The sequence below is a fragment of the Osmerus mordax genome, chromosome 7, assembly GCF_038355195.1.
Source record: "Osmerus mordax isolate fOsmMor3 chromosome 7, fOsmMor3.pri, whole genome shotgun sequence".
NCBI classification, from domain to species: domain Eukaryota; kingdom Metazoa; phylum Chordata; class Actinopteri; order Osmeriformes; family Osmeridae; genus Osmerus; species Osmerus mordax.
This window is the reverse complement of record NC_090056.1, coordinates 8,072,286-8,143,998: the sequence shown is the minus strand read 5'-3', so window position 1 is coordinate 8,143,998 and position 71,713 is coordinate 8,072,286. Positions and strand designations below refer to the sequence as shown.

General features: G+C 44.0%; 3 protein-coding genes across 5 annotated transcripts in view; all 3 read left to right on the top strand.

Annotated features, from left to right (window-relative positions):
* sall4 (spalt-like transcription factor 4) overlaps positions 1-2,951 on the top strand; it is a 6,124-nt gene extending 3,173 nt beyond the window's left edge. Inside the window, exons 2-4 of the mRNA XM_067240109.1 lie at positions 1-1,735; positions 1,843-2,141; positions 2,257-2,951. The exon at positions 1-1,735 is cut by the window's left edge and continues 719 nt beyond it. Coding sequence (XP_067096210.1) covers positions 1-1,735; positions 1,843-2,141; positions 2,257-2,682 — 2,460 coding nt within the window. The 3' untranslated portion in view covers positions 2,683-2,951. The remainder of the gene's footprint in view (positions 1,736-1,842; positions 2,142-2,256) is intronic.
* Positions 2,952-5,258: 2,307 nt separating this feature from the next.
* LOC136945741 (probable phospholipid-transporting ATPase IIA) lies at positions 5,259-28,914 on the top strand. Its single transcript, XM_067239748.1, has 28 exons — positions 5,259-5,382; positions 6,969-7,113; positions 7,845-7,958; positions 8,210-8,318; positions 9,476-9,534; positions 10,514-10,565; positions 11,570-11,664; positions 11,988-12,068; positions 12,245-12,320; positions 12,741-12,817; positions 13,023-13,183; positions 13,277-13,419; positions 14,239-14,351; positions 15,111-15,320; positions 17,879-18,040; positions 18,546-18,638; positions 18,751-18,834; positions 19,826-19,996; positions 20,176-20,274; positions 21,484-21,573; positions 21,762-21,906; positions 22,695-22,759; positions 23,328-23,483; positions 24,009-24,073; positions 24,455-24,563; positions 24,710-24,767; positions 25,771-25,974; positions 26,866-28,914. Exons 1-28 carry the CDS (start codon positions 5,315-5,317, stop codon positions 27,000-27,002), a joined length of 3,141 nt encoding a protein of 1,046 aa, XP_067095849.1. The 5' UTR covers positions 5,259-5,314; the 3' UTR covers positions 27,003-28,914.
* A 4,898-nt stretch (positions 28,915-33,812) lies between these two features.
* nfatc2a (nuclear factor of activated T cells 2a) lies at positions 33,813-54,000 on the top strand. 3 transcript variants are annotated; one of them, XM_067240119.1, is made up of 10 exons: positions 33,813-33,908; positions 36,073-37,006; positions 37,122-37,290; positions 39,713-39,915; positions 40,011-40,183; positions 42,081-42,221; positions 45,200-45,255; positions 45,350-45,482; positions 45,673-46,425; positions 51,684-54,000. In XM_067240119.1, exons 1-10 carry the CDS (start codon positions 33,851-33,853, stop codon positions 51,737-51,739), a joined length of 2,676 nt encoding a protein of 891 aa, XP_067096220.1. In that variant the 5' UTR covers positions 33,813-33,850; the 3' UTR covers positions 51,740-54,000. The 3 variants fall into 3 exon arrangements, with proteins under 3 accessions (XP_067096220.1, XP_067096218.1, XP_067096217.1); XM_067240117.1 differs by lacking the exon at positions 33,813-33,908 and adding an exon at positions 35,423-35,613 and having other exon boundaries at positions 45,673-46,419; XM_067240116.1 differs by lacking the exon at positions 33,813-33,908 and adding an exon at positions 35,423-35,613.
* The last annotated feature ends 17,713 nt before the right edge of the window (positions 54,001-71,713 follow it).

Genomic DNA, 71,713 nt, shown 5'->3' with positions numbered 1-71,713 from the left:
ATGGAGACTATGAAACAGGGCAAACTACCTCAATCTAATGGCATCCCAACCTCTCTGGCTGAGGGTCTAGGGTCAATCCCCTTAAAAGCAGATCTTTTGAAGGCTCTCCCAGACCTGGCCAGTCGCCTACCAGCTTTACTACCCCAGTCTCCAGGGGCCATGGCATTACCAGGCTCTTTTACTGGCCTCCCTGTAGGGTTGGATCCTTCCAAAAAAGGGAAAAGCAAGGTATCCAACATGCTGACTGAATCCAAAAATGGTTCTGGGGATCTCTTATACAAGCACAAGTGTAAATATTGTGGCAAAACCTTTGGGAATGACAGTGCCCTCCAGATCCACTTGCGCTCTCATACTGGGGAGAGGCCCTTCAAATGTAACATCTGTGGAAATCGCTTCACAACCAAAGGAAACCTCAAAGTACATTTCCAGAGACACAGGGACAAGTATCCTTACATCAGGATGAATCCACACCCTGTGCCGGAACATCTTGACAATCTACCGACCAGCAGTGGCATTCCCTACGGTATGTCAATGCCCATAGAAGAATCCAACATGGTGGACATGAAACCAGTGATTGGCCTCCCAGCTCCAGGTTTCCACCAATCTCCACTCCAGGGCTTTAAGCCCTCCTTTGAAAGCTTTGGAGTCGACCCATTCTGTCAAAGGCCCTCATCATCAAGTAGTGATGGAGCATCAAATCCCTCCAACATGTTTGGTCATGAGATGGGATCGGATCAAAACCAGGAATCGAAAGACCTCAAGGGAACACACACCAATGGCAATGGTCTGTCCGAGCACACCTCAGGAACTGCCAAACTGCAGCAGATGGTGGACGGGCTGGAGAAGAGGACCAATGACCCCAACGAGTGTTACATCTGTCACAGAGTGCTCAGTTGCCAGAGCTCCCTCAAGATGCATTATCGTACTCACACTGGTGAGCGGCCCTACAAGTGCAAGATCTGCGGACGGGCTTTCTCCACTAAGGGAAACCTCAAAGCCCATTATGGTGTTCATCGGGCCAACACACCCCTCAAGATGCAACACTCCTGCCCCATCTGTCAGAAGAAGTTTACCAATGCAGTGGTCCTGCAGCAGCACATCCGCATGCACATGGGAGGACAGATACCAAACACCCCCATGCCAGACAACCAGTATGAAGCTGCTGACGCAATGGACTCGTCTCTGCCCGACGAGAAGTCTATGGATGCTTCTGGCCTTGATGGGAGCTTGGAGGACCCAGACACTGAGCTGGACACCCAGGAGAAGCCCAGTGCCTCCTTCTCAACATCAGCCACTGAGGAGCAGCAGCCCCAGGCACCTCCCTCAATGTTTTCGAGCATCGCAGCCCTAGAGAATCACATGAAGACCATCACCTCGGCTCTCAACCTGAAACGCCAGACCAGCACAACCTCCGAGAGTGATGGGCGGTCTAAAGGGTCACCCTCGGAGCCAAAGGAGCAAGAGTACCAGATCGATTGTAGTCCTGCCATCTCTGACTCTCTGTCCTTTCACTCCTCGTCACCGGTGAACAGCCAGATGGGAAGCAGCCAGTCCAAGTCTCCTGAGTTGGCAATTCCAGAGGATTTTTCCCATAATGGAGCTAGACCGGATTCAGACTGTGGCTCCCAGGATGTAAATGAGTCCATTGGGGCTCTTGATCTGACTGCACCCAGCAGCTTCACACCAAAGCCAATCAAAGAAGAACCTGGCCTGCCCTACTCAATTGGCGAGTATGGTAAGTTTTTATCTATAATATTACTTTTGAGCTATGACCCTGGGTTTACCAGATGTGCAGTTCTGTTAATTAATATATTGAAATGTTCTTGTCATCTTGCTCTTCAGCTCCCAGCCATTTACCTTTCATGAGGATGCCCCCAAGTCTGGTCAACCTGGAGATGCAGATTCCCTCAGAGAACCCCCTGGGTGCCCATGGCTTGTTTGGCTCCCAGCTGCCTCAGGGGACAGGGATGTCGTCCTCCAGTGCTGCTCGCAGGTCCACCAAGCAACACCTGTGTAACGCCTGTGGGAAGAACTTCTCCTCGGCCAGTGCTCTGCAGATCCATGAGCGGACGCACACAGGAGAAAAGCCCTTTGCCTGCACTATATGTGGAAGAGCTTTCACTACCAAGGGTAACCTAAAGGTATGTTACAGTCATATCTCCATTACTCTCTGACATGACAACAGTTTAATTAATATTTTAGTCTGTGCCCTTCAAAAGGTGTGCATTGGCATTGACATTTGACTTGTTCTGTCAGGTCCATGTTGGAACTCACATGTGGAACAATGCGTCTAGGCGTGGTCAGCGCCTGTCTTTGGACAACCCCATGGCCTTGATGGCCATGGGATCAGAGTCGAAGGTAATGCCTGACATGATGCCACCTCCTAAGGAACTGGGTCCTCCACCTATGAACTTTGACCAGTCTCTGTGGAACCAGTATGCTGCTGCTTTCACCAATGGGCTGACCATGAAGGCGAATGAGATTTCTGTCATCCAGAATGGTGGCATTCCCCTTCCTGGTAGCCTGGCTGGGGGGCCTCTAGCTGGCTCCACTGGAGGCCTGATGAAGATGGATGGATCCCACTCTGGCCTGCCTGCCTCTGTGGCGGAGATGGAGAAGAACATCTCAGAAACATCTCCATTTCCACATTTCATGGAAGAGGGAAAAATTGCAGTGAATTGAGTATGACACTAAGGAAGTTCTCTTTTTGTAAATCCATCACTGCAACGTCAGTTTTGAATGTTTATAGTAGCAAGGATTTTGCTCGCCTACACTCATTGATGGGTACAATCAACGTGTGCTTTACAAGACTTTACAAAAGGTAACCCTTGTTGAACATTCTCCGGTTTTGCGAAGTCTAGCTGGAACTCTAACTTTAATGGTGCAGCTCTCCCCCTCCAAATGAACAATGAACCCCATAAACAAGTATTATTTTTAGGTTAACTTGATATAACTGCTGTAGTTGTATTTACTGATTCTTTTTTTTCTTCATAATATATTGCGGGTATTTCTGTGTGACATCTTTTTAGTCTTGTATCCAGAAGTTGAATGTAGGGCTTACTTGAAACTGCTTTAATTCAGAATGTCTCCCTGGTAATGTATACTTTGAAGAATTTTGACAAGCATTGGAAAAGCTTCAGGGTGTGACTGATAATGGACACCACTGTTTTAGTGTACATGATTAATATAATGTGGTTTTCTTTATTCCTCTGTACATGACTACTTGCTCTGCTACTGTGTGCCATAGATTTTATATAAAAGTTGTACAGTTCTGTAGTGGTCATTGTGCTGATATGTTACTTTGGAGAGAAATATTTGATCACTACATTTATTCACAGTTGCTCAAAGTTCTACTGAATAAGTGTTGTGTTCTTTATTCAAATTCGTTCAGGCTTGATTATTTACTTTGCCATCCATTTTGGTTGTCATTTGACAGAATTTCCCATTAAGTCAATTGTGGAGACTGAGAATGTGTCCTTTAAACAGAACCTCATGCCAAGTGCCTAGCTTCAACCTGAAATAATCATATTTTTTCTCTTTTTTTTGCACCACACAATTGTAATGAAGTTTGTGTCTGTTAGACTGATACCATATTGTCCCATGTAGCAGTACTTTTTGTTCATTCCTATATATAAAGATCTGTTATACATTCTCTGCTTCTGATATTACCCTAGAAAAGTACAGCTTAATCTTTGGTTTGTTCTGTTCTGAAGAAGATGGAATGCTCTCAATCATGCCTGCACTTTATTTCCTTTTTTGTTGTTGTAAGATGACTAGTTACATTTCTGAACATCACTTCTGATTACCATATCGTAGAAGGTGCACATGAGTTTTGTCATTTCTTTTTGTTTCCTTATAGATTTAAAAACATTGACTGCATCAATAATTTGAACAGGGAACTTCAGATTCCTACAATGACAATGTTTAACAGTTTTTGACTGACTTTGATAACTGTTTTCTACATTCTTGTATTAAATATGGTAGCTTATAAATGTTTTGTTATTTATATCGCACGGGGGTGGTAAATCTCTACCTCATTCAGATTCTTTTCTCCACCCCTTAATCTTAACACATGGTCTGTACAATTAGTGATACACACTGCTTTCATTCTCTAAACCTGCTGAGTTGTACAGTAACGAATGTATCACTGGACACTTTACACAACTCAGAATGCTCCGATAGCTGTAGACTCCTGCTGTACCTTCCCCATCGATATGCATTTACCAAGTTGTGCCTTTTAATACAAGCAAACCATATCAGAACTGCTTTGAGGTTGTCTCTACAATTCTAGATAATGTTGAGCCAATTGGGCTTGTTTACAATGTAAATGTGTTTTTGTTCATTTGTTTTCTTTATCTAAATGTTACTTTCTGGTCTTTTGAAATAAAAATCAGGGTGACTTTTTGAACATTGTCCTTGAGTATTTGTGTCCTTGACACACGTTGAACAGTGGGTGTTGGAATGACTGGATTAAGAAAATTAGGCAAAATATTTTATCCTGCCATGAATCTTTCCTGTCCTCTTGGAGTATCATACTTTGCATATGGTTTACCTCATTCTGTCAGTCAGTTGTAGCTTCTTCACTCAAATTTGTATAGAGCACATCCCTGATTTCCATCTGGTACCCTTCAGATGACTTTACAGGAGTTTCCTGATGTCTTGTTTCTCAAGATGGATAATCCAAATGTCTGTTTACTCCCTCATAAATTTGCATTTTCAACCAAATTGATTTGCATTCTCACTGACCATGAGTCAATATGTTGTCTTGTCTCTTGATTGTCTCTCCACAAATCCCTGCAATAACATGATTGGAAGGATAACTTATTTGCATTCTTCAGGACACCATATTTTGATGCCTTTGACAATCATACAAATGTCAATTTGGTTTAACTTGCATTTCAACAAAACAGTAAACACCTGTCAAATCACTGAAATGTCACGGTCTTACGATTGTTCCAAAATGAAATAACTATGTAATATATATATATATATATGCAAAATTGCTGGTGTTTTCCCATTATCAATTACAAAACTAAGACGTCTGACCTTGTTGAGTGGTGAAATGTGTAATCGAATAAAATAAAAACCTGCAAATATATTTATCAACAAATAAAGACTGGGTTCACATTTTGATACAATGTGTTGTATCATTTGTGTGTTGTAAGTGACATGGCAGCAAGCAACAGCAATGATGAGACACTGGAATGAAGCCAGGCTCAAGCTAGTCCAGACCAGGCTCTGACAGATCAGCCCTGCCCAGAACGCAGACACAGCAAGGTGGATTCCGCCAAGCGTCTACTGAGGGGTTGCAGGAATGACGGATAATATTCCCCTACAACCAGTGAGACATAAAAAAAGACACGACAATAAAAACAGGAATGGGTAAGGGCGCTATTAATGTAGTACATTTAAATAATTATGGGTTTCACTGGCAAGCGAGTGTAATTTCGCTTGTTGTCTTATAATGATTTTGATGACCATTAATGCACGAGGCTGTTGCCGACATAGATTTGTCTCTTTAATGTTAGAACAAGACAGATAATTTAGCACCTTTTGGTTACCTTGGTTTGTCACAAAAAATGTATGTTTAGAGTTATCTGTCTTTCAGAATAAAACCTAGACTAGTCTACATCGTTAGCAATGACATCACCAGGGTGCAGTTCTGGCTAATATTTGTTTAGTATAGACTATGGCGCTAGAAAATTGCACGAATAAAAGCCATTGCCACATAATCGTGTCTCTAATTCAATAGTAGCTGGTCTGTGTTCATTGTGCCGAAGTATAAGGCACGGCAGGCCTCAGATTCCAGAGTAAATTACACATAGGCGTTGTCGTAAACAGACTCCTAGATATCATAACATTGCTAGCTAGCTATAGCTAAGCTAGCTACCTTGTTTTAAATTGTATGGCTACTAATGCACGTCAGATGCTCTTATGGTGCACGAAATGCACAAACATACAGGCAAGAACACAGCAGTACCGCACTCATGCCAGCTTCTGGTTAGCTGTCATAGTCCTGCCCTCACGTCAAATGCATTTTGTTTCGTGTCATTTATAAAGAGATGGATGTAGGCCCATCGTGTACAAGAACACAGAGAACATTCATTCAGACAACTCCTGTATTTTGTCTTCCTTGTTCCAACAGTCTTATCTGAATTTTAAGATGGAGCATGTGTAGGCTAGGCCGCAGATGAGCACACGGGAATGACCTGTTATTGGAATATGGACAAATTAGACGTCCATGCATTATTACTACTTCTGTTTAGTTTGGTCTTTACCAGGCTAAATTGATTACGAGCCCTATCTCTTTGCATTCATCTGAGCTCTAGCAAGACATTTCACATTTAAGCACACATTGCTACACATTACTTGCTAGAGGTTTGTGATACGGGGCATCCAAAATGTTAGGTCATGATAAACAATATCATACACATCGGAAATGCGTAACTATCTGCAGTTTAAAACAAGTTGTCTTTCTCAGGAGGTATATGGCATTTCAGTCTCTAAAATAATGGATTATGATCCAGTAGTGGGGGGGAGAAAGTTATCTTTACCATTGTGGCACAGGAATGGTTACTTGATAATGTAAACATTCCAGACCTTGCAACAGGAATGGTGGGGATGTAGTTTATGATTGTAAGTGTAACATTAAGTTAAAACAATATATACCTCAATGTCGTGAATCTGATTCATGCAAGACAACCGGTCTTGACCAGATCAAACCAACTAGCTATTGTCTTAGAATAAATGGAATTACTTTGTTTGAGAAGGGAGGAGGAAGCTATTCGGTTGCAGATGAAGTTAATATTTAACTACAAAAGGCATAATAATTCCCATCTCTCTCTTTGTCACCCTTAGACCTAATATACTGACACATTTACGATTTTTGTCCAGGGTCATCCAGTGTCAACAAAGGACGTGTTTTGTGTGTGGAACCCTCACGTCCTCTCTCCGTTCCTGTGTTTCAGGTGCTGCCCGTGGTCCAGATGTTGTGGCATGGGGGACTTTAGTCCCCGTACTGTGTGGCTGGGCCATCCCGAGAAGCGTGAGCAAAGGTATCCACGAAACGTCATCAACAACCAGAAGTACAACTTCTTCACCTTCCTGCCTGGGGTGAGGTTTGGGGTCATCCCCTTCCCTTTTGCATATTCTCAACAGCCTGGATGCAGGGGTGTGGCTGTGCTTGCTGGACAGTGGCTTTAACTTAACGTTCTTGTTGGAAGATATAGTCAGTCAACCTGACGCCTTTTGTCATTTTCCTATAGTCACCTTCCTTAGCCTAGTGTCTGAGTTTGTCCTTTGTTTGACTGTTTTTTTCTGGCTTCTGTATAAATTGTTTGTCTTTTTACCATCTGAATATCCAAAGCTCATTTTCTTATGTTTATTTATTGATTATTTATGGGCAGGGGGATCTTAACTGTGGTGTTATTTAGCTAGCTGAGGGAAAATCCAAAGTCGAAACCAAAAGTTTGTGCAAATTCTTTTCACTCTCTCAAGTTAATATGTTTGTGTTGTTGACTTGTAAATAGTTGGGGAAATGGCATACAGTAGTGATGAGAGTGTGCATGCGTTCCCTTTTTGTGTAAGCTTGCACATTGGTGATAATGAAACTTCTAGCAGGGGCGCAGGAACGGCTCATGTCTTTGTAAACGTAGTAGTTACTAATGACATTTCAGAAAATATTACTGTACACCCCCTGAAATTAAATTATCTATCATAAATTGTGTATCCTTTGAGGCACAGTTTTATACAAACGTAAACTATAAGATACTGTTTCCTGTTTGACGACATTCTCAACGTTCACTCTAATCTTCTGTCAAATCATGTTTGTTTTGTGTTGCCAGGTGCTGTTTAATCAATTCAAGTACTTCTTCAACCTTTATTTCCTGCTCCTGGCCTGCTCTCAGTTTATTAATGAGTTAAGACTAGGTGCACTCTATACCTACTGGGTGCCCTTGGTAAGCAGCATTGGAATTCATGTGAATTAAAATAATAATAAAAAAAGTGCTATATATTATATTAATTATGTGTGTATGTATATATAAATGGGTTGGGGGATAAAATATACTTCCTATGCTGTAATGTACAATAGTTTGTATGCTGTTATGCTTATCCTATAATGAATGACTGCTAAATTAAAATACTTTTCATGATTGTTAATACTAAAAGCATACTATTACGGGTTTATACCTATTTTTCCTTCTTCTAGGGGTTTGTATTAATCGTTACCATCATGAGAGAAGCAGTTGAGGAGATAAGATGTTTTATTCGAGACAAAGAAGTGAACTCTCAGATATACAGCAAGCTCTCAACAAGAGGTGAGTACAGATTCTTGCAGAAGCTTCACTATTTATTTTACTTTTACGATACTTACTGACCCAACATCCATGGCCAGTGCATTTGAACTGCCTTTATTTGATACATTTTCCTTTTAAAGTTGATAGGGCATTGGTTATGGTGTGCTGGTTAATTCAAACCAGCAATTCAAAAGTGTGCATTAGAAATCTTGGAGTAAAGTGCTACCACCAATAAAGCCCTTGAGACCTCTCGTGGTTTCCATCACTTTACCTCTTTGATTTGGCAGTTTGTTTTACCCATAAAAACAATGAATGAAGCCCTGAGCAAGGCTGTCTAAATAGGAAGACCAAATCCGAAGGTTCTGTGTATTGTTTGTAATACTGATATTGTTGATAATAGTTTGTAATGGTAAAACATATATTTTTACACTCCATCTTTACTTTTATGTTGTCTCCCATCTTTTAAATATCTACACGTATGTCTTTATGCAGGATTCATGATTTTAGGCTAACATAGGCGACCAATGTATTCTTCATTGAAGAACTATGAAGGCAATATATCTCTGTATATAATGAAGATCCCCAGTCTTTTTTTATTCGAGAACAGAACAACTGGAAGTCCTGTGAACGTAATACAAGGCAATATTAATGTGCTTTAATGTCTTACATATGCAAAAAACAGGGGTCGTTTCTAAGGTCAGGGGTCACTGACCCCCTCCAAACAATTTTGCCTGTTCATTCCAAAAGGAATGAGAGAAAAGGCTCAACTCCCCCAACATTCTTTCAGAAAGGCATGGAAGATTACTCCCAAACTAAGTAGATGCACACAGAGAACTCCTCATCATTTGCTGCTGGGGAGGAGATTCTTGGAGATCAATAGTGAATATAATAGTATGTGTTTTGAATAACCAGCGAGTATAAGGGGAGGTTTTTTTAACAGTGTCTTTGAATGACGTTTATGGTACCAGCATGTCACCCTACCATAAATCCTGTCAAACCAAGGGAAAGTTTTCATGGTTGCTTCAGATTTGTGTCTAACTCAAGAGACTAAGTTTCACTATATGAATGTAACAATAAATCTGTTACAGACAGATTCTTTCCAGATAACCACGTTTTGATATTTCATTTGATCAAAAAGCACACTGAATATTGATTTTGGCCTGGTTTCTCTTTTCTAGGCACAGTAAAGGTGAAAAGCAGTGGTATTCAAGTGGGTGATCTTATAATCGTGGAGAAGGTTAGTGTCAGTCTGGGAAACTGCCTACATCTACATCTGTGAATAATCTTAACACCATTGTCAAGTTTCCATTTATATGACAAAGAATAATGAGTGGCTTGTTAATCTTTTGTGCCAGACTGGGGACTGAGGTGAAAGGAGTTAGTAAAGATTTTGTAATCTTGTGATCAATGCTTAGCTTCAGTCTGTCAAACTCCATACATAACTGACAAACTTTAAATTCACTTAATTGGTCTGAAACCCCAAATTATATGAAATGCTCTATATTTTGGGGTATTTAATTTAAATATCTTTGTGTTAATTGTGTTTGATTGCTAATGTTGTTGAGGTAATTCAAGCAGACTTCACCCTACATTGCAATTGCCTCTTGGGATCTGTTTTCTACGTGTAGAAAGGGTTGAGTAGAGGAAATATGAGAACTGAGTGTTGTCCTGGGTTACCAACTAGGCACTTCAATTGGGTTAATCTGAGTTGCTCAAATCAATCTATCTGAAGGATAGGTCAGACATGAGACTACACATATTTAACTGGTTTTAATTTCAATTCTTGTATTTCATTCAGATTTAAAAAAATGTATTAATCATGAAAATAAAATGAATGACTGAAAAGAAACACTTGAATTCTAAATTTGTGACGAGCCACAGTAAATCTTTTTTTGGCTATCGATCACTTAAAATAATACAAACCCTGCTCAGTGTTTTGAATTATGTCAAGATGAATAGCATTGAAAATTCATCTTGTACAAACTAAGAGTGGCTTCTTGTGCAGAGGCTGGGTCAAACAGAGTGTAAGGCTCGGTCAGAGTCCCACTTAAAGTCAGGCCAGAATGATTTGCTGGAGGGCTTATTATTGTGACTAGCTGAATACAGGTAATGTGGCACATTAAACCAGGCTCTGACTTTAACAGTCCAGGCTAGCAGGAGGGGGCAGGATGCATTTTTGAAGTCCTGTTAATTTCTTTGTGTCTTTCCCTTTGCAGAACCAACGCGTTCCTGCTGACATGATCTTTTTAAGGACTTCTGAGAGAAATGGTAAACATCTGCTCCTTCATCCCCATCTCTACAACAGCCGCCTGTTTCAAAAGCAAAGAGGTGGTGGGATTAGCCCAGAGCCAAGGACAGGAAGTCAAACAATGTCTAAATTGTAATTAGGTCCAGTAGTAGGGCCATAGTTCAAAGTGTGCTCTGAAGGGCACAGACTGCTCTATCATGGACTGTGTCATTTTGTGTCATATTGATGATGGGCGGGGTTAAGAAGCAGCCCAAAGTGTTTGTTTTAACCTTCAGATAGGCACTGGTTACTTTTGTCTTTTAAATCACAAGGTAATGTTAAGGAAAATCAAGACATGCAAAACTAAACAGAAAGAATATATAAAATGCAAAGATCAAAGTACCGACCAAGGCTCAGAGATGGGACTGCATCTGAATAAACAAATCTGGCATCTAGCAAGTTCCATCTAGATGATGACACAATAACAATGCAAAGCAACAAGCTCTGTCATAGGCATCTAGACTGCTCAAGAGAGCCCAGAGTACATCCTGTCTACAGTTGAGCAACTTTACATTGGTGGAACTACACTGTCCTGTCCTCCAGTCGCTCTCACAGTATGGAGTAGTAAGTCCAAGATGCTTGTTGGCCTGAGATTTCCTGTGGGGGATGGAAAAAGAACAGCATTGTATTACTGGAAAGGGTGCTTGGTTATCTCTCTTCCATGTGGAGGCCATTAGGTCAATAATGAAGCTGGGCCCAGTGTGGTGAGCTACAGACAGACAGACAGACAGACAGGTGGAGGGGTCTCAGTGGATCTCCATTCAGTTTTACACAATGTTGAACACCAATGTTAATGTTTGGATTGCAGTCCTGTTGGAACAACTTCTTAATTAAACAGTAGGGGTGTCAATATAATACTGTTCAGTAGAATTTGCAGTTGAATATTTGTACTAGGAACAAATGGAAAGGCTAGTCCAGTGACTCCCCCTAGAGGCTAATGTACATTCCCAAATGAGCACATGTCTTCTCCCTCTTCTTCTCCCAGGCTCGTGTTTCCTGCGTACAGACCAGCTGGACGGAGAGACAGACTGGAAACTGCGCCTCCCAGTGGCATGTACCCAGAGACTGCCCACCGCTGCTGTGAGTCACCAGATGGCTGCTGGCCCTCACACGCTCCTTTCGGAACACACAATGACAACATAGAGAACATGGAGTAATGCCATTTGTCCCTACTATGGGGCATATGTAATGTATGGAATCCATGGCTTTTAGGTCATGTGTACTGTGTTTGAAGTCACAGTAAACACTAATGGTAAACAGCGCATTATAGCATCCTCTCTGTTTTGTGACAGATTTACTTTTAAATCATGGAAGTATTTAGACTTGCTTTAATTTTCAAAATCCAACTCATAGTATTTTCCGTTTCTTTGCTGTTCCTAACCTGTGTTGTACAATCTCTCCAGGACCTGCTCCAGATCAGGTCCTATGTGTATGCAGAGGAACCAAACATTGACATCCACAACTTTATTGGCACTTTTACAAGGGTGAGGTTTATCATTGACTTATCGGGACAGTTTGCTTCCAAAAACGTATGTACAATTCTCTCGAGAACTTGCTATTTCGCGAGATTAATAATCCGTTTTACGAATATGATCATTAGTAACTGTGTTGAAAGTGCAGTCCCTCCCTGTGTGGATCTCATTGTGTGGATCTCCTGCAGGAGGATGGAGACCCGCCGGTCAATGAGAGCCTCAGTATTGAGAACACCCTGTGGGCCAGCACCGTCATCGCCTCTGGTGAATAACTAGCCCCCTGCCCCAGTAGTCCTCTGGCACTCGCTTGCTCCTCCGCTGAAGCACAGCTAATAAGCAGGAAGTAGCCAGGACCCTCCCTCTCATCTTATCTTCTCTCTCAGCCCATAGAGCTGCGATGAAGCGCCACATCCTACACAGCTGGGTGCTCATGATGTGGCGTCGAAAACGCCCACACACACAAACAAAAACACTGATGCGTGTACACACACACACACACGCATCCTTGGGCCCATTTGTAAAGCACTTGGAGGCAGTTCACCTAACATATGGTTGTCAATCCAATTAAATTGGGTACACTTACTGTACTGCCTCTCGTGTTTTGTATTTTAAACTCCTACTGTCTTGTTCTGTGTGTCGTGGTTGGTGGTCAGACACTGAGGTGACCTGAGCTTTGTCCCACAGGCACTGTTGTGGGCCTGGTGGTTTACACTGGCAAGGAACTGCGAAGTGTGATGAACACTTCCAACCCACGACACAAGGTAAACCAGAGCTCTGAACACCGAGCGCAATTTGCAATTTATAAACATCTGAATGTGACAGTTGAATTTAGCGTATTAAATAATATTTATGTTTGCATAATTACTCAGTAAGGACACAGTGGCTATGTTTGGAATTCTTGTCATCTATGTCTCTTGATTATATTGCTGCATGTTATCTAATGGGTCTTCCCTCCCTCTCCTGTAGGTGGGTTTGATCGACCTGGAAGTGAACTGTTTGACCAAGATCCTGTTTGTGGCCCTGGTGGTGGTGTCTCTGGTCATGGTGGCCCTGCAGCACTTCGCCGGACGCTGGTACCTCCAGATCTTCCGCTTCCTGCTGCTCTTCTCCAACATCGTTCCCATCAGGTTGGACACGAGCCCTCTCCTAAACCGCTAGCTTCTAATCGTTTTTGTCTCACGCCCGTCCATGCTAACTGGTGTTTGAAACGGGTTGTCCAGTTTGTGTGTGAACCTGGACATGGGGAAGATGGTGTTCAGCTGGATGATCAGGAAGGACTCTAAGATTCCCGGCACGGTGGTGAGAGCCAGCACCATCCCAGAGCAGCTCGGACGCATCTCCTACCTGCTGACTGACAAGACAGGTGAGCCTGACCCCTCCGCGGACGTGAAACCCGCCCAGATAAGTTACTGCAGTCACACGCTGATACTACAGAGAGGACATGGCGTTGAGGGGAGTTCTGGGTGAGGAGAGTCGTCACACAAGTCCATTTACGGTCTCAGCCTGGTCTGTTCTTCCAAAGGGAGGTCAAATGTTGTTTTTTGTGTGCATTGTGGTAGTGGTGAACTACTGCGGAAGTACTGGAGCTGGAGAGATGTTACTGGTGTAAATTCATAAAGATTGTGTGTCCAGCATGTGCCTCCCGAGCACAGCAGAGCCTGTCGAGCGCAGCAGAGCCTGTCCCCAGGGCTTTGGTTGTGTGCTACTCTCCAAGACATGCCACTTATTAGATCTTTAAATCAAAAAGTCCTTCAAGGCTCCCTCATCTCTGCACACCATCACAGCCTCAACCCTTCAGAGAGCATGTCCTCTGGAACAGGCCCCTAGGTCTGAGATTTACGACTCTCATGCCCAATAAAATGATTGGCCATTTTCCCATACAGAACCGTGATAAGGGCAACAGGGTGTAAGGGTTAAAGGCCAGCCTAATGTATGTGCTGGGCCTCCAAGGCCATCCTGATATACTGCCGTGGAGGGCTTTTAAAGTGAGTGTGAGCACACAGAGGGCATGGAAACAATGTCAAAGAGAGCTGCTAGTTGTTAAGCGGGAATAAATCCATTGACCCAATCAGACAATGTAGTGATATTTTCCCACCACATTGCGTTTGCGTCTAAATATCTCATGAGTCACTGTGTCCGTACAACCGTAAACCTAACACGTGTGCTTGAATGTTTCACACAGGGACTCTGACCCAGAATGAAATGGTGTTCAGACGCCTCCATCTTGGAACGGTAGCCTATGGGATGGACTCCATGGATGAGGTGCAGAGTCATGTCTTCAGCGCATACACGCAGGTAAGAAACTAGCAAAATATCGCCTTGTAGGACCCAATGATGTAGAACTGCAAGGACACATTCCAGAAAAATGCACAGAACGGCCTGAGCCACGGTAGCAATGTTGGAGGAACACACCAGCTCGTGATTATTGTTTGGTCAAATGCTTCATGACCTAAGATGACACCCTTTGTCCCTTTGACACCAGAGGTTAGCTGAGCAGGAAGTGGGATTATGCCCCGGACCAGCCCACAGCGGGTTCCTTTAATGACACCACCATTAACCCCTGGAAACACGGCAGCCCTATAAATAGCAAGACGGGGATGCAAAAGCTAATTGTTCATATTTCAGCACACATCTGGTTATGTTTACATCGCCCCCCCCTCCCCCCCTGACCTTGTTGATGGTGCAATGACTTGAGGGTTAGCTTGTGAGGGAGGGAGTGCAAATCTGGAGAGGCTTTGTGCACCCCAGTAAAACAGAAAGAAAAAACAGAAAGACAATACGGAAAAAGAGGCAATTCTGTGTCAAAGTAGAACGTTTCAGATGACAGCTGGGAAGGTTTTTCGAAACATCCCAACATTTGCGTATTACACACACTTATGTTGGGTTCTTTCCCCCGGTCTTCTCCTAAAAACCCCTTTTCTACGCGTGACCTTCTTCTTACTTGCCGCAGTGACCCTTGAGTGAATCCCTGGAAGAAAACCTTGAGGAGACAGTACCGGCGATTTTTCCATTGCCATTGTCCACTTCAGAGCAGTTTTCTTTTCTCCCCCCCAGCCCTCCCACGACCTCCCGGCCTCCAGGGCTCTGGCCGCCACCAAGGTGAGGAAGACCATCAGCAGCCGCGTGCACGAGGCTGTGAAGGCCATCGCCCTGGTGCACAACGTGACCCCCGTGTACGAGGCCAACGGCGTGACGGACCAGGCGGAGGCCGAGCAGCACTACGAGGACACCTGCAGGGTGTACCAGGCGGCCAGCCCGGACGAGGTACCGCCCCGCCCGCCAGGCAGCGTCACGCCCACGGGGCAGACCCTTGAGGCTGACCCCGGATCTGCGGTTGGCGCTGAATGTATCGTACCAGCACAGATGTTCAGATGTTACACAGAGTAGAGCTCCTGATAGTGTCATCATAGAATGTCTGTGATAATGAATACCGAGTTTATTACTTGCTAAGTTTCTTACGCCTGATTCGATGATGCCGTCGGGGCACTATAAACTACTCTGCCCCGTTCATAAACAACGGGTATGGCGTAGTTGTCAGCAATTCTGTCCTCCACAGTCCTATTCCCAGGAGGAATACTGTAAATATTGTGAATAGCGGAACAGGATACGGAGGTGGAGCCTTCTTGGGTTTCACAGACAGGTGGAGGGTTTTGAGGTTTTTCCCTCCCAGGACCCTTATGGTGCCCACTGCTCCGCTTGCTACCTTTGAAGGCGACCTTGAGGAGACGGATGCCATTCCACACGCATGTCCTTGATCAGTAGGAATCCTTTGAACTCCAGGAAGAGGGCTGCGGAATCCAGCATGATCCATTTCCCGCAGTGTAAATAGGGATTTCCTTAATGCGCTCCCCAGCCCACTGCACTTATCCTCCTTTTGAATGTCCCTCCTCAGGAGTGGATATTTGGTTGTGGTCCACAGCTGTTGCTTTGTGGTGATTAGCCACATCGTATATCCCATTTCATGCATTGTATGCCAGGATTATGTTCTCGAAATTCCTGTTTTATAGAAATGCTTGTAAATAACAATGTCCAAAGCTTTACTTGAATTAATGGCTGTTTCCTGTTCTGGTTGGGTGTTTCTGGGTTGTTACAATAGGCATTTTGTATCAGCTTGATATGATCTGATCTCCATTTCAGTTTGCAGTTCTTTTGCCTTTCAGGAAGTCTAAATATAGATATAGTGTTGGCTGCTAGTATCAGTGGTCACAATGGCAGTGACGGTTGCCTGCATGGTTTCTGGTCCAGTGCCATTCTCTGGTTGTCCGTACAGGCGTATGTTGAATGGAATTTGATTCGAGAGACAGATTCATATATGCATATCCAAACCACCAGTTGAATGGAATACAACTTGGTTACTGTGTTTGGTTGCAACAAAAACAGGGTCGAAAAGAATAAAAAATGTTATAGTCCTTCATTATTGTAATGCATGTAAAACTGTGGAGTGTGTATCCCCCTTCTAACAATGCCAAAATACTAATAGGAATGTTTCCATAGTGACCCAAGAAATATTTTTCTGCTTTTCCCATCATTCCTGCGAACAGTCACCCAATATATTGAGTCACACCATCTGCATGTGTAAGCAATACACCTACACACACATTAGGGAGGAGGTGATGGTACCACTGTGGTGTAGGTCCAATAACTGCATACCTCCAAACTGACTATGCTTGGACTGAGAAAAAACCCCGTTCCCACTGTCTATCTAACTGGATGACACACAGAGAGTCAGAGCTCTGCTTACGTCAGAGAGGCACAGGTAAACAGACCACAGATCACATACCTAATAGAAACCCTGCTGTTCTACGAAAGGGAAAACTCCTGGTTGGCCTTGATGTTGGGATCTGAGTTATGGGAGCATCTGGGCCAGGGTGGTGGGGCTCCCTGTCTGGGCCAGGGTGGTGGGGTTCCCTGTCTGGGCCAGGGTGGTGGGCCTCCCTGTCTGGGCCAGGGTGGTGGGGCTCCCTGTCTGGGCCAGGGTGGTGGGGCTCCCTGTCTGGGCCAGGGTGGTGGGGCTCCCTGTCTGGGCCAGGGTGGTGGGGCTCCCTGTCTGGGCCAGGGTGGTGGGGCTCCCTGTCTGGGCCAGGGTGGTGGGGCTCCCTGCCTGTTCTGGCTGGACGTCCTGCCTCTGGAGGCCTGATACTAAAACATGGGACAGAGCTGGGTCTAGACTCACGCTTTAACCCAGCGGACTGGAAGTTATTCAGCCATGAGACTCCCCCTCCTCCCCACACACACACACACACACACACACACACACACACACACACACACACACACACACACACACACATTTAGTCATTTAGCAGATGCTCTTATCCACACACACACTTTACAAAAGCATTAATGGAAGTCATCTGTTGTGCTTCATCCAGACCCATGGCCCTCAAAAGAGAAGACAAATGTGTGTTGCTTTTATTTTTATTTTTTATTTTTCTCAATTATTATTGGCCTCAGTTTTTCCCGATCAATACTCCAGAGTGCAGAAACTGCTTGAGCCATTGATTAGAGTGGAAGAAGAGCACTGCGCTTGTTCAGGTGCCTCTCAGGACTGATATGTTCCTCATAAGCAGCTGTTCATTGACTACAGTCTTACCTTCTTGGGAGACACTGAAACTATACTACATATTTGTAACAGAACATTCTAAATTTCTCCCCAAAACAATAATATAATTTGTGCCCCCAGTGTTATTTAGCTGGAAAGCTCTAATTAAGTCACAACAGGGTTATTTCAAAGGCTATGATAATATTAGCCTTCAACATCCCCAGTGTAAATGAATAGCTGTTACCAACCGGCAGCGTGTCTGTGTCTTTGCTCCTTCCAGGTGTCGCTGGTGCAGTGGACAGAGAGTGTTGGACTGACACTGGTGGGAAGAGACCAGTCCTCCATGCAGCTGAGGACTCCTAGTGGACAAATCCTGAACTTCACCATCCTGCAGATATTCCCCTTCACCTACGAAAGCAAGAGAATGGGCATCATCGTTCGAGTGAGTGCACAAATAAAGTTCCCTGGTGAAAAACATAGATGGATAATACACATGACAGAATGGTAAGTTGCAAGTCGTGTTAAAGAGGTGGAATTTATACTGACTGCAAAGTAACCATCAGTGGGGTCCATGCAAGCATAAATGCACCAGATGTTATTTAAAACAAGCTGAAAAGGGTAAGTGTTTTAGTTATCCATCAAGAGGAAGTCTTATCTGAGAAGGATTTTACCCTGCTATGAACTCTGACTAAGTCAGATGACTAACTATTGTTGTTGGCTTGGCCAGACCTGCGCTCCAGGAAGCCTGAGCTTAAAACTTCCTCAAGATAATATTTTCAAACACTTTGGACCAAAACAAGTTTCCCTTTTTTGGCAATAGACAGTCGGTAATGCATTGCATGCTCAATTGTTCCCAGGTGAGGTTTCCCAGGTTTTATCTGGACAAGATCGTAACTTTGTAACGCTTGTCGCATCGGTGTGATCATGGTGGGTGTCTTGGTGTCTAGGATGAGTCCACTGGAGAGATCACGTTTTACATGAAAGGTGCTGACGTGGTGATGGCAGGCATCGTGCAGTACAACGATTGGCTGGAGGAAGAGGTATGGTCTGCTTCTGCCACCATTAGGATTTCTGTTCTTTTGTTCTTTGAGTTTGTTGTTGGAACAGGAACATGGTGATGCAAGTCCTCTGCTCTGTGGTTCTCTGTCTCAGTGTGGAAACATGGCCAGGGAAGGCCTGAGGGTCCTGGTGGTCTCCAAGAAGTCCCTGACCGAGGAGCAGTACCAGGACTTTGAGGTGAGCAGCTTCTCCGTGGCCACGTCATCTCCTGGAGCCACCCAGGCCTGACGCTCTGCACTAGAGACTCAGCCAACCAAAGCCAACAGGAAAACGAGATTTCTTGTGTGGATGGATTATAGAATCTCTAGAGAATGAATGGATGTCTAACTCAGCAGGCTCAGCAGCTGGTGTTGGTGGGTAATCCCAGTAGTGAGGCAGGGGACGGACCACAGCTGGAGCCGTCTTCTGCTGCAGACCTGAGGCCACAGGCTGGTGGGGGGGGGCCTTCATTTGGACCGGCACTTTTACTCAAAACATGATCGGATTGAGGAGTTCGGATCGACGATCTGTATATCGAATCGGTGTCATTTGTCCCACTCCCTTGGGAATGCCCTTCTTAAACACTTTCCATGTTTTTTTACGTTCCTAAATTGTCTTTCTTCATTCCTACCTGCCAACACTATTAGATTCCTTAGCCAAATGGTTTCTACAGATACTCTTTCATTGTTCTGAAATGTCAAACTGTTGTTGCTTGGATTCTCTCCACACACACACACACACACTCTTTCTCAGGGCAGTGTCTCCCTTGTAGCTCCAGGCCCAGTGCCTAGGATTGTGCGATCTGGTGGGCGGCGGTGAGTCACTCAGTGAGTCACAGAGTTTGTGTTCCTGCGTGAGTCATGCAGATTGTTTTCTCTTTATCTCACTCAAGTTACAGTCTGGGCTGGAGACGGGCGTTCATGGGCGTGCTTATGGCTGTTGGGACCACTGGCTATCCCTGACATGTCACATTTGATCGCTTTGTTGAGTCTGACTTATTATTGATTGACAGGACACATGATAAAACCCATTCGGATACGGTGCAGAAATAGGCTGCAGTGTCTGTTAGACTCAGTTCCTGTACTTGCTGCTCTGCCTGTATTCTTACAGACAGCCTATCTCTGTGTCAGTGGTAGTTGTATCTTTATCTACTGCTGCCAGTGGTAATGGCTGCCCCCCCCCCCCCCAGGCCCGGTACGTCCAGGCCAAGCTGAGTGTCCACGACCGCTCCCTGAAGGTAGCCACGGTGATTGAGAGTCTGGAGATGGAGATGGAGCTGCTGTGTCTGACCGGGGTGGAGGATCAGCTGCAGGCCGACGTCAGGCCCACCCTGGAGATCCTCCGCAACGCTGGCATCAAGGTCAGGCTCCTGCACTGTCCAGACATCCAGCATAGACACATGGACGCGTCCGGCATAGAGCATTAACCACCAGCTTAGATGCATGCATAGTGCAAGGTTAGGACCCTTGTGGTTGATGATGTTATTAACCAGCAATATACATTTGATCTCTTAATAGTGTTCTCTACTGTTGAGTTTAGGTGTGGATGCTGACCGGAGACAAGATGGAGACGGCCACATGCACTGCCAAGAACGCCCACCTGGTGACACGCAACCAGGACATCCACATCTTCAGACCTGTGAGAACATCCTCTCAGCTCCGCCGTGTTGAATGGATGTGTAGTTGTGCTCAGGACACGGGATATTCCTGTTCCATAGTTTGTCCTCCTACTTGATTCCTACTTCCAAGTGGCCTTAACCATTAGTTCTAAACTCCCACAGCCCTGCCTCTATACAGCCCTGCCTCTATACAGCCCTGCTTCTATACAGCCCTGCCTCTGCCAAAATACAGCTCCTGCCTCTATACAGCCCTGCCTCTATACAGCCCTGCCTCTGCCTAAACACAGCTCCTGACTCTTATCAGCCCTGCCCCTGCCTCGCCTTTCCCCTGCCTCTGCCTCTATAAACCCTGCCTCTTAGTCAGGAACCAGAGTTCAATAAATCACATCCCTCCAGCGCCAGCTTCCAGCTCCCTGTCAAACAGAGCTGAAGGGAGCCGAGCAGGATCTCTGAGACAGCAGAGAGAGCAGCTGAACAACTCCCTCTGGGAACACAATGACGACTCACTTCCTAATTTGTTTCGCAGGTTCACTTCTCTTAACTGCACAGTCGCTTTGATAGTCCCTCGCCCTCCCCTCTGGCATCGCTCCAGTGCGGTAGAGGCGGCCATAGGAAGGGTACAACTTGCGTACAACACTCGTTACAAGAGGAGGATAACAATGGTTGGCACCGCATGAAAACAGACCTCTAGAGGCTATGGGCCACGGAGAGTGGCCCTCCAGTGTTGGCCTCTGGGTAGGCTTCCTGGTGGACACAAACCACATCTGGATTGACGTCCATACCAGAGCAGAACACTTGTTGGCAGATTGATGTCTTCCAGGTCAATGATGCTGAACTTTGAGTTCAGATTTGTATTATACACAGTTTGCAGGACGACAGTGTGTTTGTTCATGTCGACCATAGCCAGCCTTTACAATTTGCTGAGATGACTACAGAGAACAATACAAATCCCAAGTTGTTATGTAGATTGAAATCAAATGTTGAGCAGTTGATAGCTGTGGCTTAATGGTCTCTCGATTTGGATCTGGCAGTTGATCAGTTATTGTCTCGTCCTGATTGTGATCTACAGTGTGGATGGCAGTTGAAGTGAGAAGCCCTTTTAGTTATTGCTGTGGGTTCACTATGTATCTGGTTAGACTGATAGTGGCTCTGAGGGTTAGGCTGACAATGTGCCTGTGTGTGTGTGCGTGATTGTGTGTTTCTTCTGGCTGGCTGTGTGTTGCCTGTAGGTGACAACACGAGGAGAGGCCCACCTTGAGCTCAACGCCTTCAGAAGGAAACACGACTGTGCATTGGTGATATCAGGAGACTCTCTAGAGGTATGTGCTCTCTCTGTCTCTCTCTCTCTCTCTCTCTCTCTCTCTATTTCTATCTCTGTTGTTCTCTGTCTCTCGGTCTCCCTCCTTCCCATCCCTCTATTTTCATCTCTTGCCATAATAATAAAGCAGGAGGTGAAGCGGTGCATAGTCGGTGGTTTCCCTCCCAACGTGCCGCTGTCGTCTTGCAGGTGTGTCTGAAGTTCTATGAGTACGAGTTCATGGAGCTGGCGTGTCAGTGTCCTGCTGTGGTGTGCTGCCGCTGTGCTCCCACGCAGAAGGCTCAGATCGTCCGCCTGCTGCAGGAGCGCACGGGAAAACTCACCTGTGCCGTCGGTGAGCTGAACCCCCAGTGCCCTGGACCCCCAGTGCCCTGAACCCCCAGTGCCCTGAACCCCCAGTGCCCTGGACCCCCAGTGCCCTGAGCCCCCAGTGCCCTGAGCCCCCAGTGCCCTGAACCCCCAGTGCCCTGAACCCCCAGTGCCCTGAGCCCCCAGTGCCCTGAACCCCCAGTGCCCTGAACCCCCAGTGCCCTGAACCCCCAGTGCCCTGAACCCCCAGTGCCCTGAACCCCCAGTGCCCTGAGCCCCCAGTGCCCTGAACCCCCAGTGCCCTGAGCCCCCAGTGCCCTGAACCCCCAGTGCCCTGAGCCCCCAGTGCCCTGAGCCCCCAGTGCCCTGAACCCCCAGTGCCCTGGACCCCCAGTGCCCTGAGCCCCCAGTGCCCTGGACCCCCAGTGCCCTGAGCCCCCAGTGCCCTGAACCCCCAGTGCCCTGAACCCCCAGTGCCCTGGACCCCCAGTGCCCTGGACCCCCAGTGCCCTGAACCCCCAGTGCCCTGAACCCCCAGTGCCCTGGACCCCCAGTGCCCTGACCCCCAGTGCACCGTTCACACAGTGGATGATTATTAACAAACTATGATTTCAGTTTGCCATACTGTAGCGATGTTTATCTTTATAGAGTATACTGTGTGCCAATAACGCTGTTGTTATGTGAAAGTTGTTTTGTGTAGCTCGCGATGAAGACGCTCACACACACACACACACACACACACCCATCCCAGTGTCTCTATGGTGAGTCACAGATGTGTTAGTGACACTTCCCCCTGCTGTTGTTGTCTCTTAGGGGACGGAGGAAACGATGTCAGCATGATCCAGGAAGCGGACTGTGGCGTGGGAGTGGAGGGCAAAGTAAGAGTCTGTCCCCTCCGTCTCCCCTGCCGTCCCCCTCCCCCCGTCCCCCCCCCGTCCCCCCCCCGTCCCCCCCGTCCCCGTGTTTCCTGCAGCGCCGGCTCCAGTGTCAGGCGCTCCACACCCTGGACGCTGCAGACCAGGGCGGCTCGCTCAGGCACGCAGATGATTCCTCCCCAGAAGTCGCCCGTGTGAACGCGTGTCATCCCCCGGAGAGGATGCGTCGGTGACACTGGTGTTCCAGCGCCGACGGCCTGCAGCTGCCATGTCGACAGCTGCACTGTGCAGATGGCTTATCTCCCTGACAGCCTGGGGCTGGAACTGATCCGCCCGGCCAAGATGGAGCACAACCTTCCCAGAGAGTAGCTCTAGATACATGGCCATTTCAGCTTGGCAGGAGCGGGGGAAGTCCTGTCGCTCAGGTCCCAGTGCGACTCTCTCTGCTGACCTGGCTGTACGCAGAAAACATTGAAAACCTTTTCGAGCGTTCCCTTATCCTGCGCAAGAATGTTGTTCTGGTTGCCAAGGGCCTAAACGCTCTTTTTCCCCTTTTCCATATTTGTGACAGGAAGGGAAGCAGGCGTCGTTGGCTGCCGACTTTTCAGTGACTCAGTTCAAGCACTTAGGCAGGCTGCTCATGGTCCATGGGAGGAACAGCTACAAGAGGTCTGCGGCCCTCAGCCAGTTTGTCATCCACCGGAGCCTGTGCATCAGTACCATGCAGGTAGGAGGGCTGGGGGGCGGCCAGGCAGGGACCAGGGCTGACCTGGGACGGTCCTGGTAGGAGGGGAGGAGCCAGGGCTCCCCAGGGGGTTGGGGGTGGGTGGTGACTGGTGCGTCAGACTAAGGGGCGCTCTTGGGGGGGGCCCAGCTCTGGTGGGTAAGCCTGTGACTCATCAGGCTCCAGTAGTTACGGAGGCCCTCCACCACACGTCTGCCTTCATCATTGCCCACAACCACAGCTGGTCTCGGTTTGGTGGGGAGCCTGGCTGGTTCAGCCTCATGCCTGCATCCGACTGGATCTCTCTGTATGTGTCACACTTTTGGGGTCTGCTGAACTATGTGGCAGTGCCATGTTAAAGTATACTTCTGTTTTGTCATCCGATTTTTGTAATAAGTAGTGGTGTGCAACTGGACCGTTAACACATTTCTTGGTTAAAATAATGTGATTTATTTCGTCTTTGCACTTCAAACCACCCACATGTACAAAAGATGAATGTTGAATGATGACTCAGTTTTTCTCCCTCAGGTTGTCTTCTCATCGGTCTTCTATTTTGCCTCGGTCCCCCTCTATCAAGGATTCCTCATTATTGGGTATGCCTCTCTGCATTTTCCTTTCTATGTCTTTCTCTCTCTGTCCCCATCGCTCTCTTTCTCTCTCTCTTTCTCTCATACTCTCTCTCATAGCACACTTATCTCTGTGGCATTTGACCCATTTGACCCATTTCTCATTGACATTTCTATGTGTTGAAGTATTGTTGCACTGAATGTCATAAAACTGAAATGATCTCAACCCCATGAGTCATGCCAATGCCCTCTGCAGTGCTTTCATGGAGAGGTTGATACGCGTAGCTTCAAACCCCTCAATGGAATACATTTTGAATACGACGTCCTGGATGTCTTATCTGCCCAATTATCCAGAATAAAAACGATGGCTACTTTGAGCAGACTAAAAAGGAAATGTCTCCCCTCCAGATACTCCACCATCTACACCATGTTCCCTGTGTTCTCCCTGGTGCTTGATAAAGATGTCAAGTCGGAGGTTGCTATGCTGTACCCAGAGTTATACAAGGATCTCCTGAAGGTAACATGGTCCATATGGACGTACACACTGTATTGCACCAATGGCAGAACGTAACTACAGCTGAAGCCTTGCCAACATTCGAATGTGCAGTTCGATCCAATGTCATATAAATGAATATTGATTGATGTTCTTGTTTATACCTTTAGGGTCGACCACTCTCCTTGAAGACGTTTCTGATATGGGTCCTAATAAGTATCTACCAAGGTAAACTAGTAGACCAGGATATAGTTACTGTTAGCTTCCTCTCCAGGCCTAGGCTGACTGAGAAACTACTGTAGGCCTATACAGTTAGTACTATACATAACAATACTGTATGTGTTGTTATACATGATCCACTCTGAGCGATTTGTGTGCTGTTCTATTTGTAGAGGGGGGAAAAAACATTGAATCCCTTAAGCTGCCCTAAAAAAGATCGTAGAAACTGCCCTGCCCCATCAGCCCACACACTTTCTTATTTTTCTTGCTGTTGGAGGTTATTTATGTCTCTGGTGGTTGTGAATGTTGAATAATCCCAGGTGCTTTTCCAACACAGGCCATTTGTGTTTCAGAGGCGTTGCCAAAGGCATCCAAAAGCTAGTTACACCCCTTAACTGTTTGTCTACAACCCCCTCCAAAGCCCTCTGTCAAAACAAGACTTGGTTTGAAGACTGGTCTTGTTTCTAGAGGATTCTGGTTTCTGTTTTCTAAAGCCAACCACATCTTGTTTAGTATCGACCCTCAATTATTCTAGTTTTCTTTACTTTCCTGTACTCCATTGACGGCAAGACATTCGGGTACAATCAATTTTTGTATTTCTTTTTTTTTTTTTATAGTTGTAGTACCTTCAGTGTAGGATCTGTTGGTATCAATGACAGTGTCAATACCAGGAAGTGTTTTTAGTCCTGCTTTTAAGGGTCACAATAACAATCTGCAAGAGGTGATGGAAAACAGTGAAATTATGGGAACGTCGAAAAAAAAACGTCCTCTTCCTGTGAGGGGAAACCCTGGTGGCCACGGATCCTCTTACGTTATCCTAAAGACAACTACATACGCTCCACAGCTTCCATCATGCTGCCAGTCTTCATTGTGTTCCAGTCACAGCGGCAACATGTTACTGGCCTCAAGGTCATCTCTTTAGGTGTTACCAATCCAGCTCTTAGGCAGGTTTCACCGTAGACTGTATGTGCGCGACTGGTTGTGGATAGTGTGCTGTTGATGTGTCCCTCAGGCAGCATCATCATGTACGGGGCCCTGTTGCTGTTTGAGTCGGAGTTTGTCCACATCGTGGCCATCTCGTTCACCTCGCTCATCCTGACAGAGCTGCTCATGGTGGCCCTGACCATCCAGACCTGGCACTGGCTGATGATCGTGGCCGAGCTCCTCAGCCTGGCCTCCTACATCGCCTCGCTTGTCTTCCTGCACGAGTTCATCGGTGGGTAATCACACACACACATGCATGCACAGATACACACACACACACACACACACAAATACACATGCGCCCACAGACATTTGGTGGCACTTTTACAGCCGGAAATTCAAGCGTCGGTATGTTTTTGATATTGATGTCCCAAATATTGCATCCACTTATTCATTTTATTGTACGCGTTGACAGATTGACTGTATTGGGCTTTCTCTCACCTTGAAGTTGTACGTCAGTGTTCAGTGATGACAAGGCACCATCCATTCATACAGTGCCTCTGGTGTCTAGTTAGCCCTTCCATGTGCTGCCATGAGGAAGGCAAAAGGTGACTTAAGTGACAAATGTCCAGAGGTTCCGTAGCCACTGGCATACCAGAGTATAAAAGAGGAAATGCCAAAGTTTGATGTTAGTTTCCTGTTCTGGCTACCAACCAAACACCACCAAGGTCTCCCTGGCTGTTGTGAAGAGAAAAAAAAAGACTATGCACAACTCGACCCTGTTGAAAACATACTGTGTAAAACCTACTAGAGGGAGATACATTTATGCTGAAGTCAGACAGATACTCATGTAACTATAGCCTGGAGTTTTTTGTGTCTATCAATGACATCCAAAGAAGGGCCATGTCTACAATTCCAGCCACATTTTAAAGAGTGGGACATGGGCATCAGTCACACAGAGTTGTCCCTATTTTGAGCGTTTATGTGGGGTGTGAATGACTTCAGTCTGGGGCCCTCAGTGTTGTGGCCTCCATGTGGTCTCAAGTGGCCTTTTTGGAGCACTTCATGTTCCATTTCAAAATCAGTCAGTAAGCCAGAATGGACCGATATTGGCTGTTCTATGATGCTTGTATGTTCCTATCCAGAACGTGTATTTCTATGGCCTCTGTCCTCTGTGTTCCAGATGTGTACTTCATCACCACGCTGTCGTTCCTGTGGAAAGTGACGGTCATCACCCTGGTGAGCTGTCTGCCCCTATACATCCTCAAGTACCTAAGGAGGCGCTTCTCTCCACCCAACTACTCCAAGCTCACCTCCTAGACCAGCAGCTGTCCTCACACAGTGACAAGAGAGGAGGCCTCCACCGCCGCCATGCCCCCCAGCCTTGCTTCGGAGCCCAGGCAACTCCTGCTCCCTCGTTGCCCCACACCCCCCTCCACTAACAGAGCCTGCACTTTGACCTGAGGACTGAAATGGTCTCTTCCCTTTTAATTTATTTGCAAAGGTACATAACTGGAATGATCGGGGTAAAAAAAAATATTTGAAAAGAAAGAATGTTGTGGTGTGAGGTAGATATGTATTTAATTTATCGGGTTTAACAAAAGTCTAATGACTACTTGTTGAGACTTATGTTGAGACGTAATGTTGGCTGTTGGTTGTTGAATTTGACTTATCATTGTTTGGGAAACAGGAGGTCTGTTTTAGTTACCAACATAAAAATGTGTGATCTACATCAGAGAAATTTAAATAGGTGCCATAATGGACTAACCCAGGCTCCCCAATTATTAAGAAATATTTTGTGAATTTCTTTCTTCTTTTTTTAAGGGTAATGAAATGTGACTAGACAACTTGGATGGCATTCAGAAATGATTCAAATACTGGTAGCAATTGTATTTGTTTATTTGAAAATATTCTATCCTGAATGAAACACAAAATTGCTTACATTGGAAAAACTAAAATACATGACAAAATACAGTGGATTAAGAAACTAATAGTTTAATATGGTTCAGAACACAGACACAGTAAAATGTATAATGTCTCATGTGTGAAGCTTCTGGTCTTGGAGATACCCTCTCGATTTACCCTTTCTTTTCGTGACAGTTGTGATGGAAGGTTAATGTTTGACATGAGGACGTCAGTACTGATCAGGCACTGCTTAAACGCAAGTCTGTGTGGAAGTGTAATTTGGTGCTTGTTTGTTTGTGAGTCACTCAGCCACTACTACCCAGTCCGAAGGAGGGATTGTGGTTGTTTATTTAGCATGACCCAATGCCTCTGACGTTCAAACCAGACTTGTCTTTTGTGTAATGATGCCGAATCAGTTGTCTGTGTCTGAAGAGCATGGTCAATATTCACCCTCTAACGGGTATTTGCTATTTGTAGCTGATCCCTTCCACTGGGTCTCCCAACTCAACAAGTGTTTGCCAGGGACTGTGCTCCCTCTCATGTGGCTCCATCTGACTTGCCACACTCTAGCATTGCATGACTCACTGTAGTAGCGACCTGAAGCCATAACTTAAAATACTTTGACCACTGTCCGACTGGACCCACTGTCCCTCAGACGCAAGCCCTCAAGTTCATACTGCTCTCACCAACCCTAACAGTCATGTCTGTGGACGAACAAAGAACAAATCACACACACACACCTCAGCCAAACGGACAGCGAAACTAAACGTGTCTTTGGCAAGTATTACAGCACATTAAAAAACAAATGTCAGCTCCCTCACTCCTTATTCATTCGATAAATAAATGGTTCAATGATGGGAATAGTGTAAATAATTACAGTGTGTTGAATTCCTGTTTTCTTTATTTTTTGCTTATGTGGACCATTATCAAAAACTCCATGATCAAAACTATTTTTTTTATCTAATCATTTGTGTCCTACAGGGTGCCATCCATATTTTTTTACTGTTTTACCTGCTGACTTTTTGTTTAAGATTCATTCAACCATTCAAACCCTTTATGCTTTTTGCACAGTTTTGTTTGTATTAACAACTTTTTTGTTGTGGACTGTTTGTTTTGATTACACTGTAATCATACAGGGAATACCGTAATTAAATAGCTTTTTTAATATTGTGACATGCATAATTGTGAATAACCAGTTTTTATTTATTAATGTTTGCCATGTATTGTTATGTTTGTATAATTGCACTCATATTAGCACAACAGAAAGGTTGTACTGTGTCGATTTGAACATTGGTGGTGATAATAAAATCTCATGTTTTCATTCGTAGTTGGTCTATCCTTATTGTTGGTCTACAGACTTCCTCAGATATCCATGTCTGTACGTGCTCACTTGATGTATATGTCCAGAGACGCTCTGAGAGCAAGGCCCAATGACACACTTCCTGTCCAGCAGTGCTGAGCCCACTTCCACCAGAGGAGGGAGTCCCTGACACTGAACAGCCTATACACCTCTCATACACTCACCGTCCAGTTGCATGCATTAAGTGTGTGTGGGTGAGGGTGTACCAGCCAGCCCTCTGGCTTAATATAAATGGATTATAGAGTTCTCAAGGTGTATTCATGACAATTAGAACTGTTCAGCTCTTTGAAAATTATTCTTTGTATGGGCCTGTAGAAATAAGAAATTATTTTTATAATATTAAAAAACGATTTTGCCGCCTTTCTAGAATGTTTTGACTTGGAGCAAAGCCTCAACCTCATAAAATCTTTCATAAAAAAACAAGCACCAGACTACTGTATGTGCATATTAAAATTCCCTGTCCAACATTTTTTTTCCTATTCCATGGCTCAAATGCGTAGGTTACACCATTAAAAGAAACCATTTAACTTAATCAGTCCCATGAAAACTGAAATTCCACCCCAGAGTCAACAAAACTGCCTCCTAACCTTAACGTTTGAGGTCTTTCCTTTGAGCTTCCAGCCTTAGCAGAGCCCCTCACTGGAATACTGCCAAATCACTATCCTATCCTAGTTGGAAAGAGAAGGTTAGACTCAACCAATATAAAAACACATTTAGGATAAAGTGAGGCCGAAACAAATCCAAGTTACAGGTTTACAACACTCTCACAGAATTATTTAATAATTCAATAACGTTTCAGCCTGAAAACTGTTTAATGCTTAGTTCCTAAAGTTAAGGGCTTACATTACTTCAATAGTTTCCATAGTGGAAATATACATTTGTCCCCCGTGAAAGAGTCCAAGAGGTTCTCTGATGTGCACTAGTATACACACTACAAAAGTTTGTCATATATTCTTGATGAGTGGTTCGCTAATCCAAATGATGTTACGGCAACATGTGGAATCCATATTCAACCTTCAGGCCAGTCAGACACATGGACTGGCTTGGATGTGGTTCACAGACTTTCCTAGAAAGACAGAAGACCAGAAACCTCTGGGAACTAGACTGAGGTCAGTTATACATGTCCCTCAGATTGTGATCCCATAGCAGCAATTTCGAACTAACACGTGTAAAATAGGAATTTGCTTCATCTGTGATCAGTGTTTAGACAATTGTAAATTTGCCTCATTGTAAATGGATGAGTGGTATGTACTTATTACTAAGTCTGAAGCCCCCAGTTGGACATTATTTCTGCCTGTAGTAGGAGAGACAGATCATACAGTGACAGATTCCCAGTCACTGTTCTGTTCTGCTTTGTGTAAACAAAGGAGTTTGGTGATGACAGGCCCCTCAAAGAAACAGTTGCTAAGCCTGCACACACCCTCTTTAGAAGCTATTTATAGCTAGGTAACTCTGGAATGCTTTGATTTATCTTAGCACCTACTAGTTCTTAGGAAAGGCCACTGAAGTATTCCCTCCACCTATTGTGATTTTACTGACAACTAATAGATGTATTTGATGCAGCTCTAACTGTTGAAGATACAATTTACAAAATAAAAGTCACAATTAAACATGCTGAGTCCACCAGCTGTGGCTGCAGGTACTGTAAGAGTAGGTAGAGGTGAAGTTTACCAGTCATTGTGTAAGTGTGGTTGTTTTTGCTCCTCTTGTTTGAAAATAGGCCACATGTGGACAAACTGGGTTCCAGATATTTCTAACAGTTGTAAGGTGGGAAGGAATGTTTTCGTTTTCTGCCTATCCCTAACGGCGTAAACTGCTGAATAGATTTAATCTCCTCTCATTAGCAGGTAGCTACCAGGGATACACAAAGAGAAACATGTATTTTGTTTGCATATGGGTGGGTCATTCAAAGAAGTTAAACATATGGATAGTATGGGGTTGATTTGGAAACTTGAAGAGACACAGATCCGTGTCAGCTGGGGGGGGGGGGGTATTGTTTCATGGGATTTCATAACGGTGTGCTCAAGAGGGGAAAATTCATGAGCTATTTAAACATTTTCCACTGGACTTAATAAACTGAAATTCTGAAAACAAACACTGGGGTATCGATCAGAGTCCAGTTGCGTAACTGGTTTTCAGCCATTGAGTATGCATGTAGTTTTCCATATTGAGGGAACATATTAGGTCAGTGAATCTGAAAAAAAAAAAATATTTTCCAGTGATGACAAGTTGTGGCAAGGGAGAAATGGGAATGGTCATTACATAATACATGGTGGCTCTTCATGTATTCTAGTTCCGTTTTTGTTCATTTTGTCTTCTTCAACATTTGGATCTAGCCTTGACAAGAGGTGTTCGGTTATTTTAACTGTATTGACAAGTATTGTACTGTATTTTAAGAGCTGATCATAGTACGCTACTATATGTGTCCTCGTAAATAGCATGGTCAGTGCTTGGACTAAAGAACTCTTTAATATTCATGTTATCACCACAGTTGGTTGTAGGCTACCACTTTTGAAACAGACACAGGTAGTAACTGCACCAACTATTTGAATGATGTAAATTTAGAGGTAGCGCAATACAAGGCAGTACGGTTGTAGAGTTGAAGGAAATATGTAGGACAAAGAAACAGAGGCATCCCTCTTTTAGACCCTTTGGCCTCTGAATTTCCTTCAAAAGTTTTCCATCCGACATGATATAACTTGTAATTTCCATATAGAAGTAACTGTGCCTGGTTAAAAAAACTCAAACACACATGTTGCACGTGGAAAACTAGAATGGGGTAATGCTGCTACCCAGACAACGCAGTCTAAATGAGCTGTTTTACAGTGATGGAAAATACTGCATGAACTTGGAAAAAGTGGACTCTTCTAAAAAGAAATCGGAAGTGCAAACTGCTGTCTGGACGGACGCTGTTTTCCTTTTGCAAACTTGTGGTATATTGATTTACTCATTCACAATTTGTGTTGCATAAGAGTTCCGTAAGAGTGGAGGAATGAATCTGGTAGACAAGGCTTGTGCGGAGAGTTACCCCCCTAAGCCTACTCTGTAAATGTTGTGGTTAACAGTCTCATTGTAAGTCTCATTAGTTACCCGATAGTCTAGCAGAGACTCACCCATGCAAACCATGTCAGAATTTAAACCAGACCCGTGATTGGTGCCCTTATAGCACACATATTTTCCTATGATTGGCTCTGATGCTCATGTACGTCACTGATGTCATCACTGTATCAGTCACTGAAGCAGTGCAGAATGTATACCACATGGGTTAATCAGAGCAATAATGAGAGACTTCTACTGAGAGAAAACTCACTTTCTCATCCGTTCCAAGAGCTTGTTAGTGGCGGACTTCATGTAAATGGTGAGACTACAACAACAGCCAAAGACCAGCCCTATATCCATGTGTTCACAGGATGCTAAACATTACATGTCTCCTATTTTATTGAATATAAATGTATTTACACAGTTAACTATCTGCCACACAGATAAAAACAACTTTGTATCATTGAATGTACTTGCTATCTTTGTGTTAGTGTACAAAACACAGAAACTGTATATGACTTCCAACTTCAGAGCACTTCTAAAGGAAGCCTCTGGAAATGGCAAGCGGAACGGTCGTGTCTAGTTTACCTTGGCTCCCTATGACCGGCCTTTCCACAGCTTCTTTACTGGCCAGTACGGGGAACTGTTAATGTGTTGAATTAAGGTTTCTTGAAACATTTATTCATTTAGGTTACAGGGTGAGAGTATTAGGTTTGAACATGCATCTCTCCCAAGGTACCAAGGCCTAGACAGTAAGATGTCAGGATGCTAACAGGGATGTGGTTGTTTGTCTTATTGTTGTAATAAAGTATCTGTGTCTGAGAACATGCCTCTAACTATTCTTCTTATAACGGTAGACATTTATTTAATGATTTCATCACAGTGTTTGAGTTTTAGACAAAGTTATGAGTCATGTCAGTATAGATATGAAAGTACAAGCTACAGCTGCTGCCTGCACTCACTCTCTATTGATGTGAAGAAGACTAGAAGTGTATTTAGTTTAAGTCCATGATGAGGAATATGTGATGACTACACTTATTGTATTTGTATTGTGTGAGTTATATGCTGGTGTGGTGTGTAATTGTACTTGCTCTATCAACTCACACCAACTTTTTAAAAGTTGTCTCGTCTAAAATTCTCAAGTTCATTGCTTTTGGCCTGGTTAAAGTTGGTTGGTTACAGTTAAAGGAGATTACATTAATACTCAAACTTTTGGAAATCAATAAATTGCAAAACAACATTAATTCATTAAATGTTCCTGTTTAAACAGTAAAGCAAACTGTTGCTGATTAAGTGGATTTTAAACCTGTGTAGCCTAGACCATAAGCTATATCTAATGTAGTCTAGTAAATAGAGTATCAAACATGGTCACTAATTTCATTTTTTCAGCCCTGTTCTAGAGAAAAAATTTCACCCCCACAATGAAGTTCTTGTGCTACTGTCTGAGAGAAGCCGCAGAAATGCCTTGGCACAGGAGCAGGAGACGTCATAGATTCCTGAGTGTAGCTTTGCAGGAAAGCCCTGAGTCTCCGAGATGGAGCGGGTCCAGGTTTCCATGGCAAAGCGCATAAACAGGAGGAAACACTGAGGGAATCCCGTTATTTTACAGCATTGGACCATTATAAACACCCAGAGCGGGGAAGGAAGCCGCTCTTGATAGTCAAGTAATCCTTAGAGCTAGGAAAAGAAGTTCATACCATAAGCATAGTTAGCTGGAGAATTTTAGCTGCTTGTTTTTTAGTTTATAAAGGACTGTTGCTTGTCTATTCCTTTCGCTTTTACTGAAGAGGGGTTCTACTGCTATGAGTTATAGAGAAGAATAACTTTTTGTATCATATACTTTTTTCCATTTCCATTTTTACAAATGTTTAGAGAATCTTGGAGACTGGCACAGTACCACACCATGAGGTCGATGGATCAAGGTATGGATGCCGCGCGTGCTGAAGTGTTGTGATAATCTGGTAATCAACCCATTTGATTATTAACGAGTTATAGTCACCGACAAACTGATGGAAAATGTGTAATTGCTTTCTTAATATGGTCCAACTTTTCAGTTATGTAAGACGTTATAGTATTTCATATGCGCTTTAGTTTGGCTTTTGATAAAGTTATGGGGAAATAGCCAGCAGTTGGAGAGTGTAAACTGGGAGTAGCCTATGTAACACAACAAAATACGAAGTTGATTAAATTGACATTGTCATCGTCCATTTAGATAGATGAATATATGAATGACAATGTCAACGTATCTTTATACTGTAATGTAGACTTACCTGAGTATTTGCACACTCTTAGAGCGTGCGTTCAGGTGCGCTCTAACGGGTCTTTCTTAGAAGTAACGGTCCAGGCGCACAGCACAGAATGAGATAAGCCGTAGTAAAATGGGGATATACATTGTTTTGGTAATGCTAAATGTTTTCAGAACATGTCCAATATACAGTGGGAACCTTCATTTGCGGATTTTTGTTCTCCAGTTAGCCTATTTAAGACCATAGAGACCACCATTTAATTCATCTTGAATTGATAACTATCAGAACATATGGGCTGCAAACACAACGGTTGAATGTAGAAAACGACTTGATGAATGAGGTTTGTTCTGCCAACTTTCCTCTCGATACTCTGAGACGAGAAAACGTCGGTGTGTTTGCTGACTAAGCATAGCACCCCGGGAGGTGCCATTCCTGATGGAACAGAGATACTTTATGTTTCATGAGTACAGTGCACTGTGCTCAGGGTCACCTCAAGCTGCCTACACATTTCCAGAAGTGCAGCAGATTAGACTTGATATGGCCTAAATAATGGTTTAAAGTTATAGAACCTACCCCAGGTGTATGGATGTTTTCACAAATATCTTTAGAATGCTGGCAGTTGATATGTTAATCAAAGATAATTAGTAGTTAATTGATTTCAATCATGACTCATCTATTGCGTTTTCATTATTATATGAAGCTATCTGTACAACACCCCCAAGGAGTAGGCCTAAGTGTTCTACTGTGTTGCTTAATATATCATTTTAATTTGATCCGAATTGCTTTTATTGTGTATCAATCCGGAGTCTGTGTTTTAGTTTCAAACACCCGGGGGCAGCACCACATAAACCATTAAGACGTACACCACTGATGCAATTCATCACTTTGAAGCTGCACCTGCAGTTGTTCTTTGAGTGATCATAGGGAGGCGTGAACACTCCGCGTGACACCTTGCAGTCCAGGCTATTTATTTACTTCTCTATATGAAAATAGTCCCGCCTTAATCTCTCAATGCGGTGAAGTTGAAACAGGAAGCTGCTGTTCTCATCGTTCAGTTTGCAGTTTACTTATGCATAAACTGAATCCAGTTAGCATTTGAGCAACTTATTTGCCTCTGTCCATCTTTGCTTCATCACGGCAGTGTGTTTGACGTCGTATGGCCTTAGTGCACGCGGAGTAGTAGTAGGCTACATCGAAATTCTATAAAGAAATATATATACTCAAGCTGGACTAAAACTTTGGAAAGTAAGACAGATGACCTCGTTTTACGAAAAAGAACTGGAAGAGGAACTCAGTCAAGTTAACTGCCAAGATGAGTTGGAGTTCGATTACCTTTTTGAGTACGAACCACCTTGCAGCGACTTCCCAGGGGGAAACCAAGGTTTGTCTGAGATTTTAGTAAGGAGAGTGGAGTTGCACCACCGATAGATTTCGGACCAACTAATTAATAACGCCTACCCTACCGACTGATGTAAAAATGTACCTATTAGGTCTGATTACATGTTTAGATGTTTCATGAAAACTTGAAACAAAAAAAGAGTGTAAAACTAATATAAGACCACACTGTATAAGTGTGGTTATATCTCAGGATACAGTGTGGTCTTGTATTAACTGAGGGAGTCTCTTAGAATTACTAAATGATTTAAATCTCAGAATCTGAAAAACTTGAAATAAAGTTGCTGTTATATCACAATCTGTTTATTGCCTTCAATTACAGTGTTTGTAAACCTAGTTATACCTACAGTAGGTGTCTATCTTATACATTGCAGTTTGTTATACTGTATTTGTTTACTTAAGTACTTATGGTCATTGTTCTCTCTCTTTCTCTGCCTTTTCATAGATGAGCCTAACCTCTCATCTCACAAAGTCCTCAGCCCTTCGACTTCTTCAGTCTACCCCCAGGAGGAGGCCTCTCCTTACAACATCAAGTTGTGCAGCCCTTCCTACAACCAACCCACGGCAGAGGTCCTCACAGGATATGAACACCTGGAGGCCAGGAACTACCTGGACCAGTCCCGGCCTGGGGGTCTGGCTCTGAGCCCCCGCATCGAGATTACCCCCTCACGGGAGCACTACAACCATGGCCGGGACTCCCTGCAGAACCACCCCCTGAACATCAGCCCCAGACCCACCCTGACGGTGCCAGGCCATGACAGCCTGGCCTACCGGGAGCCCCAGTGTCTGAGCCCCGCCAGCAGCAACTCCTCCACCAGTTGGCACTCTGAAAGCTACTCCCCCTGGGCCTCCCCTTGTGTGTCTCCCAGCAGCACCCAGACGGCTGGGGACCTCTGCCCCCGCTTCCAGAACATACACACCGGATCCCCCCGCACCTCCCCGGGCACCTCCCCTCGCACCAGCCTGGCTGAGGACGGCTGTTTGGGTCCACGCTCACCCTCCCCCAGGCCCGGCTCCCGCTCCACCTCCCCACAGGGCAAGCGCACCTACGACATGTACCGCAACCCGACTCTAGTCACTGGCCACCGCTCTCGCAGTCCCTCTCCACATGGGGGCCACGAGGAGTCCAACATCACGGCCCACTACGGCACCCCCAACAGTCTGGCTGAGGCCATGAATGGCTTTGGTACCGTCCATCCTGGCTTGGTGCCCAGTAAGATAGTGAAGACCACCCAGCCATACACTCTCTACCCAGAGAACCATGGGGAGCTGAACTACCTGGTATCCTGTGAACAAGACATCAAGACCAAGCCAGGAACAGAGCCCTTCTTTGTGATCCCACCTATCTGGCCCAAGCAGCTGGTCCCCAGCATCTGCAGGTGGCTGGTCAATACTGTAGAGCCAGGGATATTTGAGTAGGAATGTTATTGGATACATGTCTTCTTCTGCACTAAAAAGGAAGCTTACATTGTTTTTCACCTGATTTCTCTCCAGCATCCCAGTGGCATCTCTCCCTCCTCTGGAATGGCCTGTACCCAGCCGTACGGACCAGTACAGTCTCAACATCGACGTGCAGCCCAAGCCCCACCACCGAGCCCACTACGAGACCGAGGGTAGCAGGGGGGCCGTGAAAGCCCCCACGGGAGGCCATCCTGTAGTCCAGGTGTGTATGTCACCCGGGGCTTTTGACCCCACGGATTGATGTGGTGTTAGCCCACTGAGCCAAAGCCTAGGCAGTAACTCTGAGAGCTGACCTCAGTGTCTTGAATTCTCAGATTAAGTTCAAAATAATACTCGACAGCACCATGTCTACAGGGCTGAATGGCCAGGATTGGAGTGGTACTGCTATTTTTCTTTTCTCACTGATATGTTGTACCAGAAATATGTCCCATTGCAACCTAAACCCTGCAACTTGGCAGTTGTGCCCTTAATTCAACTTGGGCTCAGACTTGTGTTAGCCGTTAGAACAGCATAGCTAACACAACACCACAAACATAGCTCTTTCTGGCAATAAAGGACTGCAATTACCAGAGTGGTTAGGTCTAAAAATACTTTTTTGAAATGACTTCCCAGTCTTATGCGTTCATCCATACCAACACCAACACTGCTGCAATGACCAAACATAGATGTACACAGTGAAATAATAGCTATGGTTGTACTGTTGTCATCAGTACTGTTGGGCTTATTGCTTATGTAAGCTATTCGTTTTACTTCATGTTTTAGAGTTTCCATGGCAACTTCTTAAAAGCTTTTTTTGTGTTGATACTTTATTTCCTGGCGGAAATAACATATTTCTTTCTTTCCAGTTTCGGATGCTGGCCAGTAAATCCTGCTTGTAGTAGCTAGCGAATCACGTGAACCGCTGGACTGACTGACTGGCTGCAGTTGTACAGACCCTGCCCTCCACTTTACTTTTCCTAACCGACTTGTCTCTGACTCACTCACTGCTGCTGCCATGGCAACAGGTCTCTCACATGGCCTGTTAAGTGTTTGCAGTAGACGTCCTCTGTTTCACTCACACTGGCAGCCTCGGTACCTGGATGGATCAGGCTTGTTGATGTTGCCTTAGTTGAAGTGAACAGCTGTAAAGGATGAAAATGAGGCAAGTGCAAGACTAAAGCTGAAATACTACAACAGGCTGTTCAGATTCCATGTGAATGAACACAGCAACTCACACTCACTAAAGCCTCCAGGAGTTTTCCCTCCACTTTTTGTTGGGTGTTTCTGTTTCCTGCCCTCTCTTTTGTCAGGTTGTCTGTGTCACAGCAAAAAGGAAACCAGATGAGGTTTCAAGCAGCCCCAAACTCATCTATTTTACCTCTGCTCTCACCTGCTACACAGACACGCACACGTGCACGCACACACTACACACTCAGACACACACACACACACACACACACACAGTGCTGGCGTAGTGTGTAAATGAATGGCAAGGATTTGTTTAGGATAAATTACTTCTGCAAACTCACAGGGACAAGGACATGTTGGCATTGTGTTGTGTTTAGAGTTTAGAAGCATACTTTAATACACAAATGGAACTAAGTCTGGGGATCCTTTGCCTATGCAGCTTAAGTGTAATAAACTGTGTAACTGCATATCAGTTTCTACAGAACAGTGTTGTTGTTAGTACAGTTATGCTTATGTAGTTATATTTATTGATGTAAACTTAAGGCATGTGTGGAACATTGTGTTGTAATTGGAACACACTTAGGCATATTCAGGTTCATGACTTGTGGACAGAGAGACAATCTTTACAAACTTTAGGCTTTGTGCTCGTGCACACTTCCTTCCAATGTAGTCTGTGGTGCACCTTTGATCTGAATCTTGTGGGGTTCATCTGTATGTGTGGCTGTGGACACATTTACTGTGTGGGTGTGTGAGAGTGAGTGAGTAGTAGGTAGAAGTCTTTCAGGCACAAAATTAAAATTAAAGTAGTCTGACACCAAGGCTCCCTGGGCTGGTTTGTCAGACCCTGGACTGGGATTCCAGTGAATGAAAGTATTCCCTTCGAAGTTCTTTTGAATCCAGAGATGGTTACTAAACAACAAACAGAAGCCATGTGGAGCGGGTGGCTCCGAGTCGGTGCACCCTCTGCTGGCTGTGGGTCAAGGTCGAAGGGGGTGGGAATGTTTGTAGCTGTGGGTCTGAGTCTGTGATCTGGTAAGGTACCTTGCCATGGGGGCTGGCTGCTGGCTGCCAACTGACTCTTAAGGCACATCGTTAAAACAAAGGGAAAACATTCATGAAAGATTTGCATGTCACCCTTCACATCATAAAGGGTTGACACGACTACGGGTTTGGTAGAAATAAGGCTCCACAGTCTGACGTGATAAAAAGGGCTCTAGACTGAACAACATTATAGCGGTGTCACCATCATTGTTCAAGAATAACTTGATGAGCATGTATGCATTTACATGGCATAATAGTGATGCATTTTGCAGCCTGCATTTGACTGCACGTTAAGAGGTCCCAAGTTCAAATCCCCCTTGTACGTTGCTTTGGATAAACACATCTGCTAAATAAATACAGTATTTAATACTACTGTACATTTGACTTCCTGTGGTGTGTGTGTGTGTGTGTTCCAGTTGCATGGCTACCGGGGCAAGGAGCCTCTGGGGCTGCAGATCTTCATCGGCACGGCAGACGAGCGCATCCTGAAGCCACACGCCTTCTACCAGGTGCACCGCATCACGGGGAAGACAGTCACCACCACCAGCTACGAGAAGATCCTCAACGGCACCAAAGTCCTGGAGATCCCCCTGGAGCCCAAGAACAACATGAAAGCCATGTGAGACGCCGACCTGTGCCCTGTCACACGGGATTCTCCTGGTTTCTATCGCAGGCGTTGATTCCCCCCCCCCCCTCCCTGTGTGTTCCCCGCAGAATCGACTGCGCCGGGATCCTGAAGCTGAGGAACGCTGACATCGAGCTGAGGAAGGGCGAGACGGACATCGGACGCAAGAACACGCGTGTGCGCCTGGTGTTCCGGGTCCACATACCCCAGCCAGGAGGTCAACACGCCTCCCTGCAAGTGGCCTCCCATCCCATCGAGTGCTGTGAGTGAATCCTACCCTCCCCGAATCCCACCACTCTTCGTTGTATAAGCATGCATGTTCTGATTAGGTCGGGTGTATGCCTACAAGTGTGCCGAACGCTAAGGTTTGTGTGGCTATGTGATTTGACAGAGCCGGACTGTTTTCATGTATGTTTCCTGCTGGGGTTTGGTATGGGATGTTTTCATTGGAGTGATGTTGACCAGGCTTAACTCAAGAGTAAACACAGTGAAAATGAAACAACATTCAAATGAGTGGGAGGACTGGAGCTGATATCCCAGACACACATACAAAGACTCCTTTATGGTGACGCTGGCCTGTGTGTGTGTGTGTGTATGTGTGGGTGCGTGGGTGTGTATGTGTGGGTGGGTGTGTGTGTATGTGTGGGTGGGTGTGTGTGTATGTGTGGGTGTGTGTGTATGTGTGGGTGTGTGTGTATGTGTGGGTGCGTGGGTGCGTGTGTGCGTGCGTGTGTCTACACAGAGTTATTACAGCACCTGATATGATCTAAACTCACACAAGAGGGCCTTTATCTCATGTTGAATGATTCACTGCTCAACAAGGGGAAATGACAGGAAACATGTTCAGGGAGCGCTAAGTACATATATGATTAGGCAGTCTCTCTCCCTTCTGCTCCACCATCTACCTCTGGAGGCTGAGGACGGTGCCGGCAGATCATCTAAAGAAAAAAGGAATTGGTCATGGTCCTGGGAGCTGGCGTTAGCATCAGTGCTGAACCAATCAAGTTTTACGCTCCCGTATATTGCCACATCTGTCACAGAAAGGGACAAGCGAACCGTGTCAGCCATTGTGTGAGAAGAGACCAACCACCTGGCCTCATCTTCTCTTGTTGACTCTCAGTGTAGTAGGCTGCACAAACCCGTCCAAAGGTCACGATTGTTTGTCGACACCTCTCGCGGCTGAATGGATATCAAATTTCAGTTGCAGGGTTCATGAGCATGAGGAAGTCGATCGGCAGGTCCACCGCCTCGGGCTCCCGCGTACACAATGTTTTTAGACTGACACAAACAAGAGAACATGATCCCATTAAGTTGCGGGCACCGACTGTCTGCCCTCTGCTCCCAGTGGTTGATCTGGCAGGATGTAACCCAAGCTGTTGGCGGGCAGAATCAGGCCCCTGACAGCCCCAGTAATAAGCACTTCTGAGGCAGCCTGTGGCTGTGTCCAGAGTGAGGCTTCTCTTCTCCCTGGCTAGCTTCTCTGTATGCCTCCTTATCACCATCCCATCCAACACTATCAGTCCAGGACATGAGCAGGGACTTACTACGGCAGCCATGTCAGGTTCCCCCCCCCCCCCCCCCCCCCCCCCCCCCCTTGGTGGGGTCAGAGAATGAGCTGGATGCATGCCAAGTTCAATGGCGTAATTAGGCACGACTGGAAATGCAGACGCTTCACCGTTCCCTCCTCCTGTGTTTGAATGGACCCTGCTGGAGGCTGCTCTAAAAAGTGGTTCCGATCATGCAGAGATTTGTCTGAGTGAAATGACTAAGAGCCCCGCAGAGCACTGGGCAGCAGGAGCTGAGCATTATGAGACTGTCTGAATGTTTGATAGCCCACACGATAAAGCTGTTCGCTTACATTCATGTTACAAACGTGTGTGTTCAGCAACCCGGCACTGCAGTACTCTCCCTGTTGTGGGTTACAGTTAATCAAAGGTTAAACCTTCCTTCCTGTCATTCCTCTGGCTAAGCTAAGTCTAATATATGAGGTCAAGATTGCCAAGTGATTGTAAATAGTGTGCCTGCCTATCAAAACATATAAAACAACTGATGATTTGTGTTTACATCCCATACTAACATACTCAGTTATCCAAAATGGCTGTCTGTCCGTGAGAGTCTGTGGAGTGTGTGACGCCCTGTGTGCCCTGTTTGACCCCCAGCCCAGCGCTCGGCCCACGAGCTGCCCATGGTGGAGAAGCAGGACATGGAGGGCTGCTCTGTGCTGGGGGGCCAGCAGATGATCCTGACCGGTCAGAACTTCAGCTCTGACTCAAAGGTCATCTTCATGGAGAAGACCCAGGGTGAGTAGAGCACAGCACTGCTGCATGCTTCAACCAATACTATACAATACTCTACAATACTACCCAATACAATCCTATACAATACTACACACTACTATATCATTGAAACTCTCTGGGGGTTAGGGTTATTCTTGCCTGGTTTGCTATAATTCAAGTATTTTCGAAGGAGCTATCAAAAGCAAAATTCACATTTCTCCATCAGTTTATACCCGTGATTGTAATTGTTAGTCAGGTGTGACCTACACGTGTTACCACCTGCAGGTGTTTCCATGCCTCAACAGCCTGAGCTCCCTAGTTCTGAGATCCTCCCCACCACACGTCCCTCTGGGGATGAGAATGTACAGCTGGCCCTCGTGCAGTTCACCTTTTGATACATTTGCATTCTCCACCAGATAAGGTCCCAGCCCCACTTTCCTTTGGCCTTTACCTCACAGCTCTTATCCATGTGTCATCACCTCCCGGCTCTGTGTGACGTGTTGAACAGCGCCGCAGTCACACTCGTGGGGAGGACCCTCCGTTTCTGCCGGGACTATTTCCCAGTCAATCGAAAACATGTGATGACACATGAAGATGGTTTAGATGATCTTTTGTTACCTCTGTCCTCTCTTCCCTTCATCTCAGCTCAGCAGAGGATGTTGTCATTTGAATCCTGACTTTTCCTCCTCCGCAACTCTCAGATTTGCATAGTGTTGAGATACGGGCCCTCCCTATTAGGAGGCTTCCAGAAGTATAACAGTACATAGGATTCTTGATATCATATATCAGAATCAGAATCAGAATGGGATTTATTCGCCATGAAAGTTTGCACAGACAAGGAATTTGCTTTGGCAGGAAGGTGCATACAATAAACATATACCAAAAAATGTAATATGTGGACTAACTATACTAAGGGTACATAACTATACTATATGATATCATATGAACGTTTTTGTTAATACACAATGTTTTAATACTTAACCCTCGTGCTGCCTTCGGGTCACATGACCCAAAGGTTCATAACGAACCATCGTTGTGTTTACCCAATTTTACCCAATACAAAAACAAATAAAAATAATTTTCTTTTAACCATTCCAATGTGGGGGGTCTGAGACAGCCCGACAGTTAAAAGAAAATGCTTCACTTTGTTTTTGTATGAGGTAAATTTGTCGCAATACAACGGTGGGTCACAATGACTGATGGGTCAGAATGACCCGAAGATAACACAAGGGTTAAGGAAAGTAGCAGTATTTTGTGTAAAGCGTTACCTGGGTTATCCTAGCTAAATGTGTGTGCTGATGACATCTGATTTTTATCAAACTTTGGTTGCGTAGTTGTATTGACTATCTAGTTTCTATGTATTATCCTTAACAGATAGTTGCTAGATGTGATTTGTGTTTCTTAACGGCTGTCTCTGGCCTGTAGGGGGCCGTGAGTGGTGTGTCTGTCTGCTAGCTCTGTCTGCTAGCATATGGCCTGCTAGCATGACTCACTGTATCCACTGCTGTCTGAAAGAAAGAGAGAGACAGAGCAGGGAGAGAGGGAGGTAGAGAGAGAGAGAGAGAGAGAGAGAGAGAGAGAGAGAGAGAGAGACAGAGCAGGGAGAGAGGGAGGTAGAGAGAGAGAGAGAGAGAGAGAGAGACAGAGCAGGGAGAGATGGAGGGAGAAGGCGGCTCGAAGACGTGGTGTCTCTTGGGATGTCTGGAGCTCAGACTTGGACCATGTGTCTGCTGAGCTTATTTCAACCCGGGGTTCCCTCCCGCTGCAATGTGACACGCTGCAGTTATGGGCTCCCTCCAAAGACGGAAAGAAGTCCTAATAATCTACGAGAGGGATTGGCCATTCATTGTTTTGGAGAGTGTTTCTCTGGATGACACAGAGCTGTGGAGCACCGCTGTGAACTCCTCTGGAAGGGAGAATGCTGCCTTTGGCCCCGGGCTGGGCTCCCCTGGCTCTCATGGCTGTCAGGGGAGGGAAGGTTCCCCTGCCAAACTGGAGCTCAGCTCTCATTTTCGCTCCCCTCTTTTTCTACCTGTCTGCTCTGTCCCTGACTCCCTAACCCTTTCTCCCTGTGTCGAATTATCAGGGAGAAGGGGGGGGGGGGGGGGGGGGGGGGGGAGTAATGGGAGGGGGGGGGGGTATCCCTTAGTAGTATTGGAACAAAAGGAAAACAAAACATAGATGCCAAGAGAGCAGCAGTCACCACCTGTCGTTAGCAAAACGGAGCAAGTTGATCATAAGAGCCTAGCGAGAGAGAAAAAAAAGAAAATATTGGCAAGACGTATGGAATCCCCCTTTCTCCTGCTGACTCATTTCAGCCATATGGGTTTAATCTGCAGGCTGACATGGGGGTTCCCACCTAACTGTAGAAAAGAGCCTGTCGTACACCAAACAGTTCTCTCTTGACAGACACAGTGTGGAAGGAGGCCGAATGAATGATCAGTGATGATTGAACTGTTCTACCTGCTTGAATTCCAGTCTGCTAGAATGATTCTTACCACACCACTTGGCGGTGACACATTGTTCAGCAAGGCCTAAGCTGCATGTCGGCTTGCGTGAACGCGTCCCCCCCCCCCCCCCCCCTCCAGAGTAGTGTGAAACTGGCTGCTGGAAGAGGAAGTGGTTTTCGCAGAGATATTATCTTCTTGCACAAAGAGCCTGCACCCCGCCTGTTGCATGTTCTGTCACACGGTGTGGCCCGCTGGCTGACTGGGCCCTCCCACGGCTGCCTGAAGCAGCCACGAGAGACCAGACAGAGCGGCACCTCCCACGCTCGCGCCGTCCCAAACACAATGGGGACACAATGGTTCTGTGTGTTCGTTTGGTTCTTCGTCCATGTCATCGTAATGCATCAAATGACACGTGCACTGTTTTGACAGCCGTCCTGTGATTGCACCATGGATGGACGTGCTACAATGTCTTGTGTGAAAGGCCCAGATTTGAGAAGAAGCAACTCTTCCTGACTGACGTGATCTTATTTCCTCTCGTCTCGTCTTCCGCAGATGGACAACAGATCTGGGAGTTGGAGGCGACTGTGGACAAAGACAAAAGCCAGCCTGTAAGTCTGCCTGGTTGACCGCAGTGTTCGTCAAACACAGTTCCCATCCACTGTTGTCGTCCATCGATGAGCTGACAGCCCTGCTGTTTTACAGAGCATGCTGTTTGTGGAGGTGCCCTCCTACCGAGACCCGTCCATCTGTCACTCTGTCAAGGTCAACTTCTACGTCATCAATGGAAAGAGGAAGCGCAGCCAACCACAGCACTTCACATACACACCTCTGGCAGGTAGAGTCTGCACTGTACGCATCACATACAGGTCAATGTACAGTAGTAAATCGGTGGTATGCCAACATGTCCCCTGCTGTCATGTTTTCTGGAACATTCTTTCTAGACATTTCTTGTAAACGTCCTTATCTACATGTGATGTCAACTGCAAGAGTTAAATCCATGTCTCTGTCTCTGTATCCTCCTCCAGTACCATCTATTAAATCAGAGCCCCTGGATGAGTATGAGTCAGGTCACATGGGCTTCGCCATGCCCCAGATCCTGGGAGTGTCCCCTCAGTCCTACTACCACAACCCCCGGCCTGTCCTCCAGCCCGACACCAGCCTGGTCTCCAGCCTGGCCTCCTGCCAGCAGGTCCACAGTCGCCCCGGTATGCCCACCTCCAGCCCAGACCCCCGCTTCCAGCAGCAGAGCCCAGCCATCGTCTACTCCCGCGGGGGTAAGAGTCTGAGCAGCAGCCCCGGCCACTACCAGCAGTCTGGAGGGATGATGCCCGACCCACACCGCTCCGTCCTGGTCCACACGGGCTCCCCGGCCCAGCCAGGGCCTCTGGGGGCCCAGCAGCACCAGCACTCAGTGGGCCCACACCCCTCCATCATCCAGTTCTCCCCCACCAACCACCCCCTTCTTCGGGGGGGAGACCCTCCTCCACCTGCCCAGGCAGACAACCACAACATCCTCTACTGTGATGGGTATGCCCAGCAGGCAGGGACCCCACACTCCCCCACCCCGGCTCAGGCCCAGCACTTCCCCACGGTGATCCAGCAGCAGGCCTATGTGCAGAAAGGGCCAAAGGGTCGGTCTCTCCCAGTTGCAGGCTCTGGTCCTGGACATATGGAGGCCCAGAGGAGCCCCCCAGGGGAGGATCAGGCCACAGGCCTGCCAGGACGGGTCACGGTTAAGGAGGAAAACCTGGATCAGGCCTACCTTGATGACGGTGAGTGTAAGTTCCTTTTTTTGTATTTACTGTGAATGGAATCCTACATATACATTTTCCATGTGTTATATAATTATTTATTTGAGTATTACCTTCTAGTCTCGGCACTTTGCCATTAACTGCCATTATTTAAGGACAACGTTTGATGAAAATCGACAGTTGGCAGATGTTTTTATTTATTCAAGAACAATTGAAGGATATTGTGTCCGTCTCTCTACAGCAACTGTCTTTTTGTATCTGCTACAGCCCTACATTGTCTTGAGCAAGGCATATTGACTAGTTGACCCTGTTTCTTGCCAAGAGGTATAGATTTGTTCCACTCAAGGTGGAAATAACACAGATTATGAGTCATGTGTTGACACTTGCTCCTGTCAACCTCACAACCCTTCTAGAGAATAATGCAGAACTCCATCCAGGAGCCTGCCGTGGGAGCTACGCCTCCTCTTCCTTATTTTGCAACCTCAAAGCTGCGTGTCGTTTCATTAGCGCCTGTCCTGATAGTGTAGCCTCGAAGGTCTGGGTTTGGGTCAGGAAGGTCAGGTTTAGGGTCAGTGGAGGAGTTGTCTCCCAGCGGCCAACTCTCTGTCCCCTCCCAATTAGAGGGGCTTCTCTGGCACCGGCACACACCAGGAAATTCAACTTCGCTCTTTTTTTTCTGAAAAAAGTGAGGGAGAAAAAAATCCGCTCTCCTGACCGCTTGGATATGTTGACACTGTTATGATGTGAAAAACAACTTCCATGGCAACCATTGTCAAACTGTGGAACGGGCTGCCTGGGAGAGCCGGGGAAAGCCTCTTTGTTTGTTATACTTGGCCAGGACTTCCCCTTGGCCTTGCGCCCCTCAATTCTGTGGGGGAACCCACCAGAGGATTTGCTTTTTTCCATCCCCGGGATTCTGCCAATCTGGCACCGCAAATTCCTATTTGCAGCTGCTCTCCTCCAGAAACCCAGCCTGATCTCCGTAAGATAGGAGGGAGGGAGGCAGTCCGCAGGAAAAGGGAAGGGTCCGAGTGCGTGCTCGATGGAAAAAATGAAACGGCGAGAGAGTGAAAGGGGGCAAGCCATGGAATTTGTTTTTTTGGACAGCCCAATAGGGTTTCCCTCAGTAAACAGCAACAGCGTTTACTGTTTTAGAATTAACGGAGTTAATGGGAGATTCATACCAGACTGGCCGTGTTTTATCCTCCCTTCCCTAGGTGTGAGCTCTCTCTCTGGGTGCTCTCTCTTCTGTTCTCCCCCTTTATGATGGTAGCTCTTGAACATATTGCATCTCCTTGGAAATCTCATAAAGAGACTAATAGGGGTAGTTACAATTACAGGGTTTAATTGGCTTCTTAAGCCCAAGGAGGAGTTGTAGGCGCTCACAATAAATTATATTTACATCTCTGTTGACTAAATAATGTGCGGACTACTGCGTAGTCACTAGTTCACTTGTAGTGTTATGTTGCCTGACGGAAAAAGCTTTTGTCGTGCGCGGTGCAGCTGATACCTGGGCAAAGTGTAAAGATAGACTGAAAGAAATGTATTACCATGTCGTTTCCCCCTCAGTGCAAGTTGTAAGCAGATGGCAGCTTCACAGAAATGACACGGCAGACCACCACCACTGTACGCTCACAGCTTCTCAGATAAACACAGGAAGATGAAAGAAAAAGGGAAAACTCCAGAGATGTCTTGATCTGGTTCTACCCACACTTATAAACCCCCAAACATATCTCTGCACAGAAGGGATTTGACTGTAATGACTAACACAGTCTTTCACGTTCAGTTCATGTCAAATAAGTAGGGACATCCAGCGATCGCAGTTGTGCGGTCGGTGACTGTGTCACATCATGGTAATGTTTCTACTGTGTCACCTGGGGGATGGATGCTAGATGAAAGTTGTGACATGTTTCACTATGAATACACCATAACAAGGTGTTAACCACCCACTCCAAGGTGCTGTGTCGACAGCTCATCTTCTCATGCCTCCCACACCACCACTCCCGGGTCCCTCAACTGATCTGGGGGCCAGCCCCCTGGTGCTGTCGGATCCTCCAATTGGACCGCATGGGCTGCTTGACACACACACACAAGTCTTGAGTGGAGGACGTAACCTGTTCTCTGGGGTGTGGAGGTTAAGAGCCACTACTGTAGTCCTGTAGGACTGGAATTAAGCCCAGAGGCAGTGGAGCAGGTAAAGTTGTTCCAATAGGGAGAGAGCGAAAGAAAGAGATAAAGCACACAGAAACAGCATGGTGGACAATCATTAGTTTCACCTCACTTACGGCCTGTTTTGGAGTTGGCAGATCAAACGCAGCAATGGCCACGCGGCTGTAGGGAATGGAAATAGGAGAAGTTATTAATATATCTTAATGAACAAGTCAAGTGTTTGTGTATTCTGGATAAGAGCGTCTGCTAAATGACTAAATGTATTCGATGACAGCGATAAGAAGAATATAGGAGATATAAAGAGATCCGTGGACTTGTTCAATTCTGTAGGTATCCTGAGGTACAGTGTAGGGTCTGGTAGTTTGGGGTAAGCTGGTCTGTATGTGGAACATACATTGGTCTATTGCAAGCAGCTCTCTGGTTCTGAGGGTTTATTCACTTGATGCAGCCAACAGAATCTCCCCATCCCTCTCCTGACATGCACCCACAATATCTCTTTCTCACACACACATACACGGACGTCGTACACACAACCATAATCACCCCCCCACACACACACACACACACACACACATAAACACACAAACACACACACATCCCTCCATCTCACAGTGCGCAGTGTGCAGTGTGACTGAGTCAGCTACTGTACTGTGTGTGTTCTGTGTGTGTGTGTGTGTGTGTGTCTCTCTCTCCCACCCCTAGTGGGTAAACAGAACTGCCCATTGGTGCTGGACCCAGGAGCCAGACACTCACCTATTGTACAGTCCAGTCTGAGTGTTCCTGGGCCCTGCCTCCAATGGCCCCTCCGTGCCAACCCTTCATTCCCCTCAGTAAAGCCAGTCTGTGTGCTGCTCTGCTGTGGCGCTGCCTCTGCAGCCTCTCTGACTCCGTTTCATGAAATCCCAGTGGCACGGCCGAGGAGAAGAAGGTTCCTCTAAGGCATTGGGTGTCAGAGGGAATTCCACGAGACTAAAATAAACAGGGACCTTGAGCTGGTGACGACAGCAGAGCACCCGGTTTGGCTGCAGCCGTCTGCTCGCGCCTTTCACTCGCAGGCATCGGCCCATAAAGTGAGTTCAGTGTGGAGCTGGCACATCTGTTAGTGATCGTCTGCCACAGAGGCAGAAGACAGCCTGCTGGTCTGAGCTGCAGAAACACAGCTCTCTCTGCAGGCTGCCTTTCTCCCTGGGATTAGGTTGTTATGCCAAAAACGGGATGCGTCTTAGTACCATCTCTGTTATCCTAACATAGTTGTTTTACGTTTTTTCCCCAAACCTACTTGAATAGGAATACATAATAAAGAATGACATTTGTGAGATGAGTGCCTTTTTGGGGGGAGTGTGAAATATGCTTCATGCGGTGTTCCTCAGCATTAGCCCTGCAGCATGTGAGTGTGTTTGATGAGTCGTCGATGTGAAGATGGCTGTTTTTCATCCTGTCTTCTGCAGTATGTGAGCCAGGGATGTAGTGGCTGGGTTGGAGTCTGTTCTCAATTAACTTGCTTGTTAATATTTGTAGCATTGGTCACACTATGTAGGTCCTAGTTTTAAATAGGACCAATTGGAGGCCAGATCAATATTGACATCTCTGTTTACATGTAAAACAATATTCCCGATAAGACGGTTATTCTTCTGCATTGTTCATTCAGAAATGCAAAGATATGTTATCTGCATATTTCAGAACACGTCACATTGGCACACACTATGAAGTGACAGTATTCACAGAAATTATGATTCTGTATTTCAAACGCTTAAAATCAATCAAGTCATTACACAATTTTAAAGATTCAAGAGAAACAGGAAAAGCGCATTAGTTGTCTTTAATGTGCCAGAAATGCTCATGTTTTCCTCATGTCACTCCACTGTGAGGCTTGTAGCACAGTGGTAGTGCACTCTCAGTCTCACTCCTAGTCTCACTCCCAGTCTCCCAGTCTCACACTGTCTCACTCATAATCTCCCTCTCAGTCTCAGTCTCCCTGTCAGTCTCCCTCTCAGTCTCACACCCAGTCTCCCAGTCCCACATTGTCTCTCTCATTGACTCACTCCTAGTCTCACTCTCAGCCTCACTCTCAGTCTCACTCTCAGTCTCACTCTCAGTCTCAGTCTCACTCTCAGTCTCAATCGCAGTCTCACTCTCAGTCTCAGTCGCAGTCTCACTCTCAGTCTCACTCTGTCGCACTCTCAGTATAACTCTTAGTCTCAATCTCACTCCCGGTCTCACTCCTAGTCTCACCCATAGTCTCACCCCTAGTCTCACTCCTAGTCTCACTCTGTCTCACTCTGTCTCGCTCCTAGTCTCACTCACAGTCTTACTCTCAGTGTCACTCATAGTCTCACCCCTAGTCTCACTCCAAGTCTGGGTTAAGGGCCTGAGCACCCTGAGAGACTCTGATAAAGGCCCAAACGCTGCCTTGAGGATGTCGTCTATCAGGACGGACGGCATGCTATACATTCGAGACATTCCTGGCTGCTTAGCTCAGGTCTCCCTATTGTTCAAGTGATGTGTGATAAGTAGGCCGGCTCAGGAGCACGTTGGTGAGGCCATTCTGCTGTTCCATTTACAGGCTGATCCATCCTCCATCTGAGTTAACATTTTTGAATGGTATGGACGATGGCCCTGATTATTTTAATAGAAACTGATTTGTTTGATAGATTATGAATCTTTTGTCTCTGGTTTGAACTCATCAGGTCTACAGGCTGTGGTGAAGTGCTTATGTCAAGTTTCAGACCTCATCAACTGTGTGACTGTTTTCCCAACAACATGGTGTGTGTACCCCACACTCCTTGCCTCTATTTTTAGATTGTTAAAACTGTGAAAGTTTCCATTCATACCCGTCGTTACCCCAGAGAACAACAGGAAGTGAAAGCCAAAAATAGGTAGATGACTGAGTAGTGCGTCGCCACCTAGTGGCCACTACATGCCTGTTCAGCACCTGTAGGGCAGCCCAGACCTTGATTGAAACTTCCACTCAGAGATCACTAATTCCAGGACATGGCTTTGGGTATTTAAGTGTTAATTTGCCTTCTGAGCACCATGGTGTTCCAGGAAGACATAGATTTATTTTTGCTCAAAGTTTTCATTTTCTAACAGCCTTTTTGTGTCTTTTGGTCTTGTAGTGAATGAAATCATCCGGAAGGATCTGACTGGTGTCCATGCAAGAGGGCAGACATAGAGGAAGAACTTGCAACAGGAAGTGACATCAGAAACCCCGTAGTTATGAGGTGAACTGCAGAACTCTGTCAGAAAATGAAGAAGTTGTCGTTACCATCTTCACCTCATGACACCAAAGACTTACTTCATACAGTAAAGTTCAGGCCAAAAAACAAAAGTTATGCTTACTTTGTCATTCAACAAATTTTAAGTTATGCTTTATTTTTATAAGATAAGTAAAGTGGTAAAAAAAAAACTCGAGAGGGTATTAGGCCCAAGCTGGAAAAATTATACTTAAATCTAATTTAAATATATTAAATGAGCGCTCAGTACATTTTATTATCTTTTTCTACACATTTGTAAGTATGCATAAAATATACTGTTTTGTATATTCACATACTTATTAACAACTTTAATTTACAGTATGTAGGTGCAGTATTTTTGTACTTTCTAAGTAAACTTTAAGTATAATCGTTTTTCACTTGGTTTTTCTAGAAATACAATTCAGACTAGCTACCCAAATACGCGTCACCAAATATGTTTAATGGGTGTCTCTCAAACACACTTACATGTCATCCAACCAACTTGCTCATATTACACTGAGACAGTGTAGAGTATGTAGTATGTTGAGAAGTTCTTATAGCAGCTGATTATTATATTATAATTTTTACTTTGATCATCTCAATTTAACTGTACATATCTACGTTCAAAGAGACACACACTGCTTTGTGGATAAACAAACATGATTGTAGTTTCACCAACTATTCTTATATGCACTGTTTATAAAGATAACTTTGCATAATTTGTTGTAGGCTATGTTCTTTGTTTCAGGTGACAAACTTGAAACTTTTTTTATCAAAATCTTTTCTGCTTTTTTGCTGATGTGCCAAAGAGGGCTCATGTGGGTCTATGTTTTATTTTAGATAAAAAATATATGATATTGCACCTTTCTTAATACATTATTGAATACTAGCCTTGATACTGTAGGTTTACATAATTCCCAAAGTGGTTGAGTAAGGATTACAGGAGAAGAGTTCTTAAACATATTGCCAGTCTTAAAGTAGCTAGTAGGCTAATTTAGCTTGAGTGTTGTACACCTATAGAATGCCTTTTACTACACTCAGGTTCTAGCTCAATGTTTTTTGCTCTTACATTTCTGTCTATATTATTTGTATTTCTCTTATTGTTGATTGTAACTTTTATCAGAATCTGTGGCTATTGTGTTACTCATTGACAATAAGTAAATTACATGCATCTGGTATTTTGTTTATAATTCCTCTAATTTGGTTTTTGACCACAATTACAATCAAATATGCAGAGCTAACAATGTGCCTATTTCATAATCAAGTATTTGTATGCTTCTGTAGGTAGTGTGCCTTACATTTTCAAGATAATGTCACATTTCCAAGATGAGCAAAATGTTATTGTCTGCTTTACAGGTTGGACATCTATGCATGTAAAAGCACAAAAGTAAATGTAACTTATTTTCAATTTAGAGGTGGATTTTTAATTGCATAAGTATAAAAGATTTAAATATGCAGACTGAAATTTGGTATGGGCCTTGTATAATAGTGTTGACCTCATTATTTTAGATATTATATACTATTAAACAGGATATTTGAAGATCCATTCTGTTGAGCCATTCTCTCTATGCACAGCATACCATTTGATGAAAAATCCTGAATGTATACATTATTAAAGCTTTTTTTTCTCCCTAACTGTAAATACAATGTTGCTTTAAACTGTAAAAATATACTTGTTTTAGAAGTTTACGTTACTGAGAATAGAGGAAAATATTTTTTTATGAACTGCATCAGTTGTTTCCAGGCTTGTAATTGTTAATCTAATGTATTTGTAATATATCCTTAGAAACAAGACATTTTATTCTGGTTCAATTGATATGAAAGCTTTTAAAAAGATTTTTGATAAAAAAAAGGTTACCATTTTACATTAAGATGCTCTTCAACAAGTTTGATAAAAATCAAGGAATATTTTCATGCAGATTTACGACCATCTTACTTGTCTCAAGATGATCTTAGTGTAAAGTGTTATTTTAAATGTACTACAGGGTTAAGCAAATCCAAAATTTGGTTTGTAGACTCAATTTTACTGAACATGACATAATTTAGCTTGTTCATGTAGTGTAATGTAGATTGTATTCTTATTGTGTATTGTAATAATACCTTAGTATATGTACTGTGTTAAATGTTTTACCGTATGTTTAAGTTTCTGTTCCTCTCTTTTTTTCAAAGGCAAAACATGTATTCCTAAATTAGCAATAAATCATAATAGTAGAATATTGTGTTCTGTATTGTTTTTTTTACATCCATCAATTTGACCCTAGCATATACTTACACCATGCAAGAATAGAACGCAGGCTGTGGAAGTGGTGTAATTCACCTGACACATACACCATGCAAGGCGAGAACACAGGCTGTGGAAGTGGTGTAATTCACCTGACACATACACCATGCAAGGCGAGAACGCAGGCTGTGGAAGTGGTGTAATTCACCTGACACATACACCATGCAAGGCGAGAACACAGGCTGTGGAAGTGGTGTAATTCACCTGACACATACACCATGCAAGGCGAGAACACAGGCTGTGGAAGTGGTGTAATTCACCTGACACATACACCATACAAGGCGAGAACACAGGCTGTGGAAGTGGTGTAATTCACCTGACACATACACCATGCAAGGCGAGAACACAGGCTGTGGAAGTGGTGTAATTCACCTGACACATACACCATGCAAGGCGAGAACACAGGCTGTGGAAGTGGTGTAATTCACCTGACACATACACCATGCAAGGCGAGAACACAGGCTGTGGAAGTGGTGTAATTCACCTGACACATACACCATGCAAGGCGAGAACGCAGGCTGTGGAAGTGGTGTAATTCACCTGACACATACACCATGCAAGGCTAGAACGCAGGCTGTGGAAGTGGTGTAATTCACCTGACACATACACCATGCAAGGCGAGAACACAGGCTGTGGAAGTGGTGTAATTCACCTGACACTTACACCATGCAAGGCGAGAACGCAGGCTGTGGAAGTGGTGTAATTCACCTGACACATACACCATGCAAGGCTAGAACGCAGGCTGTGGAAGTGGTCTAACTCACGTGGCAGTTACTGAGGTAGCTTAGTTTTAAAATAGCGTCATCAAAAAATGTTGTTTTCTTCAACACATCTTCAGGTGTTGCAAATTAAATATGAATGAGTTGATGCTCTGATATGTTGTTGTGTTTGGGCTCCCTCCACTCTTTCACATGCCAAACTAGTTGGCATTCTTGAATTATTTTTTATTTATTGTATGCTACATACAGAACTGCAGATTTCACAAGTGTCTGTTGTCAGACTGGCTGTTGTAGGGGGGAAATGTACATCAGCACAGCTAACTCCAGCAATCAGTGACTCATCATAGCCCCCTGAACCCCACTCACACTCACACACAAATACACATGGTTGTATGGAGGCCTGTTTGTTCTATCATAAATAGTCCTCTATTAGAACTGAACCCAGTGGCATTCTATGTACATCTATTCACTCTCTTTCTCCCTCCTCCTCTCACACATGCACACACACACACACACACACAAAGTTACAACCCCACCACTCCCTCAAACAACTAACAACAAGGGATCTCACAGGCTGTGAAGCCCTGTTGCTAGGTGACAGCTTGTTTGGAGCCCAGTTTTGGTGGCGGGAGGCGGACTCTGTGAATGAACCCTGTGTTCAGGAAGTCTTACGATGACATCACTCCGGATGAAAAAACACAGCACGTGGGCTGACCAGATGAACCATTTTCACCCCCACGCTTCCAGATATGCATTGGGTGAGTCATGTGGCCTTTCTGCTCAGTGGTGTAACAAGTTCAGACTGTATATCACATTGACTCTGTGCGATTGAGCAAACACCAAATCCAGTGGCATTTGAAATCTCAGTCAGCTCTATGATGTCCAATACCTACTTAATTGCCCTATCAAACGTCTTCAATAGTAAAAGATGCATAAAGAAATAGATTGCAAGATGCTCATTCTATCTTTACACCAAATTGTCCTTCTTAAAAATAATTGCACGGTTTTTGACTAACAGTGAAGGCTTGTTGATGTGGATAATGTTGTGACTGTTCAGTAGCAGACACTTCTGAAAGCCAGCAGAGACATTAGTCAGTTTCCTGGGATTACACGCATAAACAAGGTGTACAAACATGACCTTGACTAGCTGAAGTCAGGCTCCACATCTGAATAATGACGTAAAATGATGAACTCACATTGATTTGCAATTAAAAGAAAGTACACTAATGATATTTTAGGTCCCACTACATACTGTAGGGGAATGTTTTACCTACAGTAGGTTTCCATCCAATGGAAGTTTGATTTAGATGACTCATTTGTAACAACATGCATACTCTGACTCACATTATTAACATAAATGGACCATTTAAATGTTCCATAAGCTTAGATATTTTACTGTACGTCTGACAAGTCACAGTTTTTCCGCTGCAAGGTCCAGGGAAGGGAAGCTCACCATGCTGATCGCCAGCCTCACAGCAACCACTGCTGTATCATGAGGGGAAGGAGCACCAGGGTGGACCTGGTCTGCATGTTCTCACCTTGGCCAGCAGAGGGAGCCAGCATCTTGTGTGACAGAGCTGTGTTGAAGGTCAATCATGCAGTACAAAAACACGAAGGAATAGTCTGTGTAAGGATGACCACGTCATAAGGGTATTGACCCAATGCATGACTTTTTAACAGTGTGTAAAATATGAATTTCTGTAATTGCTTTCTGTGTATGAGTGTCTTGAATGTGAACACTTCACACACGCGTGTAGTCTGTCAAAACACTCCACTAAAAATCCCACACAGTTTGAGCATAAAGTATATGAACAGTTTCACACAATGAAAATAATTCAATAAAAATAACACATAGGGAGAGAGGGAAAGAGAGGGGGAGAGAGATTGAACAAGGACAGATGTACATTGGATGTCATTGAGTTAGACTGTAGAGAGATCAGGACGTGATAATGAAAGCAGATGGATGAACATGGTCATAGAGTACACCAGAGTCTCCCACAGTGAACGCACACTGGGCTCACTATTATAATAATTCAGGGCAGTTTCTTTCCCTCCCAGGTTACAGTTGGCATCAGCTCTGATGTGCCCCTAATCTCTGAGCTCAGCTCATTACAGCAGCCAGAACAATAGCCTCCCACTGTAAATACTAATGCAGCCGCCCTCCGCGATGCCACTTAGTTCAATTCTGAAGTCAATCTCCCCTGTGAGGTAGGGCTTTTACATAATGCTTCTGTCCAGTTACAGTCCATTTTTAGCATGTGAAGTGACAGTAAGCACAACTGTAAAAACAGCCCCTGCTGTTCCTGTGTAGGAAATCATTCATAGACACATGAGTGAAATACCTTTGTTGAACATAATACTTCTGTTCCAAAAATGGGTTGACAAACAATGTAACACACAAACACACCTTTCCTCTTAGACTAGGTAGCAAAATCCACCTCAAAATAGTCATCAGTTCCTCCTGGCATTCAGCCAGAGGTCTGTGGGTGGTGCCTAGAAGCAGAGGTAGAACAGCGCCCCCTGGCTGCAGCAGCCAGAGTGGTGGAGCCGCTCCTCTTCTGGACGGATGGTGAACATCAGGAGCGTCTGTCGTTCCTGGCAGGGTTCAGTCCTCTGAGGTTGATCAGATGCCACAGTGCCAGACAGGGATGGATGTCCTGTATTTGCACATCCGAAATGGCTTTGTTCTCCCTCCAGCCCTAATTGTGGCAATTGGGAGAGTGGTGTCAGGCAGAGTAGCAGCACTAAGTACCCAGTAAGTTAAATTATAGAAACTAGCATCCTGACAGTCTCAGATTTCTGATGCACTCAGCCTGGGGCAGGGTTCTGTAGGAGGAAATGGAAGTGACAACAGTGGCTGCCCCTCTTATTCCAACCATTCATCTACAACTGTTTCCCCGTCCGGATAATGATAGCTGTTCTACGTGGGCTATTTCTTTCTGTCATCATTTTCTCGCTGTCTCTCTCCATGGCTTCTCTCTTCTGTGAAATCATTATGGGTTGTAGACAAACACACACACCCCACCACAGGTACCCAGGTGGTGTGAGCTGAAGAAGAAAAGTGGAAATTCATCTGTAATTGATGGGGAATTGATTGACTCTTCATGGTTTCTTGGTTGACTTGAGCAAAACAAGATGCTCTTTAAAGATTGAGGGAGCTACTGCTTCTGGACAGGCATCTGTCCAAAGCAGCAGAAGGCACGCACTCTCCAACATACCGTGAGACAAGCTCATCTCTCCACATTTATATACAATATTTGTATATACATGAGAAATCAAATGACATTTACCCAGTGGGCTCAAGTCAGTTGTCTAACCTTGTAATTATGTATTTTCCTGACATCGTCTGATCCTTGGATCTGCAGTCTTATTCAGAGGCTTTATTGACATCATATTGACTCTTCAGCCCCAACTCTCAGTGGGTCCCAACCTTGCTGGCCTGCTTTATCACGGTTGTAGTCAAGAACTCTGATGAAGCATAATTACACGCCTCCTCATTGTGTTTTAATCACTCTCTTCACGTTGTTAATTGCTGGATTTACGAATCAACTGGAAGAATCATGTGGTCACACTCGAGAACAGAATCATTAGGGTTGTCTTCCTCCTGCTGTGGGGATTCTGAGAGCAGGACAGATGAATAGTGAAACCACCCTTTTTCTTTTTTTCTTCTCATATTCATACAATACTGTGCCAAGTTGGCTCAGCCTTAAAGGTCCATATTGTGTCTGTTCCTGTCTTTATTAGAGAGAAGACAATCCATCTGCCAAGATGAGAGCAGTCACCAAAGGCCTCCTGTTTTTTTACCCTGCAGACGTCGAGTCCAAGAAGCAATTTACAGGCAGAAACTGTTACTGTGCTAGTGTGAGAGCGTGCTGGTGTGAATAACCCTGTACACAACAAGCTATCAGGTTTTAATGATGGTCATGACATTTTTTCCCTCAGTGCAGTGAAATGAAAAGCCAAACCTTCAGACCTTTACTCTGCAGGGGAGCTTGGTCACAGGCTGTAACCAGCACATCAATTGGAGGTTTGAAAAGTGCAGATATTGAACCCTGTACTTGAGAGGGAAAACCTGCATCTTCAAATTAATATCAGATTAATTCTGCAAGAAAGTCAATTGATGTCTCATAAAACATGAAGACATCAAAAACAACAGTAGCCATGTAACATAATCAGAAAGAAGGTGCGTTTGACAGGGAGAGAGAGAGACTTGCACAGATTGTGTTGAGGAGGGAACTGCTGTTTAGCATAGCAGTAATCACGGCCATGCTGATCAACAGGCCTGCTGAGAGTTACCCTGGCAGCTGAGTTACTTGGACAACAGACGGTAGACTTCTCCTATAGACTCGCCTGTGGCACGAGAGTACATCTTGGTCTGTTTGATACTTTTATTTGCTAATTTTGTATCAAGTCAAACATGCACATACCATTTAGTTTATGCACATTATGAATTTTCCTTTTTTATTTACATTATTCAATCCTTTGCAGGCTGTAGACTAAAGAAATAAATGTGGTATTTAACTACAATACATCCAGTGTTGGCTAAAGAGGCTGCAAAATAGACTTATTTTATCAACCTTGATTTAATACGTTACAGTAAATTAAGACAACAATTCATGAATGAATGATCTCCAAATCAATTGGTTAATGTTACTTGAACTAGTATAAGATTTTCAGATATCTGTCTGATGCCCAATAATTGGTTTGAATTTGATCAATTGGATATGAGCCATTTCAAAGATGAATTTTAATTTTGTAATGGGTGTAATTACAGTTACTATCTGATTTAACTCTTTACATATTGTGAACCACGTGGTTTCAATGCCTGGAATCACCTAATAGGCATAATTGAAAAGAAGGGCAGTAGCATGATAAGGTTTATTTCTAACAAGACATGTAGATTGGTATAGTGCTGCAAACTGGGTATACAGGGAGTCAGGTGGCTGAGCGGTTAGGGAATCGGGCTAGTAATCTGATTACTGGCCGTGCCAAATGATGTTTTGTCCTTGGGCAAGGCACTTCACCCTATTTGCTTTGGGGGAATGTCCCTGTACTTACTGTAAGTTGCTCTGGATAAGAGCGTCTGCTAAAAGACTAAATATAAAATGTAATGTAAATGTAAATGTATACAGTAGAATGATAGGATGCAGATGATCATAGAGGAGACATAAATACAGAAGGCTTATTAATCTTACTTATTTTTTATTTTATTAATCATGATATATCCCATCTAGGTAAAACTACGTTACCATAGTAACCATGCAGGGCATTAAATTAACTGTATAGCCAGCATGTAATACAAAATCATCTGTTGTAAATAATAAATGATGGCCTATCTAGTCAACTAGCTTTGAAGTTAAAGTGATCTTACATTGCAGTTTCTGCAAACTAGAATAAAGAATTGTTAGAGTCTACATACATTTTGGGATTTGCTTGAACATCTGATTTTTTTATAGCCCTCCACTTAATCTCTCAGTGTCACAGCAACAGTATGATATAGGGAGTCAGGTGGCTGAGCGGTTAGGGAAGCGGGCTAGTAATCAGAAGGTTGCCAGTTCGATTCCCGGCTGTGCCAAATGATGTTGTGTCCTTGGGCAAGGCACTTCACCCTACTTGCCTCAGGGGGAATGTCCCTGTACTTACTGTAAGTCGCTCTGGATAAGAGCATCTGCTAAATGACTAAATGTAAATGTAATGTAATATCCATAGAAACACCTTTAAACTTGAAACGAAAGAGGTGATTTACACCTTTCTTTAGAGATAATCACATATTGTTTCTAATTAAGAATGCGTGGATTTCACTTGGTTCATTTAGCTTGTTTAGCCATGTTTCCCTTTAACATGCTGTGTAGCACTGCTGACATATGGCTTAATGTGAATAGAAGAACTAAACAGAATTGCCAATGATCCATATTAATTTGTGATATAGATGCTGATTTAATAATTCACTCAGATTATTGTATAATGTATGTATTACCCTTTGTAATATCATGCACCAGATATTTACACTCTATCTTATCCCAGACATTTTCCAAAGGGTTGTTTAACAATTTATTTCCATTATCTCAGAGCCAGATGCCCAGTTAAGCAGCTACTCCAAGTGCAACACTGGGCTATCAACACCCCTATCCCCTATCAACACTAACAAAGGCAATGACATTACATTGGAATTGAAAATCTTGCACCTTTGTTTGCATGTTTAAGATTTGGATTCGTCTTTGGTTTCTTTGGGGAAACTCAAAGGGAATTAAAGAGAGACATGTAGAGTTACACATTTGTGTCTCATCCTAACAGACCTGTATCTCATTACACAAACAAGCTGTTTATCAAGCAGCTGTTTGAATTGCTGCAAGGACACCCTTTTTTCCCCTTCTGAGAGATGTCTTACAGTAGTAAATGTTGACAGTCTGTTCTGATCTCCAGAGTTGACTTGTATGGTTACAGTTTGGTATAGTGGTCAGGGTTGTTTGAGCACCCCCTTTGCTAACTTTAAACATGTAAAACCAAATGACAAAGATACACCACATATTTAGCAATCCAGGCTTTGATAATATTACTTTCATAATTCTAACTGCCAACAACAGTAAGGTAATAGAAATTAAACTGACTTAGAATCAACAATATAAAGCTTACAGAGGGGCAATCAAGCATTGGAGAATGTCAAGGACACTTGACAGCCTTGAACTTGGGGCTACTTTGAACAGTAATCAATGGATCTTCATAGGAGCCTCTCAAGTTTGTTTGGGAGTGGGCCGCAAACTCACTGACCTCTTCACCAGAAGGAGACATCTTTCAGCCTTGCTGGAGAGCGACTCGGCAGATTCTCAAAACCTCCAGCGCTGGGAAGACAGCAAAGAGCTGAAAGATCAGGGGACATGACCCAGACAAAACGCTCACCTGAATGATGTTTATAGGCCCTGGAAAGTCATTTGAGAAATGTAGTAATGGTTCATAGTTTGGTATTCGCAGTTTGTAATCCTATTGAAAGAAGAGAGATAAGAATGATGTTATTCAAAGAACTTCTACTCCAAACACTGTACAGATATCTACTGTATCAAACTGACATGCTTACTGTTTGGTACAGTAAATAAGAAAAAGTACAATACAAGACCATTGAGATGGACATATTCAGTAGTTTTGTCATGTGTGGTTAGCTAATGTGGAGGCTGGGCATGAGCAGCATATTTTAGCAGAGTGCTAATAATAACATGCTGTAGAAAACAGAGAGTAGCAGGGTCAAGCTATAATATCGTACTTAGAGAGGAAGAGGGGGCAGACCAGCTTCTTGTCCATGACAACAACGCAATTAACAACCTTGTGCTCAATCTGAAAATCATCCCTCCTGCTGCTACGTTCCCTGGTGTCATAACCCCACGTTGAGCTATTTCTGGAAGGATCCACAAGCCATTCCAACAATAAAAGATGTGCTTCTAGTCAAGATGTATCATTACCATGCCAACTATGTTTGCTTCTCTGCTGAGTTCTAAGTACCATCTATGTATGCTATGTTTATTAATCTTGAGTCCTTATTTCTGATCTGCAATTTAGCATTTGAAGGGTGAAGGATGAGAAAGATTTGAGGGTTGAATTATGCTGTCACCTTAAAATCTGCAGAAGTAATTGTTATTAACACGCCATTTTGCTCTCTTGGAACCTCTGAGTTGGAATTCAGAAGAGGAAGCTGAACTGGTTTAATATTTTGAACTCTGATGTCCTCATGGAATGGGTCTGTAGGGATAGAACATATGTTAATGATTTGAATGAATTTCAGGAAACTGTCAACTCTGTAATTTCATGCTTTTACGTTATTCTTGGGGAACACATTTACTGAAAGGGAAAGTAATAATGTACTTGACATTTTATACTATACCGAAAGGGATTCATAAAAGGTCAAATGGTGGCATGGAGATGTGATTTCATATTGTACAGATAAATCCTTACACATAACTCATTATGCACAGTTTATGAATATGACAGAGAATAATAGATACAGTAGTCCTCCAGAATTATGATTGGTTTGTTGTTGTTGATTACTGCCACTGAAGCTCTATTTCTCCTCCATATTCGTCATGCATAAACATTAAATCTAGCTGAATTTGTTGGTTGGAACTTGGCTTCTACTAATGTAATGATTTCCATGAAATACACTGTAACTGTAGCTGCCATACATTTTTTTATGATAATATGTGTTGGTGGACAATATTTGCTCTGCTAAATTAACAAAATTCATGGTTAAATTATAGACATGGCAATTAGCTGCAGACCTGTTTTGACTTTCTGTGAAAGGACAGAATCAGAAATGTTATCATCAAAGACACAGAAGATGTACAGTTTTGTGTATTTGGAAAAAAAACAGCTTAAAAGCTGAAAACACACTATGAAAAGAAAGCTGTAAACGGAGACTAGTTCACCTTGACATGTTGTCAATAAGATCTATTTCTTGTCGACCTTTTGCTCAGACCAGAATTGCAAAACCTCCTTTTGTCTCTTAATAACAGATGAAGGCTTGTTTCAGTGACTGACAAAACACAACACATGGCTCTGTGAAGATAAGGGCCCATATCAATACAGGCTGAGCATAGAGCCATTCCTTTTCAATAATCCACCACATGTTTACAATCTCTCCTGCTGAAAAGGCCTGTTGATCAGGCAAGTAACAGGAGCATATTCCCACAAGTGTTCTTTCCAGTCTCCTCGCTGTCTTATTCCTCTCAAACAAATAACCTCAAATTACATACAACGTTGTGCAGAGAGAACATCAATATTGTTAATTTTAAAATACACAAAATTGATGGGTTCGTGTAGGTGAAAGGAAACCTGCAGCATCAGTGTTTTGGTTTGACTTGAAACTAACCCAGTGTTGTTCTATTAGGTTTCAAACCTGCAATGGCGGGTAATGGAACAGAAACATAATTAACCTGTCATCTGCAGATGGACAGGATCAACTCCTGTTTTCTCATTTTCTTTTGAAATATAGATCTGGACATGTTGCACTCACATCCAAGCTGAAAATGTACATCTAAATGACACTGACTAATCTTGTTCTGCAGAGGCCACACTTAAGATAAATGATTTTTTTACTGACTGATTCACATGGACATTGAAGGGCCAGGGGAGGAAAAAAACTGACACAAGCTTGTCTGCCTCAGAAAGCTGGTCCAGTTAAAGGAAATAGGAGTTTAAAGCGACATCCAGTTTACAACTAAACATTTGATTATTGATTATTACAGTTTTTCCGCAGGTATTTTTCTTTACTGTCCACTGTGACTGAACCTGCGAGCATCTTCATTGATTTTTCCGTACGGATGTCTATGTGTGAGCATGTGTCTGTATGTGTACGCTGCTTCAATATCGTGTTTGCACTGGTGAGAGTGTCTATCAATGTCGAGACTTTAACACAGACAATGTTTTGTATTGGATCGCTTGACTGATTGCTGGTTTCTACTCGAATCATTCTTGGAAGTTTTCTGTATTTACTGACCTTGTTTTCTCCATTTCCGTGTCATCACACGACAGAGCATCAAGCGATCAGAATAGATCAAGGGGTCCTTGGGTTATTGTGAGAAAGGGGATGGATAGAGATTCCCTGGTATTTTCTTTCTTTTTTCCACATTAAGGTGATTGATGCTTTTGTGTGTCTCAAAATTACAGCTAACCAAATTTCAAATGGTGCCCAAGTATGGTATCCTGTCATGCATAATGCATATTCACAATAACTAGATAACTCCGAATGTTTCAGGAGAGTCTCTGCAATGGCTGGATCATAAGCTGAGGTGTAGTTGGTTTCTATTCTAGTGACCTCTCTTCCCCTTTCATTGGTCCATAATCAACAATCACAGTTACGAATCATTTCAATATGTTCCAGAGTAGTTTGTCTTATTGTGACTGCAAAATGGGAGTCAGGTGGCTGAGCGGTGAGGGAGTCGGGCTAGTAATCCGAAGGTCGCCAGTTCGATTCCCGGTCATGCCAACTGACGTTGTGTCCTTGGGCAAGGCACTTCACCCTACTTGCCTCGGGGGAATGTCCCTGTACTTGCTGTAAGTCGCTCTGGATAAGAGCGTCTGCTAAATGACTAAATGTAAATGTAAAATGCTCACAGCAAACTCTGCAGGAATGCTTTCTACTGAATCCGTTACATCTTGCTTGAAGTGAATGGTCCATTATTTATTCTGTGTTCTTTTCATGGCATAAATCTAACCAAATTTGTTCCCTTGTTTTTGATGGGATTGGAAAATATCAGTGTCTGATCATTTTCTGTGTCGGGCTGTCCATTCACAGCAAACAAACATGTTGATGAAAGTAAAAAGACAAGGTGCAGAATATGCTGGAAATGTAATGGTCTGGATCTAGGATTACTTCTGAGTACCGAAAAAGCAAAGGTGCGACAGTAATCCGACACACTTGATTTTTCCATTAAAATGTGTTTTTAAGAACAATTTAAGTGTTTATTTGTAATTCATAGTAGCCAGCACTTTCGGAGGTAGTGAATGATGTTCATAGTTTGGATAAACTCTCTCGCAACAAGATGGATCATTTCACACAACAGACGCGTAGTTTTTTCTGCATAAAAAACTGTTTAAAGTACCAGTGGAAGAGACGAATTTCAGGACATCCAGGTGCACCGCAAAACATTTCATGAGGCGTTAGTAAAGATGAGTGGAATACCAAAACCACACCCAGCTGTGTGTAAAGTTGCTCCTGTTTCCTCTTTGCAATGATGTTTAACGGGCCTCACACACGCTCAAATGCAAGTGTATTAGTCCCACAGAACTACCGAAAGAAACAAGCTTCAACAAACTAAAGTAGAAAACGCAGTATTAAAACAGAACTACGCTGGTATCTGAGACCTGAGAACTCTCTGAAATAGTCTGAGGTCACCGCCACCTCCCACACGTTTCCACACTGTCACATGTATGGTGCTGAAGCTATCTCCCCAAGTGAGCGCAGCATAGAAACACTACTTAGAGCAATGAGACTGAAGCTGTTATCAATGCGTTATTGTTCATCTTCTCAGAGCTTCAGTATGGCAGCAGCTATCATTTGAAAACGGTTTTGATGAGATAGCGATGAATAGAAGGAAATAGAAACCGGATTTGCAATTTATGTTCACTCCACTCTCTTCTTTACCTACTAAAGCGATTCCTGCTCTAAGAGTCGAAAGCTCATTTCAGAGGAATAAAACTGGCAAAGACAAAAGGTCTCTCATATTTAAGATGTAGCTCTATTAATACTTTCCTGTACAGATGGAGTGTCGTAATTTTTTGATTGAGTGTATTAAATCTCAAGAAATAATTGCACACATCAGAACACATATATTTCTTGATATTGTGGGACTGTATTTTATTATCTCCTAAAATTATTGTATTACTGTGTCACTAATGTTTATGTGCAACTGCTACAGAAATTTGCAACATGAGCAATATAGAAACATTGCTTATGATATATGTTTAATTAGGATTAACATGATGTTCATACAGTATATATAGTAAGTAGGCAACAAGGCCTCATGACTTTTGCACATGTAATTGTTCCGGTAAGAGACTATTTATCTCAGCTAAGAAAAGTAAATTTGTTTGTGTTGTGCTTTCAAGGTTGTGTTTGTTTTCCCAGCCTGTAATCCAAGGCCAATCGCCCTGATGAACGGTGACTGATTGTTTTCCTGCTGCCTCATTTCTTTATTCATCTGCAGAGGTTTATTTACCTTCACCGTTGGTTAGAATACCTCTATTATCCATCTCAATAAAATCTGAATGGATAAACATAAAGTCTAAAGAGTGCACTGGACAACCTTTCTCAATAGATGCCTTCTGGCAGGCGATACTGAAGTGTTCGGTCTCGTACACAGACTGGACAACAGTTTCTTTCCAAGGGCCATCAGGCTTCTCAATGAACATTGATATGGACACTGATACACCTCTCAGTAGTCACTATACACACTGTAACTTATAGCTAGTGAAGCAATATACTTCACTTGTCTTAGGTTAGCATAGGTTTATAAGGTTAGTATAGGTTATTTCAGCTACTGGTTGCACTATCAGCAATATTGCACTTTTGTACTTCACTTGTCTTAGGTTAGTATAGGTTTATAAAGTTAGTATAGGTTATTATGTGTATTATGTGTATTTAGAGGTTTAGTATACTGTATTGAATATTGTATATTATTTGTATATTAGGAGGTTTACTATATGTTAGCTTATCATAGATGTAATCTATGTTCTGTGTATTTATATGTTATGTTATGCCAGGTTGTTTTGCGTTGTCTTGTCCTAAGAATTTCTGTTCCCAGTCTGACCCTGTGTTGTTCTGTGCATCTGAAAATAAAAGACTTGAACTTGAACTAGATGATGCAAATCTCAAGGAGATATACTAATTTGAGGGTCACATCTCAGATGATCAGTGTGTGTGTGTGTTTGTGTTTGTGTGTGTGTGTGTGTGTTGGGGAAGTTATTTCTGGCAGATCAATGGAAAGTCCCATCAATCCCCAGGCTGCTGACATTAGAAGCGGCAGACTCATGTATTCCTCCCCTGCATCTGAAGGGCTGAGAAGGCCAGAGCAGAGCTGTGTTGAACCCCCCAGTCAGTTCACAACCAGAGGCACAGTTGCCCCTGCTCAGGAAACACCTTGGTCTTCCACTGTGAGTGCCTAGTGAGGGATTACTGTCCTCCAAGCCTTGGGGAATGTGTCTTCGCACTTCAATAGATGCAAAACTGACAGTTGAATCAGTTTTGCATATCGACTGTATCATGGATTAACTTCAGAGTCTTGAACTTGGAGAGAAGCCTTTGTCTCACTCTTGCATGAACTGCTGGATTATAATTAGATATCTATCAAAACAAGAAGGGAGCTAAATAATGAAGCTTACTAGCCTCAAACTGTATGAACATACTGAAAGATTCCCACATTCCATGGTTTCTTTATATACTCTAGCTGTACTGTAGCCCCAACCTTAACCCAACTAAAGGCCTCATCCCTTTTCTCTTTGCCATAAACCTTATCCTATCCAGAAGTCATACCTCTAACACTAAGTTCACAGAATTTGGAATCAACTTTAGATAAAAGACTGATATAAAGCTGATATAAAGATATAAAGTATAGGTAAGATAAACACTGCAGAGCAAAACACTTGCTATTATACTTACCTAACACGAGCCACTATGCATTTACAATTGTCCCTTTTGTAAAGCTTCTTTTTAAGGAATCATGGTGGAATATCTAAGATTCATATCTTGCGTCCACTCAATATGACAGAGGTGTCTTTGGACTGAATATTTTAAAAGAAATCAATTGTAACATCATAAGTCATAGTATTGTATTTCTATATTATTGAGTTGATCATTTTGTCCTGTGGCAAATCTTATTCGTGAAACAATTAAATACCATTATCTACTGTACAGTCACAATGAAATCATGTACATCCCTTTTTGCTTTTACCCAAAGTAGTGTCAAATCCTGTGAAGGAGATGAATACAGTAAGAAAAAGAAAAACATGCAAGTCAGAATCTGTTTTGCCTGACCTCAGATGCCTGCTCTTTGATTTGTCATTATGGAACTTGTTAGCTCTTAAGTGAAGCTAATTGACTGAAATGGACTTTTCCAGTGGGCTGACTTTGGTTCTCTCTGTTTGCGACAGGTAGATCAATAAAGAGATAATAGACTCTAGCTTGGGCAGAGAACAATCATAGCACACATAGCAAGGACAGGTTTAGTGGTCAAATTCCTCAAAGATTTTAGACACACTGTGTTTGACTCAGTTACACGTCTTTGTAATTACATGTTGATTCATTTGCATCAAAATGCGTTACTTGCTTAATTTTTACAATGACAATGAACAATTACAAGCGCTCACTCGCTGAACGTCACTGTAAATGTATTCTATCCTATGGATAAGTGAAGAGGATAACTAACAACAGCAAATTCCAGTCAATGTACAATAGCAAGTAATGATGAGTCTGACAGGTTTGATGAGCTGTGATTGGTCGACTCACCTTCCAGCAGCTCATCTTCACAGTTCACACCTACTGTCTAATTTGGGACACAATGATGAACTGAGGCTGCATGGAGCACAAGCATGAGCAAACCCACGCTCAGCCAAAGCACATCATGGACTAATACAAACAGGTGTGGGCGTCTACGGTCAAAATAGACAGGGATTGTTTCAGTTTCAGGGGGGGGGGGACGACGACCCTATCCTTGCTAGATGCTGGTTGCTATGGATTTCTCCAAAGCTCTCAAAATAATGGCACCTCCCACCTCTGATGTCACAGCTTGGAGCTGTTGATGTGCAGGGAAGGGGAGAGGAATGGAGGGGGAGGGAGGGGTTGAGAGAGCGAGGGGAAGGGGAGGGAGACTGTAGCCTGTTGCTCATGATCATCAAATAACCTGCTAGTACTCCACAAGGCTTGTGCCTGTGCCTGCTCAGAGGAGGCAGAGTTGCTGTGCGAGGCAGCAAGGCAGAAGAAAAGACTTCTCTCCTGGTTTTGAGATTGTTGGCTTCTTCCACAAATTAGACGCGGCAGTTGAGAAATTGATTCACAAACACAGTAAGTATAATTTCCTTTTCTGTTTAGCCAATTACTGAAGAGGTTTGATATACTGTACTCTACAATGCATCACTCAGCTCTGACAGGCAGTCATGACAAAAATAAGTGTATCACGCCAGACTTCAACAAGTGTCTGTGCTAACATTTTAATTGAACAGTTCATGAGTGAAAATGTACAGCACAAAATAAGAAAATCATATTTGCATTGCCACTAGTTCCTTGCACAATCTTTTGGACTTTTGGAGGACTGCATGACACTACTGTCACAACAAATACATCAAGCCACATTCTGTTAACAACACTGACATTCTTTGCAGAGCACATGTATCTACAATGTAAAGCCTGCAGCATCGTTGCAACTTATTACAATGTCTCAGCTTTGTGAATTAAATACATTAGTAATGTCGCTGCTACCATATCATTTTCCATATTGACTAGCTTTATCCCTCTTTTCTCGCATGCCTCATTTCATTTGATCCTTCTCATGCTATCTTCCCATCTACAATATGTCTTTGACAGATGACAGTCATTTGCATACTGGAGATCCTCCATAGTAACAGACCACAATATATTATGATCCGCCACATTTATAGATGGCCTCCAGATACTGAAGTCATTCTAGATTCCGCCCAATCTGCCACACTATCACATGAATGTTCAGAAAAACAGGACATGTTACGTCGGGAGTCACGTGGCTGAGCGGTTAGAGAATCGGGCTAGTAATCAGAAGGTCGCTGGTTCGATTCCTGGCTGTGTCAAATGACGTTGTGTCCTTGGGCAAGGCACTTCACCCTACTTGCCTCGAGGGAATGTCCCTGTACTTACTGTAAGTCGCTCTGGATAAGAGCGTCTGACTAAATGTAAATGTATGTTAACAGCTGCTAGCCACAAAAAAATAATATATATTTGAATGAATACAAAATGTTTGCTTGATGGGGTATCCATTTATAGTCAAAATGTCATTAAATTATGAAAAATCAATTGGACGTAGTAACAAGCAATAATAGAATATTTATTATTGTCCAATACTGTATTTTAGGTTTGTATGCTGACAATATCATTGTTCTCCCCCCCCCCCCCCCCTATAATTTCCCATTAATACTGATTTATGATGTATTATGGATCATTGTCCCTCCCTGTACAAGATCATTTTCATTTTAATTAGATGAAGTAATGGCTTTTCTGTACTACACACATGTATATTTATAGTGGGGGACCTCCCACTCATAAGCAGTTCAATTCCAGCAGTCTTCAGGTGTGAGGAGCCCTGACATGTCATTAACGCAGGTCGTAAAGTCACCATCAAAGGAGTGTCAATTACATTCTCAATGTTCAGAATGAAAATACTGTGTCTTTAAATCAGGGCCAAGCATTTCCTTTCCCATTTTGAGGACCACATTTTAAAAAGCTTGTTCCGCCTCAAATGTTCTACCACTGAAAACAAAAACAGTCTAATCCATCCACAGTTTGTACATTATGTGCATACACAGACCATAAGCAGACCAGAGACTTCCGGTGCTGCATCCAGTTGAATCCAATTTACTTCCAAACAAGACATAGACTTGTGGTCTATGTGTCCACAGTGATACCAGGGTTTACCAGTGTGCCTTCACACAAGGAAAACAACTTTTCTACCAGTGTTTGATAGGTGCTTGGTTATGTTAATCCCATTAATTTAGTGCTTCAGGTGGCTGACACAATCTATTAATGGAGTCGGGAGACTGTTTTCAAATGTTTTATCCAACACCCTCCCCCATCTCTTTCTTTGATATTTCCTTCTTTGTCTCTCTTTCCCCTCCGTCCTGCTGGGGCCTTTAGTGAGGTCTGCAGCTGAAATCCCTTTCAAACACTCTGTCTAGAGGGGGGACAGACAGACAGGCAGCTCTTCAGGAGGATGAGAGAGTGTTCGCCCATACACGTCCCTCAGAGACACTTTTAACAGGATTCAATCCAAAAGAGATTGTTTAGCCAGCCCAGAGAAATGGGGTCATGGGATCGTTGCGGTGTTGGAGGGTACGAGTGGGGTAGTGTGAGGTTTACAAATGAGTCTTCATGCACACAGACACACAGAGATCTTATATAATGATTATGTAATGCAAGTTGAGCTATGTGAGAGGGCTCTCAACTTATTATAGCAATGTGGAGAAGTAGAATTGTGAAATTGTTCATGAAAACGAGACACATTTGTTATTGATACTTACAAATAGTTAGTTCTCAAGACTAGAAGATGTATTGGGCATGGAATTACATCTTATTCCTCACCAAGAAGGACCAAGAAAAACCTTTTGTTTCCTGGAACTTACGTCCAGTAATATATATTTTTGGAATGATCTCTTTGTTGACATGTATGGCATTTTCTATTCCACAACAG

Coding starts and splice junctions, on each gene's coding strand:
- LOC136945741 (XM_067239748.1), top strand. CDS start 5,315: ATGACGGATAATATTCCCCTACAACCAGTGAGACATAAAAAAAGACAC. Junction 13,420..14,238: donor CCTGCTGACTGACAAGACAG/GTGAGCCTGACC, acceptor TGTTTCACACAG/GGACTCTGACCCAGAATGAA. Junction 24,074..24,454: donor CAAGGATTCCTCATTATTGG/GTATGCCTCTCT, acceptor TCTCCCCTCCAG/ATACTCCACCATCTACACCA.
- nfatc2a (XM_067240116.1), top strand. CDS start 35,487: ATGACCTCGTTTTACGAAAAAGAACTGGAAGAGGAACTCAGTCAAGTT. Junction 37,291..39,712: donor GAGGCCATCCTGTAGTCCAG/GTGTGTATGTCA, acceptor TGTGTGTTCCAG/TTGCATGGCTACCGGGGCAA. Junction 45,483..45,672: donor CACATACACACCTCTGGCAG/GTAGAGTCTGCA, acceptor ATCCTCCTCCAG/TACCATCTATTAAATCAGAG.